The sequence below is a fragment of the Microcebus murinus genome, chromosome 8 (assembly GCF_040939455.1).
Source record: "Microcebus murinus isolate Inina chromosome 8, M.murinus_Inina_mat1.0, whole genome shotgun sequence".
Classification (NCBI taxonomy): Eukaryota; Metazoa; Chordata; class Mammalia; order Primates; family Cheirogaleidae; genus Microcebus; species Microcebus murinus.
In genome coordinates, this window is record NC_134111.1 from 11,121,779 (window position 1) to 11,192,584 (window position 70,806).

Here is a 70,806-nt window from a genome sequence, read left to right on the forward strand (position 1 = left end):
CCTAAACTCAGCTGGCCTGGGGTACTGCTTGCATGTCCCCACACCCCATCCTGCACCCTGTCACCAGGATCCCCCACTACCCTCCTGGCCTGCCACTGTAGGTCCGCACGTCTTCCCCTCCTCAGTGGCCAGCTCAGCACAGATCAGTCTGTGTCCACCGTGGCGGCCCCAACACCTTGCACGTCGCCTGAGCGAGCGCAGGCTCCCACCAGAAGGCTGTCAGTGAGCAGGTGGGCACGTGACCCGCATGGCAGAAATAAAAGCCTGAAATTCATGGCAGTTTAGGTGTTTATTTTTGTGAATTCTCAGACAAGGTTTATAGGTTAAAAAAAATACACAGATTCTTTCAATGGCATAGATTTTAGACATTAACCTCAGACCGTGGCATTTAGGATTTCTAGAGTATGGTAGTCGAGGCACTTTTGTGCCCAGAGGCACATAGAATTTACCAAGCCATAGGGACTGACGCGTCCTGGGGGGACGCTGCCGTCAGCCGCCTGGCGAGGGAGGGACAGGCAGCAGCAGACACAAAACCAGGGCTCAGCACACATCTCCCACACCCTCCGTCCATAGGTGGATGACAGGCCCTCGGTGGTGCCTGTCCCCTCTTGCCCCACCTTGGAATTGCTTCCCTCCGCATGGGCGCCTTCAGCAGGAGGCGGTTGGGGAAGGGGACAAAGTACACTGGCCCTGCTCCGGGCCAGCATCTTTGGTCTAAGCAACCACCTGCCCGGGGAGAGCCAGATAAGGAAGGCAGCCAGTACCCGCTGGGGTTGGGGACCACTGGGTCCCATCACCCATGTTCTCTCTGCTTCCCATGGGCAGGGAATGGATGGGCCCTCAAGTGCCATCAAATGCTGACATCTCTGCTTCATTGTCCGCTTCCCGGCGAGGCTGTCCGTGGGCCTCGGCTGACGCTCCGTCAGTGCTAGTTTATGAGACAAGCTTCTGCCGCTCGGCCTCGGAGCAGCAGATGGACAATAGTGGCAGGAAGCAGGAAGCTTCCCAGGCATGCCCTCCCTCCCTCCGTCTCAGGCCTCATGGGATGTCCTTGCACTGGGCTTTGCCCCATTTCCCTGAAGGGCCCTCATGTGCCCCACGGACATGAGCCCGTGATGCTCCCTGGGGAGGCAGGGGCACCCTGTGGTCAGCCTTTGCCAGCCCTGCTCTCTGGGTCCCTTTGGGTCCAGGGGTCCCATCGAGACCTCACCCCTTTGTGTTCAAAGAGGCCTCTTCGGTGGCAGATCTCCCTGGTTCCTCGGGGAGTTGGGGTCGAGGAGGGACAGCTGCTTCTCCACAGGGGAGGCCAACCAGTTTCAGCAGGCACCGGTGACGGATGGTGTGTGAGTGGACGACAAACGTCCTGTGGCCCTGGCGGTGGCCTGCCCTCGTGTGCAGCAGCATTTTAGGTTTGTAGCTTTGGCAGAAAAGACCCTCCCTGTTGTTTTGAAATGTCACACTCATCAGGAAGAACTTGGAGTCGGGCGGTTTTCTGGGTGCTTGGAAGGCAGGTTCTTTGCCCAGCAGCAGCGAGGACAGTGGGAGGGGTCCCCCGCGCTTTCCGCGGCACTGGCTGAACGAGCACCGTCCATCAGTCCCCGGGCAGGGTCCCCCGAAGGGCTCAGCTCCATCGCCTAGCGGGCTGCCTGCTTTTTCTCCCTCCCCTTGGACTGACTTCTACGGGTCTTCTCTGGGCCTTCCTGGGAGACGTTGGAACTAATGAAGGAAAAGGTGAGAAGGCACAGTGGCTGAAAGAACGGTCATTGCCAACTTAACACAGGGAAAGAAATTACACTTGTTCTCAAGACGGGGTTCATTAATGGCTCTGGCGAGGAGGTGACTTCACACTCTCACAGGAGGATCAATTTGCAGGCTCCATGGTGACTTCTGACTTTCAGAGAAAAAATCTCCCCAGCTCAGGGAGGATGATGTGGAGCAGCTTCAGCCCCGCCCCCACCCACCCACCGCTGCCTGGCGGAGACCCTCTATGGGCTCCCAGGGCCCAGACTCGGGGCTCCTGCCCCTCCCCGGCTTTGCTCCCTGTCACTGGCGTCTTCGGTCCCGTGTGTGCGCCCCGGTGGCTCCAGGCAGAGCTGTTGCCTTCCCTGCACCTTAGAGCCCCGGCTCTGCAAGAGCCTTAGAGAGGAAGCAAAAGGGGGATGGGAGGGGCAATGAATGGATCAAATTCACCAAGGGACAAGCCTCTTCTGTACAAAAAGTGTGTGTACATCCTTGCAAATGTCACCATAGCATGGTCTGCTCTTCTCCCAATATCTGGCGCTTGCTTTTAAATATTACACGTTGAAATCTCAGGGACCCAACGGTTTAGCTAAGTAAACATAATTGAAAATCCTGTTTTATATATATATATATGGACTATATGTACATACATATCACACGCGTGTGTCATTCTGAATATTACTGCATACATTTGCATCCCAGGAATCTGGACTTCAAACCACCCATTTGCACACAATCACACCGCTCTCCAGAAAAGAAAACCTAACGGGCTCAGGGCGCCATCCCGCCTGCGCCTGGTGTCTGGAGCCCGCAGCACCTCACACGTGGCTCGTCTTCTCTGCGAGGGCGGGGGCCGTGGGCAGCGTGAACTTGACGGCGCTGTCCCTCTCCCAGCCCCTCCGGATCTTGGCGAGTCTGCGGCTGAAGCAGGGCAGGAGGAACAGGCCTCTGGCCAGGATGACGACACAGGGCACCAGCAGAGTGAGCGTGAAGGTGGGCGGCAGGAAGAACTTGTAGTGTTTCTCCTCGAAGGCGCGGGTCCAGCCATAGATGAGCGTGTGCAGCGTGCTCAGCACCAGGGCCACGAAGCCCAGCGTGGACTGCAGAGGGAAAAGAGGCTGGAATGAGGGCCGGGTGACAACAGCAGTAGCAACTCTGCCCACGGCCCATCTGCTCCTGGCGGAGGGAGGCAGAGCGGCTCTGGCGCTCGCTCGTGGCCATGGTTCCAAACCCAGCCCTGTCACTCTCTACCTGCGCGGTCCCATAGCAACCGCCTCAACGCCAAGCCTGTTTCCCCAACAGGAAAGTGGAATGACGCTTCCCGGCTGGAGGTGTGTCAGGGCTGCCTCATCCGTGTGGACGCAATTAGATAACGATGCTTTGCCCCTAAACGTGTTATCTGTACCTCTCGTGGCTGCCAGATGATTTTTGATGGAATTAGATTCAAAGAAGTTTAAAAACACTTTACTAGAAATAAATTAATTAATTTAAAAAAAAACCCACTTTACTAGTTTTGTGTGTGATGTATATTAGAGTGGCAAGTGTCTGCTAGCATACCAAAATCATAATTTAATATTTGGCCAAACTTAAGTGAAAATTGATTTTAAGTTGGCATAGAGATAAACGTAAATAAATAATTTACAGGTGGCATGTGGATTTGGCACTAGCAGTGCAGGTAGCTCGCAGGGGCCTGTGGTCCAGGTGACCTGGCACTGCACAGAAAGGCCCAGAACACCGTGCAGATGCTCTCCATGCACGCGGTCCTCCCCCGCCCGCCCCACGCTGAGTTATGAGCACCCCAGCTGGAAACAGGCCAGGCCTCGTCCCCCGCCTGGGAGGAGATTAGTGACCATAGGGAGATGAGACCATCTCGACCCCAAATGGAAATGGTTGGGCCATTTTACGATAGAGCTTCCCACCCCTTGAGCCACATGTGGGCTCTTGTGGGTGGCTTCCAGCCAAGAGCAGCTTATCCGCCACCCAAACGTGACTTTGACAGGAGCTGCGTGCGATGTGAAAACGGCTGGGAGGTGCTGCTCCGTGACTGCAGCCTCTGGCACGTGAGGGTCCTCGTGGACTGCAAGAGAGGGGACCCAGGCTCCATGGCTGGTGCTGGTCCAGCTGACACTGGGCCTGGGCAGGCCACTCCATCAGCCTCAGCTGGAGGCGAGTGGTTCCAAAAGCTGAGGTCAGCGGGGGAAGCGTGGAGGCAGGCGGCGACACGGCAGAGGGCACTGTGGGTTAGGGCTTCATGGGGACGGGGAGGAGAGTCCTGGGTGCTTCTGACTGAATTCTGCAAGCACCAAGGAGCCAGGAGAGATTTGGGGGCAGGAGAGACCTGTTTGTGTTACATAAGGAATGAAAATAACAGTGACCCGCAAAGCAATGAACGCATATGCATTTTCTCAAGGACACACTGCACGGGTTTAACTTAAACACGGTGGCACGTGGATACCTCAGGGTGCTCTTCATAGACTGGGTTTGAGCTTTCCACGGAGAAGCTGCAATTGGGCCCCCATGTTTCCCTCTAGCCCAGCTTGTCGGGATCAACCCGGGGATCCCGGGGCTTAGCCGAGGGACGCCGTCTCGTTTGCCCCCCTGCTCCACCCGACAGGTTTCTCCGTGGGTCCACGGTGCCTGCTTTCTCGCTTCTCCCCGGTGGCGGGCAGCGCTTTGCTTGTACCCGCTCCAGGACAAACAGCAGGAAGGTGAACCCAGTGAGTGAAGGAACATGGTTTGCAAGAATTGCTTGTAATGCTTCTGCTAAATGTGGTATTAATAATAAACATTTCCAATGGCTGCACACTAATTTCACAGATAGGTTCCCATGTACATTTTTGGCCCCAAATAAAATAACCAAACAAAACATTCCATATCCCTCCTAGCCATCCCTGGTTCCTGGCTTTGTGTCCACTTCAAGGATCTTCTCGTCTCATCCTCAACAACGTCCCAGCTCACCGCCTCCAGTTGGGAAGCCATGGTTGGCTTTGTGCTATCACCCACGGTTAATTCATGTCATTTTTCATGTGGTTGGCTCCCCAAATGGAAGCCTCCTTGACTGTAACCAAATCCGTGTCACTTTCAGATGTGTCTACCAAGTATTCCAAATCCCCTGTAACTTGTGAGCAGCATCGACTTTTTCTAAGTTCTGATCTCTTGTTATGGAAGACTGGGGTTAAAGAGGTCCCCAGCACTGACCATTAGGAATAAGTTGTGAATAGCCTATGTTGGTCACCCTGGTGTTCGCCAACCAGGCGCCCAGGCCCAAACGGTGGGCCCTCCCACCTTTCCTTGCTGTGCGGTTACTGGGGTTCTGAGATGGCTGGAAGGTCCCTTTTATCCTAGAGGGTGTATCAGGCTACACATGGAAACCACCTGGGGAGATTGGGTAAACCATTAGTGCCCAAGTCTCGCCCCTAGAAGTTCAGATTAAATTGGCTTGGGCTGGCGCTCAGGCATCTGTTGTTTTTTAAAGTTCAGCAGATGATGGTGGTGTGCAGCCAGGACTAAACCGCTCATTTAGGAGACTCTTGTCATCATGCCCTTGGAGTTTCAGGCCGAGAAGTCCACACAGGTTGCTCTTCCCGGGTCATGTGACTGGGGAAGGCCTGTCTATCTGTTCCTTAGACACAGACCCACTGAGGGCTGTCAGTGTCTGCACTCTGCACTGTGGGGCCTTCCCGGATGGTGCAGCAAGGAGAACCCACTCGGGCCTAGGAAGCCGGCCCTAGTGGCCCCAGTGAGGCCTTGGCGTCCCCCTCGGGTGACATGTCCTGTAGCTCCCGTGTTTGGCCATGTGGGCTACTGTCTTCAGGATCCAAAGAGTTACGGGCAGTGCTGGGCATCCTGGAGACGCTGCTCCCGGGTCCACCAGCAGCAGTCAGCTCTGTTCATACATCCTCATCCCGCTGCCCTCCCAAATCCCATGTGCACATGGCAGGAAGCCCCAGCCTCGGGCTAATGGTTCCTGGCAGGGCTGACAGCCAAAGGCTAGCCAGTAACAAAGGGCCTTTGACTTCCTGATCCCAATGGGAAGCCTGGCTGATTCCAGCAAGTTTGTTTCCCTGAAACTCTTTCTCCTTGGGAACAATTCAAAAATCCCCAAACAGTCAAAGAAGGCCAAAAGAAGGAGAGGGATTGTCATGGGGCAATTAATAACCCCCTCAAGCTAGGGTCATTTTTATTATATGTAAGCTTGTTAGCAAAAAAGAAACAGCAGGTCGTCAGTATCGCCTGCTGGTACTCAATTACTACAGAGCGAAGGGGCTTTGGACAATCGCTCATGAAGCTGGGTCAGGCTGGTCTCTGTCATTATTTCAGGCAGGTGGCTGGAGTGGGCAAGGTCACAGGAAGTTCTAACTCTGGGACAGAGAACTTAGGTGCTAAGGGCTGAACCCTAATTTTTCTATGCAGGTGAGCTGCTCTGACCTGGCTCTTTTGCAATCTAACATCCAACAATGCTTAATTGGCTAAATCAGGAGTACTCAGCACAGCCAAATGAACCAAAACGATAACAAAAACACCCAAGAAACACAAACCAAAATATAAAACTTTGAAAATAGCCTTGGGAACAAAAGGATAAATGCAAACACAAGTCACTTCTTTGTGGAATCAACACATCGTTTTTAGTTAAACAGACCATTACGGACTCAGGGGTCATCCTAGACCCCGTGACCCCCAGCTGTCCCCACAACTGGTTTCTAAGCCCCAGTGGCTGCTGTGGTCATCTGTGGCAGGGGATGGAGATGGGGTTCTGGTAGCTCCTCACTGGCTGTGCTAATTTTATGGGAGAAGGCTGCAATTTACCTCTGAAATCAGCAAGCCACTACTGAGTGCACACATCTTGCATGTTATAGTGTCCAGCTCGAATACTCTGTGTGACCACACGAGGTAGACACAGGTACAGGTGAGCAAGCAGAAGCCCTGGGGCCCAGAAACTTGTCTTATGGCGCAGGGCTGGTAGGTGGGTGTCCTGGGACTGAACCCCATCTGCTGGCTTCCACTGCCTGTGTTCCCTCCACCGGAGGTTGCCGCACACTGCAGCATGTGCACCTATGAGTCACCCAGAGAGCTGCAAAAATAGACTCCCGGAGCCGTCCCTGAGCATCGGAGACCATAGGTGGGAGCAGGCCTGGGTATCTGTATTTCTCCAGAGTGTTCTGGATGGCAGTGTACAAGAAGCATTGTGTGTGACACTACTGCCCAATAGGCAACCAGGTATGCCACACATGTACACATACCCACCGAATCAATATAACTGAAAAGACATCTATCCTTATAGTATGCAAATCACTCCTATGCTTTCATTGCCACTCTGTTCCATTTCATATAAGAAATGCTGGTTGTGACCCACTGACTTGATTGCATGACCCACGAATCAGTGTCACCAGTCTGCAAACACAGACCCGGACCACTCTGATGCAGGGTTGGAGTTTCTTGGCCTCTGTCTCACTGCCTCCTACCAAACTCAGAAATGAGTGGTTGGTAATTTAATCAGGGATGATAGCAATGTGGCCAGATACCCTAGGAATAATAGCAAAATGCTTTTTATTTTTCTTTCACGCATAATCTCTCACTGTGGCTCACAAAGTCCCTGTAGGGCATAGACTCTGTCTTCCAGGCGTGTAACCTGAGGCTCAGGGCAGGGTGTGATCTGCCCACGGTCACGGAGCAGGGTAGTGGGGGGGAGAGCTGGCACCAGGGCGACAACAGTGCCTCCTCCGGATTGGCATCTGGGTTTTGTGGACAGAATGCCGGCAGCATTTGATTTCCACAAGTAAAATCCTGCCTTTCTACGCATCCAAGCCCCCGCTCTCTCGCAGTGGCAAAAGGACTGTCCTATTTGTGTTTTGACTCTTTAATATGTAAAGTAGAACGCAGCTTTTGGAGCCGCAGTCAGCTTTTGCTAACAAAATCAAATCCGCCGGCTTTCCCCGGCAGCCGGAGCCAGGGCATGTAATCTGCGGCGGCTGCTTACAGGGGCACTCTCTGCTGAGGGGAGCAGCCTGCGCTCTGCTTTAATTGCGGATAAACCATGCGCCCGGGAAACTCCAGGTGGGAACAGGAAAATCCTAGATTTGGGTGTGAGACACATGGGGATTAGTGGCAGATAAATAAAATTCCTCCCCTGCTCTTATGCTCGTATGTGTCAGCCCTGAGTGCTCCTCCAGGGACCTTCTGAGATGAGCAGAGCCAGGGAGATTCGGAAACAGACACACTTTAGAAAACACACATCCACAACTCTGCTTTGTTCTAAGGGACATAAAACATCCCCAATCAGGGACAATTCAACTGGATTATGTAAGAGCATTACACTGTCACTGTCCCTCAGTCCTGTACCGTGTCCTCGCTGCACAGAGAAGATACTTGACAGATTTTTGTTGCTAGTGGGGGTGGATACGCTCGCTGTTCTCTGCCCTGATGCAACACAATGGCAGGATCCAGCATTAGTCAGCTCCTACCCCGGGGAGGGGTGAGTTAATCCGCCAACACTGACCACGTATTCTGTGTGGAGAATAGTGGGAGATGCCAAAGAAATGTAAAGAATGTCTCCATCTCAGTTGTTGTTATCGTTGAAAGGTGGCTCTGCCTGTCTTGTTCCCTACTGCATCCCAGGCCTAGTGCACTGCCTGGCATGCAGTAAGTGCTCAAAAAACATTTGATGAATGAACACATGCATAAGAACCTTATGCCACTAGCAGCATTTGTGAGAGTGTCATGGAGTGTTGATAGCTGTTATTTTGGAAAAGAGGAGGGGAGGGTGCTAATGCTCAAATCAGTCTGGTTAACAAAGGATGGTTTGCTGTAGACATCACTAGACTCTGATGTGCTGAGAGGCATTGTGAATCTCTTAGGGGAATCAAATCTTTCTCAGATTCATTTGACTATAGATCTCCTTTTCTCCGGATTTTTCATAGGAACGGTGTCCTTTGGGAAAAGCTATGTCTCATCCCCTATAAACTGGTGACCCTAATGGTTACCTCCCATCAGCTCTGCAAGAATCACGGGGTGAAGAGGAACAATGGAGGTGGGTAGAGACAGGCGTGCAAGGTGGCGGCTAGGCCCACTCACCAGCTCACTGGCTCCTACCTAGACCAGTAAAATGTCCGGTGACTGCATGCCATGGAATTTTGTTTGGGAAGCTTAAGAATTGTAGAAGCTGAGACTGCTTGACCTAGGGTCCAGTGTTCTGGTTTCTAATTTTTTCACATGCCTGTATCTGGCTTCCCCAGATGTCTGGAGAATAAGCTTGTCCCAGGAAGCCCATTCTCAGGAGGCTTGGACGGGCCCTCCAGGTTAGGCAGGCCCCGAGTGTGGCAGAGTGGTCTTGCTGTACAGGTGATCGAAGCCGAGGCAGTTCTCGGAGGGGCAGGTGCTTGCTTGTGGGAGGTGGGCTTGGGCCAGGCTGAGGCTCGCTAGCCAGGGGAGGCCTACTTTACCTGAACGAAGCTGAACTCCCTCCAGTTGAGCGAGTTTGCGATGGATGGCAGCGAGGTCACAGCCAGCAGGGACAGCGTGCCGAGGGCCAGCACTCCCACGGAGAGGTATATCTCCATCCTCCAGACTTCCTCCTCCACCCAAAGGTGGCTCTTGTTGGCCAAGACCTGACGTGGATGGAAGGGAAACCGTGAGCACTGTGGCAAAGGCTGGTGCCCTGGCAGGGCAGGCGAGTGCTTAAGGGCACAAGAGAGACAGTGACAGCCCATGCTCACGCGCCTGGCTGCGATGAGTGCTTCTCAGCATTAACTCACTGATCCTCACAACCACCCCATGAGGTAGAAATCACTATTGTCCCATTTTATTTTTATTTTTATTTTTTTTTCAAACAGGGCAGACTGTCTCATATTGTCCCATTTTAGAGATGAGGAAAACGAGGCATAAAGACAAAGTCACCTTCTCAAGGTCACACAGATGCACAGCTGGGCTCAGGACCCATGCAGCCTGGCTCCAAAAACTTGGCTTCCTAGGGCTTTTACACACCTGCCCCAGGGGGCCAGCCCAGCAGAACAGTCACGTCAGTCAAGATTATGTAATGAAGTCCAGGAAGTCAACACGAAATGCAGATCCCCAGGTATGACAACATCCCAGTTTCCTGGCCCCTGAATCCCAGGACTGGAGAGAGGAGGTACCCTAGCTCTGGGGCCTGTTGGCCAGATGGGCTTGTGCCTCTGCTGACTGCTTCTCCTCCAGCCTGGACCCACCTTCCTGGTCTCCCAAGCTGTCCCCAGTCACTGGTTCACACTCAGGACACACAAAGACACACACGGATGCTGACCACCAACATTTCCTGACTCAAAGCCCCCACACTCCCCTCTTCCTACCCAGTTCTCCACCTCTGTCTGCAGCTTAAAGCTTTGGCTCAACTTTGCCAGGTAACAGAGACTGACCGCCATTCATCAAACAGTTCAGTGAGCACTTATGAAGCACCTACTGTGTGCTGGGTCCTGGGCTGCAGAGAATAAGGACACCTGCCCTCACAGAGCTCTGGGGTCCTCACCAAGCCCCGGGACGCATAAGTCAAGGAGCCCCTGTGAGTCCAGAGATTTCCATGCCCTCTCTCCCTACCGGGAGTGCCACTGTAGCCGAGGCCCTCCCAGCCCGGCGACACTCACTCACACAGCGCCTGCACGAGGAAGAACGTTTACCTGGGGCCTCCCATTATTGCTCAGCTAGACCAGGTAGCAGAGTTCCCCGAAGTCACGGTGTTCTCTGAGAAATACCACGAAATACTGGTACTTTAACTCTACCAGCAGAACATGGGACAGCATTTCCATTAGAAAATGTGACTATGCTTTAGTAGGCAGGTCTCCGCCTCTCAAAACAGTGAGTGACTCATACAGGTTTTTTGAGAAACTATTTCAGCAGGAAAACAAATAACATAAGCCTAGTAAGCACATAAAATATTAAAAATGAATCCAGTGGTCTGAGCAAAAATGGTTGAAAAGCTTACGAGAGAAAGCTGAAAGAAACTGAGAAAATACCACCCATTGGGTAATTTTCCTGCTGTTAAAAAAAAAAAAAATGTTTGTCTCTGTTCTATTTTAGGACAGGTGGGCTCAGTTTGGTGCCTTTAGCCACAAAAGGACGAGGAGTCTGGGGACTCCCCAGTTGTGTGTGACTCTGGGCAATTCTGTCTCTGGGCCTCAGTTTCTCTTCCCGAGAGCTGGATGAGGCCCTGTCTGGAGTTCTCCGGTTGTGCGTGGCGGGCTGGGCTGGGGTCAGTGTTAGCTAGGGAGGCGTGCAGGGACAGAGAGACCTCCTCCGTCACTCTGCCCGGAGAAGTCTTACTCACACCTCACAGTGTCAACAACTGCTGCTGAATAAGTCATCTCCTCTTTGCAAGTTGTTTGTTCTTCGACTATACTCCATTAGTCATTCCTCTCTGCGTTCTGGTAAGATCAGGCAGTTAATGTCACAAGTCAGAGCTGGATGATTACACACGTATACCACATTTGCTTGCGAAATGTCTTGTGTTTTTCCTCTAATATTTCCACTCTGCATGAGGCTGGGAAGGGAGGGATGAGGTAGGTGAGGGAGCAGTGGCTCGTGAGGACCTGCACGAGGACCCGGACCCCGGCCACCACAAACAGCCCGTGACAGTCTCCCCCAACCTGCCACAGCACTGCCCTCAGAACGCCCGCAGCCCCGTGCCGCACACAGCTCACGGAAGGGAGCCGTGACAGCTCTCCGTTCCCCTAGTGGTTCTCCCATGTCTAGAGCGAACCAAATCAGCCACCTGGAGAACGCCGAGGGAGTGGTCGCCAACAAGAGAAGGAAAGATGGCGTTCAGGTGCGGGATTTCCCTTTAGGGTTAGATGTTGGAGGACCAGTGAGGCTGCAGCGGCGGCCCTTCTCCCTGCCCCATGGCGGGCAGGGGGTGGGAAGAGAGTGCTGCCCACCCATTGCCTGCCAGACCCGGAGGAGGAGGCAGCAGCAGGGTGTGGAAGGGGCTGCCTGGGTGGGCGGTGGGGAGACCCCACTGGAGTCCCCCAGGTCTTGGATTCTAACGTTGACTCTGCCACTGGGGGGCAGTCCTGAGACCCTGGGCAGTCCCTTTCCCTGCCAATAGCGTCGCTGTCTCTCTCTTGCTGTGTTACTGCAGGACTAAAACGAAGATGTAGGTGAAGCGAGTAGCATGTGACTGGCACACAGTAGGTGCCTAATATAATAAACGACTGGTGCTGTTGTTCTTAGTGGCAACTGGGCAGTTAGATTAGTTCTTGCACAAGCTCTAAGTGTACTCTTCTTAAGAGATGCTTGGTATTGTGGCCAATTTAACAACCAGTCACTGAGTGAACGTGCAATCTGTGTTAGGAACCCTGGACCTGAGGGTATGGAAGACCCAGTTGTGGAACTTTGAGCTGGGTACGAAGTGGCATATAAGAAAAATAATAGGAGTGTGTACAAAATGGAACAGACGACAGAGGTGGGTATGAGTCAGTGGGCGGATAGGCTGGGGGAGCTTAACAGCGGTAGGCTTTTGAAGGAGGAAAAGGAGTGTGCCAGGCTGTCAAGATGTCCCAGGATGGGTATTCTGGGCCAAGGGGAATGAGCTCTGCCCATTTAGAGGACAATATGGGACCCAAGTGTGACATGTCCCAGGAGAAGTAGGGGAGAGGAGGCTGGAAAGGGAGTGTGGACACATCCTGAGGGGTCTGCCATTATCCCAAGGACAGTGGGGAGTCACCGAACACTTTTCAGCAGTGGCATGGCCTGGTGAGAGTTTTAGGCTGTTCTTTGACAGCCATGTGCCCATTTAGTCTGAGGTGAGGGAAACAGGAAAACAGTGTGCAGGTTAAACATCATCTTTGATCTTGATCTTTGATTTTGATCTTGAAATGCATCTCTGGGGAAACGCACAAGCAAGTCAGAAAGCGCTATGCAAATACCAGCTATCGTTGGTAATAATACTGTCAATAAACACCATCTCAACGGTTTTCTCTACAGCGGGGATCCAGCTTTGCTTCCAAATCTGTGGACTCGGGGGCTCTAGGGAGAGCTTGGAGAAGGCGTTCCCTGTGCCCAGGCCGGCACTCTCCCTTTGCCACAGGGCCCCACGGGCAGCTGGAGTGGGCAGTGGCCGTGTGGGAGCTGTGGCGAGGTGCCCGTGGGCAGGCAGGGCAAGTCACGCCGCAGGCAGGGGCGGCCCCGGGAGGCCCGGCCAGGAACTGAATGCAGAACAGCCTCCGTGCCAGGCTCGGGACCCGAGGGGATGGCTGCCCCACCTTCTCCAGGCTCGGGCAGCTCCCCACTCCGGGGCCACTCTGTGAAGCCCTGCCTCCCTCAGACCATCCCCAGGCCACCCACAGCAGCCCTGGCTCTGCCCTTGAGAACTCAGCGGGACAAGTTTAAGCCCCTTTGCCTGAGAGGCCTTGGGTGTCTCTGAGAGCAACCGGGTCCTGCGGGTGGAATGGTTGCCTGGCAACCGTGCCAAGGCCACAGCCCTGGGGGACTTTGGAATGTGGGGGAGAAGTTCCTCTCATGAGCCCCTCAGTGCCCTGGTATTTGCATCAAGGCAAGGCTGGGTTAACACAACATCAAGGAGAGCCTGGCAAGGCAGGGAATTTAGACAAAGGACCTGGGAGGGCCACGGCAGCGGAGGGAGGGAGCAGTGGTCATGCCTTGTGCTCCGGGGGCAGGGGCGTTACCTTCCTCTTCACCCCTGCCTGAAACACCTGCCAGCTCGAAGGACAGGGCTCCCATGCACCCAGATCTGCCACCGCCTGGGCAGCAAACGTTGTGCCAGTCCCCAAAGAGCCTCTCAGAGCCTCCTGCTGAGGGGGTTGACTCTTTTTAGAAGTGAGTAAGAAAATATCAAACAGCATTAAAAATATTAGCACTAGGCCCTTTTGTTATTGCAGGGGGGCCCGTCTGTCACCTGTGGTGAACATACCTTGCTCTCGCTCTGTAAATCTATCTTGGCCTTCCTCAATAAACTTCATTTCATGCTAAAATGTATTGGCACTAGGAGAGAACTTGATCTACACATCAGGGCCCTGAGGACAAAACAGGGGCTGCAACTTTCTCAAAGTCAAGGTCTTTGTCCTAAGCAGTGATGCTGGCGAACAGGAGTCCAGAGCTCTGGCCTTCAGGCCTCTGCTCCCCCCACACCAGCTGAGGCAAGGGACAAGGGTGGGCCCTGTGGCCCCAGGGCCTGGCACACTAAGTGCTAAGTGAATGAATGATCTGAGTTCTGAAATCATTGATTCAATGGTTAATTTGCATTTGTTTTCCCAGTAGAAAGTAGTGGAGGTATCAGCTGGATCTGAATCCCAGCTCTGCCACTTATTGGCTGTGTGATTTTGGTCAAATTACTTAACCTCTCTGTGCCTCAGTTTTCTCATCTGTAAAATGAGGGTAGACCAGCATTTGCCTTACAGGGATGAGACAGAGGTTACATGAATCCATAGTAGGTATAGGAAGCTCTTAGAATGGTAGCTGGTATACAGCAAGGCCTTTTTAAAGGTTCGTAACTATTATTTTTTCCCTTCCTCTCAATTCCATCAGGCATCTTGCTTCTCTGCCTGAAGTCTGGGATTCCTCCTTTCTCTTATGAGAGTCTGAGCCCACAGATACGATGATGCCAGGTGTCTGTGGGTGGGGAAGGACGAGGGCAGCTGGGAAGCTGCCAGCAGGGAAGGAGAAGCCCCGAGAGTGAGTGGGGGGGGGGCATCTGTTCCCAGGAGCCACCCAGCCTCACTCCCAGGCCTCCTGGTCCCCCATCCTCTGAGGCACAGAGGCCCTATGGTCGGTGTGCCCACCAAGGGGACCACCAGGCCCCAGCACCCTGAGCAGGAGCAAGAGCCACAGGGGCCATGTAGGCTGGAACAAGGGGTGGATGAGAAGTGTCTCACTGGCACCTGGGCCAAACCCCATGGGGTAACTAGTGTCCTGGAGTGGTCAGGCCTCATCCACGCACCAACCAGCCCAGGGGCTGGGCCTGGAGGTGGAGTAAGTTGGAGAAAAAAGAGAAAGGCAGTGTTGTTTGCAGACGTTGGCTTGGGACTAGCAGGTCTGCTCACCTGCAATCAAGCCAGGGGATTTTGTGGACCAGGATGGAGCATCGGGAGCCTGTTTCTATGGGTACAGGTGCCAGCTGATGCCACCCATGTCCCTATGTGGCCTGGCCTGAAGGCTCTCCAGTTTCCAGGAATCCTGCTGGCAAAGGAGCACCATTTGGGTTTTCTAGATGAATAATACCACACCCCCAAGTAAAAATTCCTAAACCCCAAAACCGTCATGCCTGCAGCCTTCCCTGTCTCAGCTGATGGCAGCTCTATGCTTCCAGATGCTCAGACCAAAACCCCAGAGTCGTCCTTGATCACCCCACACCCCAGGCCCACTACATCAGCACCACTGTGTCCTCCAGGGCCGCCCTGCCCCTCTGCTGTTCCAGCCCCCTCCCAGCCTCGCTGCCTGGCATCTGGCGTGCACGGCCTCCTCGGGCTCCCAGGAGCCCAGCTGCCTCTGGACCCGGTTGCCTATTCTCAGCCCAGCAGCCAGAGTGAGCCAGGTAAAATATCAGGTGGGTCGTCACTCCTCAACTCAAAACCATCACTCTTTGGCTCCTTATTTCATGCAGAGCCCCAGGTCAAAGCCCTTCCTCAGCCTTCAAGACCCTCTGGTCTGGCTGTGACCTTTCAGGCCTCTTCTGCCACCCCCTTGTGGGATCTAGCCTCGGGGGCCTCCTGGCTGCTCCTCCAACACGCAGGCATGCCCCCTCCCCAGGACTCAGCTCTCACTTCCCCCTGGGCCTGCAACACCCCCACTGGCTACCCGGCCCACTCTCCCCTTCTTCCCACCTCTGCTCACGTAGCGTCCACTCGGCGAGCCTCCCCTGATCGTCTCTAAAACTGCACCCCCACTGCCCTCCCCTGCTTTCCTTTGTGCCTTAGCACTCACGACTTCCTAACGGCCTGCTACGACTCACTGCTTATTTTAAGTCCGCCCCACCTGGGCCGTGCCCACGAGGGGAGGGATTTTCATCTGCTTTCTTCACTGATACCCAAACTCTTGGACAGCAGGATGTGGGTGCTGCCCGAAAGGAACAGAATCCGCAGTTGGCACCTGGTGCGGCCGTACCCGCGGGTTCCAGCCGCACCTGGCTCACTGGGGGCGCCCGCAGGGACATGCTGTGCGGGGCAGGGAGCGCCGGGGTGGGCACGGGGCGGTACCTGCTTGACGGCCAGGTTGACCAGGTCGTAGCGGTGGGAGCGGCGCAGCGGCAGGCAGAAGCTGTAGAGCGCGTGCAGGGCGGCGCAGAAGAAGCTGAGCAGCCCGATCTGCTTGCGGTGCTGCAGCCAGTGGTCCAGCCAGTCGGGGAAGCGGCGGTACTTGGTGCCCCGCCGCAGCTGCAGGGCGGCTGCCAGCACACCGGGCAAGTACACCAGCGACAGCAGCACGTAGGCCACGCACGGCAGCGTGGTGTTGACCACGGACACCGGCAGCTTGTAGAACTTGTTCTTCCTTTCCTGCACGTAGGGCTGCAGCACGTCCCGGATGAAGTTGTAGGCATAGAAGCAGACGAAGAGCCCCAGGGCCAGGAGGGTGGGCACCTTCCAGCCCGGGAGGAGGCGCAGGGGAATGGCCTCCACTTCCCGGGAGGAGGCCAGGGACCCCATGTCCACGGGCATGAAGCCCATGGCGTGCACCATCTCAGAGACAGCACGCTTGGCTTCTGGCTGGTCGCCACAGATGGGCACCTGTGGGCAGGAAGCGGGCAGTCAGACGGGGTCACAGGCCTCTGGAGTGGGCAGGGCCTCAGTGAGCATCTGGGCCAAACTCCTCACTGAGCAGCTAAGGAAACTGAGGCTCAGAGGGACAGGGACTTGTCGAAGTGAGCTTCCAGTTAATGGTGCAGTTGGGAGCAAAGGGGTCCTGCCTCCTGGGCCAGGGGTCTTCCCTCTGCCACCTGGGCCCCCAGCCTCTGGCCTGGCTAGGGCCACTACTCATGGAGAGAAACTGCTACTAGCAAGTGCCTTGCCCGGCTCACTGACATCAGCAGCCGCAGGCAAAATGCCCATCTAGGCAGCCCCCACCGGCACTTGGCGTAGGTGCTTTTGAAACCATAGCAGAAAGGACCTGGGTTTCAGATTCATATGAAGTGGGTTCATATCCCAGCTCACCAGCTGTAGGATTCTGAGTAAGTAAAATCATTCACATCCCTGAGCCTCAGTTTCCTGCTCTGCTAAATGAAATTTTGCAGTGATGTGACATTGGTGGCAATAATGTATGAAAAAAGACCTGGCATACTGAAAGCCCGCAAGAAAAATTAGCCATTTATATATATTGTTATGATGGATGTTATTCCGCCAGAACCTACCTGCCTGTTCCCATCCCTCGGGCCAGCCTGCAGGGTCCAGGCAGAGATGACATTGAAGGCCTTAACCACGGTGCAGGTGGGGAAGAGGGAGGCCAGGTACTCGGCGTTGGACTCGCGGTGCCGAAGGTGCTCTTGCTCCGTGGGGTTGCTCACGTCCACCAGGATCTTGCCGGCTAGCTGCTCGCTGAGACGGCACAGCGAAGAGTAGTGCTCCCGGAACACGGCTACGAAGATGACCTCTGGGGAGCTCACTGCATCCACCTGGAAAGTCACCTGGGCCGCCGAGGGGAACAGCCCAGCTGAGCGTTTGGGGTTGCGGCTCCCCACCACCACGTTGAAGCCAGAGCCCACCAGGCGTGTGGCCAGGGAGCGGGCAAAGTCCCCGCTCCCCAGGATGCCCACTTTGGGGGCCCCACTGGGGGCCTCGGCAAGGCTGCCATCGCTGTCCAGGTGACGGCCGATCAGCGGCTTGTCCATCTCTCCTGACATTTTGGTGGCTGCAAGAAGACAGGCACCTGGTCACTGGAGGGCTCCCTTCCTGCCACCTCCCTCCTCTCGTCCATCGTAACTGCACGGCAGTCAGGCATTCACCCAGCAGGTGTTCCCTGAGTGCTACCACGGGCCAGCACCGGGGGTAAGCTGAGCGAGCCCCAGCCCCTGCCCTGAGGAGGGCGCGGACTCAGGACGAGGAGAGAGAAGGACTTCTGCCCTCCACCCTTGGTCTTTCCTGCCGAATTATTTCTTCGGGACAAACTGGCAGCGTGGGCATGGGAAAGAAGGCTGTGGGATTTCCATGACCAAGGCTATACGGTGCCACATTGCTTTTCAGAAGGATTATGCGAAGGACGGTGTCACTAGCCAAGAGTGATCATTTGACCTCAGCATCACGGGAGGAGTGAGCGTGTTCCCGTGCTTGCTGCATTTTGCATTTTGGAACAGTTCTGCTCACACTCTCCCTGAAGGACGTGAGGAACAGCTGGAGGCAGGCACCTCACCTTACCTGACTTGGGACCTCATGTTTTGTCTTGGGGCCTGGCACAAAGGTGCTCAGTGCTCGCCGAATGAATGTATAATAGCAATGAACCCTGATGCCCTCTTCTCCAAGGCTAGGACTGGGAGACATGGCAGTAAATGGGGCCCTGGGGCAGGGAGGGTGCCCTGGCATCTCCTTTGCTGAGCCCGAGACATGAGTGGACATGGAGGAGACCCTAGACTTGGGCCAGGAGTCTACAGTAAACTTGGATGGGAAAAATTATATTTTGTCACCAACTTCTAAATGAAATTTACCATTTCCTTTAAATATGAAGGTAAGCAACAGAGTTTTTCATCAATACTGACCAACGTCACATCACAAATTTAATTGTAAACAAGTTCTCCTAGCACTATTTAAACTCATCACTAATTTGAAATTATGGTGGTATTAGACCTGCTAGTAGATCTTGTTATTTAAGGTACTGGTAAAGAAGCATACATGTTGCTACTGTACATCTTTTAACAAAATGTTTAACTGCTTCATCATGATATGTTTCCTTTCTAACCGTAGGTTATTTTATTTTATGTGCGTGAGAGCATTATTCTGGGCAGAAGCCCACAGACTTCACCAGCCTATGGGACCACAGGGGTTAAGAAGCCCTGCCTGGAACCGGGGGAGCAGCAGGGATGGCGAGAAACGCCCCACATGGGGGTCTGCCTCTTCCTGCTTTTCCACCGCACTCCCCTGACCCTCTTAGCGGCAGGTAAGGGGCGCATACAGGATCTAATGCCAGCATGGACAGGGGGGCAGGAGACTGTGGCCTGGCTCTGCCATGAACTAGCTGTGTGTCCTCAGACAAGCCCCTGTGCCTCTCTGGACCCCACCTCCCACCTTTGTCAATGGAGATCACATCCCTGCTCTCAGATGACACATAATGCAGCCCTAAATGGTTTTAGAAACTGTGGCATGGGCCTTTTACAAGGCAACAGAAGCTCCTATTTATGGGATGCCTGCCCTGCACTGGGCACTGTTTTCCGGCCTTTTCTGGAGCGATGGTCCCCTGGTCCTCACGAGGACCCCATGCATTAGACACTGTTATCACCCTCAATTTAAAGAGGAGGAAACCGAGGCTCCAAGAGGTTGAGGAGCTTGCTCCGGGTGGCGCAGATGGGTGAGGGAAGGAGGAGCTGGCAGTCGGTCTGTCTGCCTCTACAGTCTGACTTCACTCAGAGTCCCACTGCCCAGACCGAGGGCAGCAAGCCGTCTGGAGAGCGGGGGGCTGGGCCTGCACCAGCGGGGGCAGAGGTCGGCGTGGAAGGGGTGCACTGACTGCCGTCCCTCCTGAGAGTCGGGGACACACCTTCCTGTCCTGCCCCCCCCACCGTGCAGGAAACCCCTTCACCTCTCGAATACCTTTAAAGTGGCTCCGACACATTGCCGGGCGCTCCCCCGGCATCGCGGGGACAGGCCGCACTGAGCCACCGAGGGTCGTTTTTGCGGGGGCCGTGCTTCCTGCGTCCACAGACGGAGGCCACACCTGCACAGACACACGGGCGCCCGCCAGGACCCCGGCCCAGCTCATGCCAGACTCGACTTCTCCCCGGAATGTCTGGTTCCCTCACCTTCAAAACGAGGACACTGAGGACACCTCTCTAAGCGTTCGTTGCTGTGAGGGTGAAATGGGTTGGTGGGTTTGGAGCTCAGAGCCATCCTTGCTGAGGGGTGTGTGTGTGTGCGCGCGCGTGTGTGTGCGTGTGTGTGTGTGTGCGCGCGCGTGTGTGTGTGTGTGTGCGCGTGTGCGTGCATGTGTGTGTGCGTGTGTGTGTGTGTCTCCTCTAAGTTCTTCCCGGGCAGTGGCTGCATGAAACTCTCTGCCCTCCCGCTGCCTAGCGCAGGCTGCTGCTGGTCTAATGGCGGTGGGGCTGGGGCAAGACAGGTGGTACAAGTCATGGAAGTCCCAGAGGTGCCGCGGAAGCCCCTGTTGCCTGTCCACGTGGCGTGAAGGTGAGGGTGTCGCTAACCCTGTCTGGGCCCCGGCTCCCTGCGGGACCTATTAATAGACCCGATGAGGGAGCGGGAGGGGATCAGGTTGCAGTCTGTGGGCCGAGGTTGTCGTCGGCACACAGACCTGCCACCTCCCCTCCCAAGCTGTGCACAAAACACCACAGAGGCTCCCGTGTCTCTGTGGCCTCTGGGTCTCTGCCCAGGCTCACCTGTCCCCTCCCACTTCCCGGCAGGGCCACAGTGTGGGTTCTGTTTATGGCTGGGAGCCACGCCAGGCCCGCCGACCTGCCTGCCAGCTGCTGCCTGCTCTTGAGCAGGCTACCCGTGGTGGACAGTCATGACGGCCACAACCCCATGGGCTCTTCTCTGTGGGCAGCCGACCACCCTCCAGATACGAGGGGCCAGGGCAGGCCTTGGCCACGGGGGTCTCTGTGGGGTCAGGCGTGGGCAGGGGTGCCAGGGCAACCGACAGAGGCCAGCGTGGCACTCTGCAGCCAGCCATAATGAAAACACAGATTCTCCCGCAGAACTCTTTACGAAATGTAAAAAGTGTAGAGATGGGCCGGGCTAGTGGCCTATGCCTGCAATCCTAGCTCTTTGGGAGGCCAAGGCAGGAGGATGGCTTCAGTCCAGGAGTTTGAGAACAGCCTGAACAACATATCAAGACCCTGTCTCTACAAAAATAGAAATTAGCTGAGTGTGGTGGTGAGTTCTTGTAGTCCGAGCTACTAGGGAGGCTGAGGCAGGAGAGTTGCTTGAGCCCAGGAGTGTGAGGCTGCAGTGAGCTATTATCAAAACACTGCACTCCAGGTGAGAGAGACCCTGCCCTTAAAAAAGAATAAATAAAAACTCTTACAACTTAATATTTAAAAAGACAAATGAACTATATAAAAATGGGCAAAAGATTTGAATAGACATTTCTTCAAAGAGGATACACAAATGGCCACTAAGCACATGAAAAGATGTTCCACATCATTAGCCCCCAAGGAAATGCAAATTAAAGCCACAAGGAGATACCACTTTACACTTACTATGAGGCTATAATAATAATTTTTTTAAAAGACAGATAATAACAAGTGTTGGTGAGGATGTGGAGAATCGCTCACACTGCTGGTAGAATTGTAAAATGATGCAGCCAGTGTGGAAAAGAGCCTGGCAGTCCCTCCAAAGGTTAAACAGTTTCAGTATGACCCAGCAATCTCACTCCTAGGTATATAAGAAAAATGGAGGCCGGGCGCGGTGGCTCACGCCTGTAATCCTAGCTCTCTGGGAGGCCGAGGCGGGCGGATTGCTCGAGGTCAGGAGTTCGAAACCAGCCTGAGCAAGAGCGAGACCCCGTCTCTACTATAAATAGAAAGAAATTAATTGGCCAACTAATATATACAAAAAATTAGCCGGGCATGGTGGCACATGCCTGTAGTCCCAGCTACTTGGGAGGCTGAGGCAGGAGGATCCCTTGAGCCCAGTAGTTTGAGGTTGCTGTGAGCTAGGCTGACGCCACGGCACTCACTCTAGCCTGGGCAACAAAGCGAGACTCTGTCTCAAAAAAAAAAAAAAAAAAAAGAAAAATGGAAATATATAGCCACACAAAAACATTTACACCAATGTTCACAGTAGCATTATTTATAATACCCCCAAAGTAGACACAGCCCAAATATCTATCGACTGCCGAATGCTTAAACAAAACATGGCACATCCATGCAATGGGGTAAGATTCGGCCATGAAAAGAAACTACGTACTGCTACACGCTCCCACATGGATGAACCCTGAAAGTATTATGTTAAGTGAAAGAAGCCAGTTGCAAAAGGCCACATGTTATATAACCACATTTTAATGCAACAGTAGAATAAGCAAATCCAAGAGCCAGAAAGTAGATTAGTGGTTGCCAGGGAATGGGGGACAAAGGGGAGTGACTGCTCACTGGTACAGGGTTTCTTTTTGGGTTAAGGAAAATATTGTAAAATTGATTGTGGTGATGGCTGCACAATGCCGAATATACTAAGAGCCATTGAATTATATACTCGAAATGGCTGAATTGTATGGCATGTGAAGTATAGCTCCATAAAGTCGTTATAAAAAAAGAAAAGTTGCTATTAAAAAAGAAATTGAGAGACTGCAAACTGTTACTAGCACGTGTGAACTAAGAGTAAACACATTTGGGGTGAGAGCTTAAGCACGTGTCATGAGCTTAAGGCATGGATTTGGCGACGTGGATGTTGGTGGCTGCTATGGTTTGGATGTTCGTCACCTCTGAACCTCAAGTTGAAATTTGATTTGATCCCCAGTGAAGGAGGTGTTTGGGTTACAGGGCAGGTTCCTCAGGAATAGATGAATGCCTTCTTTCAGGGGTGAGTTCTCTCGCTCCACTAGTCCCCATGAGAGCCGGCTGCTTAAAAGAGCCTAGCGCCTCCCGCTCTCCCGTGCTTCCTCTCTTGCCGTGAGATCTTTGCCTTCCGCCATGCGTAGAAGCAGCCTGCAGGTCGGATGCCCAAATCTTGAACTTTTCAGCCATCAGAATTGTGAGCCAAATAAACCTTTTTCTTTATATATTACTCAGCAACACAAAACAAAGACAGTGGCTTCTATAACCTTCTAAAGTTATTTCCTAATTGTTTTCCACATCATTGAGGATTCTAAGCCCACGACCTCAGGGGAGACGGTACCGTGGGCTAAGCAGTCCTCTTGGCTTTTGCTCACACAGCTACTTCTCTGCACTCCAGCCATGCAAGCAGACAGCCGTTTCAGGGCCACGTGGGATGGCATGCATGTGCCAAGTGCTGAGGTCTGAGGCCCACCCCACCAGCTCCTGGGATGGGTCAGTGAACAGGGCAGATGTGCCGCAGTGGGAGGGGGACGGGAAGCATCACCTGCGATGCACCCACGTGGCCGAGGGTTTACATAAGGCTGTGCAGGGGAACTAGCACACAGCTGCACATCTGTCCCTGGGGCATTAGGGCCGATGACTTCCTTTCTTCCCCCCAAACTCATCCCTTCCCTGATTAGGCAGAGGACCAGATCAGGCCCTGGGACCCTCCAAATCACACACCTGAAGCCACAGCTGGTCACTGGGAGCCTGCCCAGCCAGGCCAGGCTGCTCTCCCAGGACGTGGGCAAGTCACTTTGCCTTTCTGGGGCCCGGTTTCCTCACCTGCGCGTGGGGTGATGCTACTCCCATTAATGAGCTGTAAGGATTACATGAGGTAAGTAAAGTGCCGTATTTTAGGCCTGTTAAATTCACTCATTTTTCATTTTATTCTTCTTTCTCTCTAGGATTTTTTGTAAACCTTTTTGTCTGTGTAAAGCAGAAATAGATGCATCTGAATCAATATACGGTGTTCTCTGCCAAATGGAAAAATTTACTTTAAAATGTTCTAAAAATGTGCTCTAAGATAATGGCCTGGAGGCACACGCCCATTTCTCCCCAAGACAATTGGAGGAAAAAACCTGCTGCTATCTGGGACTCAGGGAGGAGGGAGACGGGGTGGGGGAGCAGGGGAGCGGGGCACGGTGGGGAGAGGCTGGCTGTCAGGGGCAGGGCCCTGGTGGTTTGGGACTGGGGCACTGTGCTCCGAGCCCTCGAGCAGCTGATAGTCCTAATATCCCCTTCCCTGTCAGGGACAGTCCTCATGTCCTCGGGGTTGCCAGGACCCCAGCTCCCGGATTAAGCCCACACCAGCTGCCTTCACTCCTGCCCCACTAGATAATGTTTTTCCTTCCTGTTTGTCTCCTGCCTGGACTCCAGGCTTCTCAAGAGGGGGACTGTTTACTCAGTTCTACAGCTCACTTTTGTGACCTTGGCACTTAGGCCACACCAGGTCACCTGAGCTGTATTGGAATTACCTGGCGGCCTTGGGAAGCCACATGGCTGGCTCCATGCCTGGAGTGTCTGATGCTGCTGCAGGGACCACCCTTCATAAAGCCCTCCCCGCCCCCAGGAAGAGTGCCAGTGCTCTCTCCCTGCACTCCTCATCCCTGCGCACCCCTCGCCTCCCACAGCGGGGCGCTCTGGTGAGAAGGTGGTCAGCATCACCAGGGCACTGTTAGTGGAACCACTGAGGCACACTGCTCCCGGGGCCTCCTCCCCTGTCCATGTGGGTCACAGACCACTGCAGGGTGGAGGAGAAGAGAGGAGCAGTGCTGGGGGACCCAGGAGCCCCCTAACACCCTGAGTAGGAGGACGTTCCCAGAGTGGAGTTTCCTGCCCCCCAGCCAGGACTTCTCCACCAGGACTCGACAGTCCAGCCTTGAGAACAGTTGGAAGAGTCCATTACAGTCCGTTACTCCGCAGTGCCGGCATATGGCCAGGGTGGGGTCGGCACTGGTTGGGAAGGGGAAGAGGAAAGCCCAGTGGTCAGCACCAAAGCCAGGGGCTGGAAGCGGGGTGGAGGAGCAGGATGGTGGAATTGTGAGGATGCTCAAGCCCTAGAGACCCCATGGTGCACAACGCCAGGCGGTGCCGTTCACATTTTAATCCCTGGGGAGAGTGACTCCTGCAGTTGTGCAGTGCATAGCCTGTGCAATTTCGTGCAATGGTTGGTCTTGCCAAGTCTCCTCTGAGAAATTCCTTCATTTATCTCTCCTGTGTACCCACATGGAGAGAGGCATTAGGGCCATGTGGGTGGCCAAAGACAGCCTGTCCTCTTTGGGCTCTTAGGAGAAAAGCCAGGCTACCCAGTGCAGCAAGGAACAAAATGCGAGAATGAGGGCATGGCCAGGAGCTGTGGAGCCAGGGAGAGTGGCTTCACTCTGCCCACTCTGCATGGGGGGCAGCCAGCTCCCTATGGGCCGGTGAAGCCAGCCAGGCTGGAGGCCATCAGGCAGTGGCAGCTGAATCTGCAGCCTCAGCATCTGGAGCTGGGTGGTTTCTTGCTTTTCAGGGAAACCTGGAGCTGCAAACCCTGGGGCTGGTGGGTCTTGTGGGCTGTGGCTGCCCCCAACGCTCCCCTTGCAGCATATGCAGAATCAGGGCTGCGCCTTGGCCCTGTTCCTGGGCAGGGGGACCGTGGGGGCAGAAGCAGCTGAGATACACAGAGACAGCTCCAGGGTGTCTGCCAAGGAGCTCAGACACCTGATCAATCTCATATCACTTGATTCTTGGGCTTGGGGATGCACGCTTCCTCCTGGTTTGCCCAGTTGATGCACTGCCTTTTCCAGGAAGCCTCTGGGGGCCTCTCCCCTGACCCTTGGTGTCTTTGTACTCCTACAGACACTGGAAGTCGGCCCCATCTTCCATCTGCTCTAAGAGTGGGGAAAGTCATGCAGCCACTTCCCAACTACCTGCCATGTGCCAGCTCCAAATTTTGCAAGGGCTCTGACTTTTGCAAGAATCCCAAGGGCACAAAAGGCTGGTCCAGGCAGCCCTGGGAGCAGCTCCTGGCTTCAACCTGGACCTAGGACAGGGGAGACTTCATACTCTGGGACTCACTCCACTTTTGTCATATTACTATTGACTGCACACACTGCTTCACTTGTCTGTCACCCCACCAGATGGGAGCCACTTCTTTTTTTTTTTTTTTTTTTTTTTTTTTGAGACAGAATCTCACTCTGTTGCCTGGGCTAGAGTGCCATGGCATTAGCCTAGCTCACAGCAACCTCAAACTCCTGGGCTCAAGCGATCCTCCTGCCTCAGCCTCCCGAGTAGCTGGGACTACAGGCATGCATCACTATGCCTGGCTAATTTTTTTCTCTATATATTTTAGTTGGCCAATTAATTTCTTTCTATTTTTAGTAGAGATGGGGTCTTGCTCTTGCTCAGGCTGGTTTCGAACTCCTGACCTTGAGCGATCCGTCGCCTTGGCCTCCCAGAGTGCTAGGATTACAGGCATGAGCCACCGCACAGCCTTATTCATTTCTGCCTCTAGCACCTAGCCCAGGGCCTGGCATACAGTAGGTGCTCAATTAATATTTGGGGCTTGAATGATGTAATGGCCAGATTCTGAGCCTGAGGGTGGGGAGTGCTTGTGAGACGTAGCTGTTCTCCCCACGACCTAGCTGGGGCCCCCTGCACCCAGTGGCAATGAAATCACAATACCGTGAATTTCTAATACTGCTGCAGCCTGGGTACGGAGCTGGCATGCAATGGTGCACACTCTCCCTTCAAGGTCCAAAGGGGTGCATGGTGGTGGGGCCCTGCCCCTAATAATCTCCTTCACCCATCCCCACATACTAATGTTAATATTAAAACTAACATTCTTTGATGTGAATAATTTGCATTTCCTAGTCAGGTAAAGTGAATAACAGCTTCTGTAAAGTCTTCCCCATTTTATGGATATGAAATATACAATCTAAGTAAAAAGCAGGCACTTGCTATGCAAATAACGGCAGCTATCAGGGAAGTTCCCTTTCCTGCCCCATGACTGCCCCGTGTAGAAATCCCGGGCTTCCCCCAGGACGTGAGGTCCACCTTCCCCTACCGAGAGGAGCTGAGCAGGCACATCCCAGCACCCAGCCAGCGCCTGGCACGGGCACAGCTGTAATAACAAGGGTCAAATGCTGGAGAGCAGGCCCATGGGGATGTGCCTGCGGGGTTTGCCCTGTGGGAGGCTGTCATTACTTCCACTTTACAGGTGAGAAAACTGAGGCCCAGGCTTCCTCTGGGCCCCAGAGTTGGCTCCTGTCTGGCCTGGATCTACTGTGCCCTAATCCCACCCGGGGCCTGCATTCCAGCTGCCTCCAGGATGGCGAGGGCTGGAGGTACCTTGCCACAGACGTGAGTAACAGCTGGTCACCTGGTTGGCACCAGGCTCTGATGTCGTCTGCTTTCTTCCCCTTAGGTTTTCCTCCTCCTCCTCCCTGAGCTGCCCCAACTCACACTTTCCAGCGTCTCATTCTCAGGGTGTTTCTGCAGATGGGGGCTGCCCTGTATCCCAGACCCAAGCACAGCAGCACGGCGCCCGGGCTTTGCTCTCACTGGGCCCCTTCAGCCTTAGGGGCCAAAAGGCTCCACTGACCCCTGTCCCTCTCCGCATCCCACCCCTGGCCTCCCACAGCTGACCTGAGAGGAGAGACGACAGAAGACGCCAGTTTCAAATAAGGGTTTAAAAGCTCAGTTATAGCCACACACATCTTAATTGGTGCATTTCTATTTTCTCTGTGGGCATTTTTTCCTTTCTGACGGACTCTTACAAACATTTTACTGTTATATTTCTCGTAATACTGCCTGGAATCGTTATTTAGACATCATAAAAAAATCATTATATTTTTAAAAGGTAGGCTGAGAAGTTCCTACAAAGCTCAGGCACACACATAACCCAATCCACACACAAATACACATACGTGCAAGTTTCATCTGATGGAAAACAAGTTTATCACCACACCACTTTGCGAAATAAAAGTGAATGAATAATTTATAGAGCTTTTTTTTACCAACATCTAGATTTTCAAATCATTCTAGAAAAATCCAGTTCAATTACTTGCAGCAATAGTTCTGTGATAAACCAATGCAGAAAAGCTTACCAGTAAGTGAAATTTATAATCCCAATGGGCCTGCATTCCACAGAAATGCATCGTAAACGCTATCATCTTTTTAAAAACACACACTCACACACACCAGATCCCACGAAGCTGTTGCTGTCACTAAAGGAAGGCACCGTGTGTGATTAAATCCTTAAACCTGTTACTTTGCAAAAGCTCCTGATTTAATAGCCTGGACTCCCCTCCCTCAAAAGGGGGCCATGAAAAAGTGCAGAAGAGAACGTTTCCCATCTGATTTTGGCAAGAACCGAATTGTACTGCACTCTTTGCTGCCAGTTCCAAGGTGGCACAGAGCCCAGTAGGTGTTAAGTTCTTTGGACTCCCCGGAGATTCGAGGGGTGCACTAGGCCAGGGACTGGTGGGGCTGGTGGGAGGGACCCGCACACACCCCATGCCACCTTGGGTCTGCACCTTAAGCAGACTTACCAACAGCAGGCTGGTGCGACATCTGGCTGGCACAAGGGTCTGAAGCTTGAGTCCCTTGACAATCCCACTGTGGTCCGGGCCACCCCTTCTCGCTCCGTCTCCAGCCTGTGGACAGCCTGACTGTGGTTCTGACTGTTGGTTTCTCAGAAGGCGAAGGGCCTGCCAGGGGCTTGGACAGCAGGGCTGCCTCCCCCTCAGCCTGTGCGCCAGCTCCTGGCCACAGGGCCGGGCGGGAGTGGTGACTGATGCTTGGTTAGAGAGTGCGCTGGGAGACAGCAGTCAGGCCTGATACTTCCTGTTTGGGGAGGAAACCTCACTGGTGATAATTAGTGGCTCAGACTCAGGTCTCTCTGCTACAGGAACTGAGGCGGGACGACCAGTAGAACCCAGGATGCATAAAATGAATAAATGTCATCTGACACGCACACGCACATGAGAGAGAGAAAGAAAGGGGGGATGGGGCATTTACTCTTCAGGATACAAAGACAAACATAATGGCTGTAGAAAGTGGCAATTTATCAAATTCCGTGAGGGAAATTTATTGCAATCACCATGGCTGCCAGTGGCTTAGTGGTAATTCTCTCGGCACTTTGTACCGACAAAGGCTTCATTGTCATCTTTACTTGCTAGTCAGTGCCCACGGCGGGAAGACAGACAGACAGACAGACAGACAGAAAAATCCATAACAGAAGACAGCACGGACCCAAGGGCGAAGCGTGGACTAGGGACACGGGCACGTGTGGCTGTGGATGGCTTTTCCGTTGACCTGGAGGCCACACCAGCAGCCCACAGGAGGCCAGAAGTTTGGAGGCTTTTGTATCACTGAAGTAAACTGTGCTAAGTCCCTTCTTAGGGACAAGTACATTCAATTGTTTTCAGCTTGTCTGCAAACCAGCAATCTTGGCGTACATCAGCTCGAAGTATAACCCTGGGCATTTGATAACCAGAACACACACCGCCAGGCCCTGGGCAGGGTCACTCTGTTATTGTTAACACCAACGACCCGAATGGGCCCGCAGAGTGCTCTGACTTCTGTGGCCTCCTGCGTCTGTCTGTCTTACTCGAGTGGGAGCTCCCGTGGGCACCGTTAGATCCCTGAATCTCCCCGGAGCCCAGCACAGGCCCGTGCACAGACTGACCCCCCACTGCCCGCCTCCCAGTGCCTGCCCCTCCGCTCCGGCCAACACCACGACTTCCACCAAGCTCGACATCCTCCTGGCCCATCCGAATGCCCCTTCCTCGAAGGTCCCACCCAAGCACCTGCCGGCTCCCCGCAGCGCCCCCACCCAGCAATCTCGCCCCACTCTGAATTCAGAGGGGCGCTGTGTTAGCTGGTGGATGTGATTAGACAGACCGGGCTGTGAATTGAGGGTCAGCCACGTGCCAGCACGGTGACTGTGGGCAGGCTGCTTTCCCTCTCTGGTCTGACAATTATGCAAAACAGTGAATGTGGACCCCCCCACCCCCCGAAAACACCTCCCTTAGGTGGCTCCTGTGCACACTTTTCCTTGCTCTGCCGTGGGCCGATCACCACACACAGCCCCGACCTCCCTGCCTCTGGCGCCCTGCTGCTCTTTGGTCACTCAGCAGGGTCAGCTGAGGGCAGGGACCTGTGTGTCCCCCACTGCTGCACATCCACACGTGAGGCCGGTAGGTGCATGTAGGGCCCGTGGGGCTCACTGGTGGACACCAGAGTACCCAGGGAGCTTAGGCAGCAGGTTTCTGGGCAGCTACAGGCCCAGCGTCCCTGACAGAGGTGGGGGGCGGCGGGAGTGTTCAGGTCCCTGTGTTCTTACCCAAGCTGCTGGGTGGTCTCTGGGTCCCCTTGGAGAAGCCGTACGGTGAGGGAACCACATTTCCTTAGGAAAGCAAGCCTTCCAAGGCGTGGGCAGGCCAGGAGCTCACAGGCACCCCACTTCCAGGAGGGCCCCAGGTCAGCTGCGACACCTGCTCCCTGTGGTTCGCACTGAGCTCCCTCCATCTTAGCACGCCTCTCTCCTCGGCACTCCACTCACAGCCACACCAGACGTTCAGGAGAGTTCTAGCACGGGTCATGTGAGGACAAAAAGCGGCTATTCCAGAACTCCAGAGCTCACACCAGCGCGGTGTCGTGAGGTCTCCCGTTTGGGCTGTGGACCCAGGAATAGCCTCCTGAGCCTGGACCGCCAGGAGGGCAGAGCTTTCCCGACGGAACCCGCCCTCCCCATCATAGTCCTTGGCTGCTGGGCCCAGCGCCATTTTCCTCCCCCCTAGTTCCAGGAACCACCTTGTTTCTGGCAAGGCTGGAGCCATCTCCAAGGACCAGCCACAAAGCGCCTGGTCTCACTTCCCACAGCTGCTCTGGTCCCCCACCCAGGTGAGGGCTGATCCACTGGACAGCGGTGACTCCCACACCCTCCTGCACCCAGGGCGCAGGCCTGGCTAGTCATCCGGAAAGCCTCGGCACAGCCCCCCTCTGCCAGGAAGCCCGCGGCAGCAACGTGCAGGCCGGGCTCCCCTGCAGGGCCCAGCTCACAGCCACCCTGACCTCCAGCTGTGCACCCAGAGGGCGTCCCCTTCAGGGAGACCCTCACCCCAGCTGTGCTGGGTCTCAGCCCCAGGCATGCCTTCTCTCTCTCAAGCCCACCACAAATCACAAGCCGACGCTCCCCACATCTGGACAGTCACCTCACCAGCAGCAGGTACATATGGTAACGGGAAGGTCAGTCCATCATTGACCCTACCGCAGTGGCTTTGAGACGGCCCACTACTCCGAATAAAGTGTACGAGGCCCATCAGCCAATCCTCAAATCCCTTCCATTTCCCTGTGATTGGTTTTATAATCCTAGGTCTGTATTTTTTTAGAAACAATTTGATCTGACAGCTCAAGAAGGCTTCACAATGTCCTGTTTGCTTAGATCCCACCTGGCTCTCATTCAGCGGAAGTCGGAGACAGGAGTAAGCTACTGCCTGATTGCAGAACAATCAGTGCTCACCTGTGCCCGTTCTGCCAGGTGACTATGGGGACGTACAAGGACAGACTGATTGGGAAGAGTTGAGCACCAAGTAATTCCCCAGCGACAATGTTCTTATGATGCCAAAGTGGCCAGACGCCGGTCTATTCAGCCACACCTGAAGGGGAGGGGAACATTCTGCCCCTGGGCCGAGCTGGCGATAAGGAGTGTGTGACCCACTGGCAGTTGCCCATCGGCCCTGACAGCAGGCACAGCAGTGGGTACCTCCAGCTCGGGGCTGTGGGGATATCTCTAATTTGGCAGCCTGTCTTACATCAGCGGTGGGGCCTGGGCCTCACTGGCACTGCATCTCCTCACTTGTATTCAGAAATACAAGACGGGCATGGGTGTTTACAGGGTGGTGAGTGACAGCAACACTCCTTCTGCCAGAAGTGGGGCTCAGCCGGTCTTGCAGTTCCTGGCACAAAGTTAGTGCTCAATAAATGTTTGCTGAATGAATAAGTGATGAGGCAGAATTTGGACATGCAAGAGTCTCAGGTTTGGAATCAAAAGAAGAGGCTGGAGTCACATAAGTCCTTGGGAAAGTTACATGGCTGGGAGAATAACACCATCTACTTCCTAAGAGTCTTGAGTTACAAATGACATCAGGTATACAATGTGCTTGGCCCAGGGCCGGCCATGAAGGAGGCTGAATGCTCAGTGACTAGGACTGTCATTTTAGGGTGATGGTGGCGGTGTATGGCATGCCAAGGCTGTGAAGGCTGACAGGTTGGAGCATGCAGAGGTCTGAGATCTGTGGGAAGTCATGTTGGACAGGTAGGTGGGCCCAGTTGCAGGGGGCAGATGGGAGGATGAGACTTCTGCGGCCCAATTTTGAGTACCCCTAGAGTGTCCTGTCCCCACACCTTGCCTTCTCCTCTCCAAATCCTGTGACCTTCACAGCCTCTCAAATTGGGATGGGGCTGGCAGAGGTGGGGCAGGAGTGAAAAAAGAGGCACATGCCCCTCTAGACCCCAGAAGGAAAGAAAGGAGCCAACTTGGCTTTCAGTTTTCATAACTACTTAAACTGGTAGACTTCCTTGTTTTAAATCAAGAGGCCCATTGCCAGTCTAGATGCTAGGAAGCAGTTTCATGGAGAACTTAACTTACTCGGCTCAGGCCTGCCCAGCCCAGGAAGACCTGGCCACTATGAATGACAAGGAGGGCAGGAAGGAGTGAGTCCAGCCTCAGCTGGAAGGCAAGGGAGCCTGACTTCCCCCGAATGGCTAGCTTCCCTGCCCTGTCCCAAACTGCCTGAAAGTCACCCCAGCCTGCTGAGGGTTTCATTTGCAGCTGGACAGGGAGTGAAGCAGGCAGCACAGACTTCTTTTCCAAGCCCTGGGAGACATCTAGCCACGACCAGGACACTGAGCTGGGAACCCTAGGCTTTAGAGCCAACGCCAGCTTCAAGGGGACCTGGAAGCCACTCTCTGTGCCTCAGTTACCTTCTCTAAGAAACTGAGAGGTTGAGATGAGAAGTGACATGAGCCTGCAAGCTTCCCAGCTGGGTAACGCTCAAACCCCAGGGGAGGACAAGGGATCTGATATTTACTGCACTCCTAAAACTCAGCACTTTACACAATTAACCTTCCGGCCAGGCATTATTGTCCCCGTTTAATGAGGATATCCTGTTCTAAGCCTTTGGCAAGGTTTTACAGATAAAAGAGCAGGTTCAGAGAGCTGAGGGCCTCGTGTCATAGGGTGAAGAGCTGAGGTTCAAACTCAGCCCATCAGACTCCGAAGCCAGGCTCTTGCCCCAGTGCTCAGCCAGCTGCCCTTGCCCCACCCATCGCTCAGGTGTGGGGGTTTGGACTGCAGTCAAGAACTTTCACTTTTTAACTACCTGAAGCCCTGCCCAGCACCCTGGTCTCTGATAAGTCCAAGGAGGGAAGGGCCATGGGACAGAACAGGAAATATAAATGGGGGAGGAATCTACTTGTCTGTCTCTAGGCTGGAAAGGGCATGTATGTGGTCCCAGTTTAACCAGGCCAGGTCCTGGGGACCTCCGCAAGCTTGGGTAGGCTATTCAACTCTCACGTAAACAGGTGGCCTGGCCTGAGTTCCCTACCGTCTCTGAGGCCAGCTTCACCCCATGCCAATTCCATATCTTCCTCCCAGCTTGCTAGCAGAGGCCACCTGTCCACTACTCAAGGTCCCTTCAGGAAGCCTTCCCTCCCTCCACCTCTCCCCCAGTGACACCGTCCATGTACCCATTCATCCATTAGACATTGACTACGCACCAGCTCCCTGCCAGCCCCTCTGCAGGCCACTGGGGACAGAGATGAGTAAGACACAGTCTAGGTCCTCCAGGGCTCCTGGAGGACTTGGTCAGCTGCAGGTAGGACTTGGGCATCTATATTTTTCACAAACCTTGCTGGTGACTGAGGGGGCACACCCAAATGAGATCCTTTGGTTTGTGGACATTCTGGCCCCCAGCACTGCATTCTTTGGGCTGGCAGAATCCTCTGAGGACATGGCCTGTCTCTCTCCACTAGTAGGTTCCTCTGGGCTCCCAAGTCAGATAAACCTGGGTTCAAATCCTACTTCTGCAATTTGTTCCCTGTGCACCCTTGCAAAATACCCAGGCTTTCTGAGGCTCAGTTTCCCCATCTGTAACAAGAGGTAATAATGAGGCTTTCCTGTTGGCATATTGTGTGCAAAGCCCTTAGCAAGGTGCCTGGCACACATAAAGGTACAATAAATATTTGCTATTAATCACATTATGGCTGCACTCTGGTGGATAGAAATACCTCCCTGGGGTATTTCCAGAACCGGATTCTGGAGCCATCTCAGAGGTGGCCCTGGATACCTGGGAGGCCTCTCAGTGTCTTCTGCCAGGGCTCCAACAGACCTGCCTGCATTTTCCCTGCAGATCGGCCTCCTGGCCCCCCAACGACTTATTAGCGGGGTTCACCCTCCCTTCATTTACCCAGAGTGATCAAAGTTCCAACCACACTGCTCCGGGCAGCCTGCCCCTAAATTTCGGGAAGTGGGCAGGCGGGGGAACTTTGCACTGGGCGGTCCAGCCTCCTCTGGACCAAAGTCAGGCGCCTGGGTCTCTGCTTTGCCCTGAGGCTGCGTAAGGGTTGGGAGGCCGGGCAAAGAAAGAACCTGGAAAATCCCGCCCACGGCTGCCACTCCTCCCCTGGGACGGGCTGGCCAGAGCCGCGGGGCACATGGGACCTGTAGACTCGGCCAGGGAGGGGCGCCTACGTCTGCACCCCGGCTTGGGCCGCCTTGCCTGCGCCCGCCACTGCCGCCGCCTGCTCTGCCCACTAGCCCGGCGCGCGCGGCTTCGGTCCCAGGAAGGCAGGCTCACAGGGCGGGGGCCCAGGACCCAGTTTCTCTGCCGCCGGGCGCACGTGGCTCAGTCCCAGGGGACCGGGTCGCCTCCAGACCTGTGGAGGCGCCCGGGCTCCCCGCGGCGATGGCGCAGGGTGCTACTCGGAGGGCACCAGGCAAAGAGTCCCGGGACAGGGCGAAGCCCACAGCCGCACGGCGACCGGGGGAGGGGTCACTCACCTCCGTGGCCCCCTGCTCTGAGCAGCGCCGGCGGCTGAAGGTCCGCGGCGGAGGCGGTGGCTCGCCAGAGGCTCCTCCTCTCTCCGCGCCCCACCCGCCCGTGAGGGCCGGACCTGCAGGGGAGGTGGCTGCCCGCCAGCCTGCTGTTGCTATCTGGCTCGGCCACCTCTGCCAGGGCCACAATCGCGAGCCGCAGGGCCCTCGATCCTGCTCAGCCCTGCATCCCTGGCAGCTGCGGCGTCGTCAAACCACCGGCCGCCCTGGTGGGGGCCGGGGACGGGGGAGTTCAAAGCCAGCCCGCCACTTCCTGATCTGCAGTCCCCTGCACACCATTAAAGCAAGCAGAACTCCGGGACCGCCTCTTCCCCAGAACCAGGAGGTCGTGGGGGCCAGGGAAACCGCTAGGTCCCTTCTCCGTTACGCTGAGGGACACCTCAAATCCACATCCATTTTGTAAGCGAGGTTTAGTGGCAGGCCAAGGTTGCGCAGGTGGCAAGAGGCCACACGCTGGATTGGATGGGACCCCTTCCCTCTGCATGCAATGGAAGTGAGGGCAGGAGAGGCCCTTTCTCTTCCCTCTCAACGAAGTCACACCCAGGCCTTTGTGGTCTCAGCCACATCTGTGTCCCTTGCCCACCTTCCCAGTAGTCCTCAGGTTTCAATGCCTGGGAGCCCGTGGTGGCCTTTCTTCTAGAGCTGCTGGGACTCGGAAGAAGACAGCCTCCTGCCCTGGGGCACCACCTGCTGTCCTGCTGCCCTCCCCCACCCTCCAATGCCCTTGGCTTCACCGCGCCTCAGTGAGAGGTAAAGTGAGGATATCTTCTGCCTACCTTTCTAGAGGAAAAGTGTGGTGCATTGGGCTGGAAGCCATCTCTCGGTGAGCTCGCTTGCTGCCGGCAGCCATTCCCCTCCCTTGACAAGTGGGGAGAGAGGGGCTCTTATGGTTAAGTGGGGAACCAACTTCACTCAGCTTCTGGGAGGCTGGGGGAGGGCGTTCCTGACCCTTAGGACTCTTTCTAGAATATTCTGGGGGGGGGGGGAGGGTATTTCATTAGTCCCCAATGAGAAGTTCCAGGTTATTCTTAGGAAGTCTGAGAATCCTGTTTTCTAGGAAGCTAGCCTCTGTTGAAGAGATAAAGTCCTAGGGAGGCCAGAGGCAGGGGCTGGGCCTCAGGGGTGGCCCCACAACTGGACCCCAAAGGGCACAGTGGGGATGCAGAGGCAGAGCTCTGATCTCCCTGTGGAGGGAGTGGTGCTGTGAGGAGCCTCTCCTCCACCCTCCCACCCACCGAGACCCACCCGTGCGCACTTCTGCTTGCTCGATGCTGTAGGTTCCTCCTCTCTAAACATCCCCAGCTCCCCGCTCAGCCAGGCTCCAAGGCCCAGAGCCTCTCCTGCCTACTTCAAGGACCTTCCTGACCCACCCTGCCCCAGGGCAGTGCCCTCTGGAGCTCCTGTGGCAGTTCTCATAGGTCCTTTATCCATTGACATGCACAGTGCCCCACCGTTTCAGGTGGTGTTCCAGTGCTGGGGACACAGATGTCCCTACTCTTAGGATGCCAGGTCTAGCAAGTGGCCCCTGCACTGGGTTGTAAACTCTGAGAAGACAAGAACCGGTTCCTAGCCCCTTGGTGCCCTGGCGTGGAGCCAGGCACAGACAAGCTGCGGTTACTGGTGGAGATCTTGGAACATCCTTCCTTTAGTGCCAACCGGTGGCCTAAGGAGATCAGGCTTGGGAAACAGAAGTGCTGAGAAGTCTTCCAGCATCCTGGGAAGGATGTTTGGATCCTTCCAGCATCCAAGCAGGTCTCTTTGTGGGGTCCCCCCGGGAGCTGGAGAGAGAGAGAGCTGGGCTGGCAGGGCTTAGCAGAGGATTATCCCAAAGGAGCATAAGCTTCTGCAAGAGAGAACTGCGGGGCCTGACAGGCACGGGAGGGAGGGGAGTGACACCGCACCTTGGTGGACAGAGCACCTGACCACGCCTTTGGCCTTTGGCCTTGACCCGTCCACCGCTGCCTGGACTGGGGGAGCCTTGAGTGTGAGCCTGTCTCACCGGCATGGGCTCTGGTGTGGGTGAGAGCTCAGGGCATGTTTCCTGGAGTTTGGGGGCCAAATTCTCCAAGGCAGAGGAGCCCTGTCCTCTCCAGTAGGGAGGTGACGGGCTGAGGTTTGCTGAGCTCCTTCTCTGGGCCCGACTCTGGCGTCCTCTGCCAAGGGCAGCGCAGCCAGAGCCAGCCTTTCAAGCTGTTTGTCGGATCCTGTTACTCCTCTGCTCAAACGCTCCCCTGGCTCTCTCGTCTCTGTTCTCTCTGAGCAACAGTGAACCCCTTGCCGCGGCTGTGAGGCCCACGTGATCGGCCCTCTCTACACTCTGCCACCTCGCCCTCTGTCTCCCCGCTCTGCTCACGTGTCCTGCCAGGCTGGCCCTCTCCTTTCTCCTTCTCCCTTGTCCTCACAGAGATGCGTAGGATCCTGCCCCTGGCTGTTCCCTCCGCCTGGACCGGTGCGTCCCCATGGCTCCCCATTCCTCCTTTTAGTCTTTGCTCAAGTGTCATCATCTCCGGGCGCCCCCCACCCCACCCCCGCCATCTTCCCCAGCCCCCTTCCGTGTGCTTTCTCTATTTCTTTTGTTTTTTCATAGCCTTTATCACCTTTCAACACTATAAAGTAGACTTCATGTCTGTTGTTTAGTGACTGTCTTCTTCCACAGAAATGTGAACTTCTCCACGGCAGGGGTTTTTATCTGGTTATTCACTTCCGTATCCGTGGTGCCTAGGACAGTGCCGGGCACATAGTAGGTGCTTAGTAAATGTTTGCTGAATGGATGTACCCCTGACCTCACGGTTCCGTAGCAAGTCTGCAAAGCTCCCCCGTGACTCAGCCCACTCGCTCCTTGTACACCCCAGAGCTGGCCTGCTGCCGAGTCAGGCGTGCTCCACACGTGCATTTAGGGATGTCTGGACTGGATTCGCTGAGTATTCCATCTATAGAGCCACTGGGGTTGCCCTTTTCCTTGAAGACAAGGCTAGCTTTTTGGCCACGAAGACAAGAGTGTCCAGGAAGACAATGTAGAATCATTTCCTACTTGGACCAGAGAGGAGAGGGCTGTTTTTCAGTCTCAGCTTCTTGGGTTGATCCAGCATTTATGGGCTGGGACAGAGCACATCCATCCATATAGTAAACACCCTGACTATTAAAATGAGCTTGCTTCGGGAAGCCACGTGCCTGCTGCACTCTGACAGCCCTGGCTGGGAGCCGGGCCACCTGGGTCTTGTCCTGCCCAGGCCAGGGCAGGCTGTGGCCCCACACTTTCGTCCCACTAGACTGGGTGCCCTGCGACTCCTCTGGGGGCACAGGCGGCTGTCCCCCTGTGTGAGGGAGGTGGTCAGGCTGCATTCGTGGTGAAGGATCCGGGGGGTTCAGGCTAATGGGAGAATTGTCTTTGCCATCGTGATGACCCCGTGGGCACAGCCACGCCAGCAGCACTCAGACCTGAGGGAGCACCGGGCAAAGGGATGGTCGGTGACAGAGAGACGCCACTGAGCTGGGAGGCAAGCTGCCACTTTCCACAGCGCATTATCGTGAGCCAGTGTTGCACAGCATTATGAGGTGTGGCTTATGGGACATTAGGACAACCCCACACACCGGATCTCCCTGCACCCCAGAGTTCGGTATCCCACTGCGGCGTACGGCTGCCCTCCTTCCATCCTCTACCGCAGCGCCAGCTCCCCAGAGAGGACACGCTCTGAGCTCCATGTAATGAGATCTGTGTATCCGCAGGGGGATAGCTGTGGCCTTCAGGAGAGTGTGGAGAAGGTTCTAAAGGTAGGTGCTGCAAGGGGAGGGTGGATAAAGGACTGCGGATGGAGGGGGAATTTTTCTAAGGAGCTCCCCAGCACATAGTAGGTACTTAAACTTTTGTATAGGATCAACTGCCTTGGCATGTGACAAGGGGGTCCCAGCAGCACAGGGAGCAGCATAGGAGAGATGGCAGCTGTGGCCCCTGGTGACCAGGCCCCTGTCCCACCATCCCTGCCCCAGGCTGCGGAGAGTCGCCTGGCAGAGAGGACACTACCTCGAGGTCCAGACGTGGTGGAGTGGGCTCTGAGAGGCAGGGAGGACACAGTGTGAGCGTCCTGTGGTGATGGCCCCTCAAGGGCCCCCAGCTGGTTGGGTTTTCTTTTCTTATTAACTCCTGTCGGCAGGAGGCATCCTGCTCCCAACCCCTCTGTCCTCATCTCCAAAATCCAGCAGAGGATGTTCCACGACTGTGACAGGGCAGTGGCGGTCAAGGGGCAAGGGGGCTCTGCCGCTGGTGCACTGACCTTTCCTATTTGTTCAGTTTACACAGTCGGCGTTTTCCAAAGCAGCTTGGGACAGCTTACAAGGAAGCTTAATGATAAACCAGACGCAGAAAAATCATGGACTGGGGAAAAGACAGTGGAATTCAAATATATTTATTGAGGATAATACAGTCGGAACATGGGTCTGAGTGTCCCATTACCATGGTAAAGGGGAAGTATGAGCAGTTATTGGAAAGGAGCAAATCTACCAGTCATATTTTTCCCTTGGGGCTTTGTATAATAGGTACTGAGCGTTGCGAAGGCGAGAGTCATTCGCTCCACACTGATCGAAGCTCAGAAGCAGACGAAATCAGGCTGTTGGCTCACAGGACTTTAAGAAAGCGGAGTATGCTATTGCAGTGCACCCTGGAGGGCGAGTGAATACCCAGGCGTTCAGGGAGTTGTCAGTCCCTCAATTGTGCTGCAGACTGCGCTTCTCAAAGTTTACTGTGTTTACAATTTCCTAGGGGGTCTTGTTATAACGCCTTTTGAATTTGGCAGGTCTGGGTGGGCCTGGCACTCTGCGATCCTAAAACCCTCCCAGGCCATCATGGGCACTGCTTTTGCAGCAGCAAGGGGCTAAGCCCCAGGGTCCTCCCGTCGCCCAGGGGCAAGCGCCTTTCTCCTCGCTGGCTGAAGGGCAGTGCACTGTGATCACTCTGCAGTGCACTGTGATCACTCTGAAGTGCACTGTGATCATCGGCAGGTGAGCGGAATCCACTGCTGGGCCCAGTAAGTGCGGACTGTGCCTGGCCGATTTCCCTCTATTCTAGTTGGGCACCTTGGTCTACCAGGGGTGGGGACCTGCGGCCTTAAGGCCACACCTGGCCCTCCAGATCCCCAAGTGTGGCCCCTCAAGCAAATCCAAACATCACAGGACAAATCCCTTTATTAAAAGGATTTGGTCTGTAAAATTTGGATTCAGTCAAAAGGCTGCACTCAGGGATCCAGAGGGCCATGCGTGGCCTTGAGGCTGGACTCACTCAGCTCAGCATGGGCCGAGGAGGTGTCAGCAGAGGCTTAGGGGCAGGCAGGTCACAGCCCAGCCCAGCACAGGCAGTTGGGGTCACTGGCCGCAGGGTCTGCTGCAAACACACTGGGGTCAGAGGTGGCGATAAGCCCTGCCTCCGGGGCTGGCCATGGGCTTCAGCCTGCCCAGTGCTTGGTCTCCTTGATCTTGTCCCTCAAGGGGAGGCGAGGGGAGGGAAGCGACATGTGCTGGAGTCCCACCTGTGGCAAGCCCTGTGCTACACTGAGATCAGCCCCTGCAATCCCTACTGAGACCCTGCAAAATGAGTTGGATTGGCCCCATTTTTCAGATGAGGTTGCGACTTGCTCAGCATTACTCAGTGAGGACACCACAGATCCCAGAAGAGCCAAGTCCGACTGACTCCAGATCTGTTGCTACCTTGGCTTCCTAGGTGGAGGGTGCCTGTGGGCAGTGGCCTGCACACCTTTGGTGACCCTCTTAGTTCGAGGACTGGGGCCAGCTTGCTGTGGGTGCCCAGCAGGGGCCATGCATGCAGTCTGACTGCAGAGCCTTTCTCTCAAACACTCCTCCCAAGGTGCCACAGCCAGCCCAGGGGAGATCCAGCAGGCGCCCCGGCCCTTGGTGTGTCTACCTGTGCAGCAGGGAAGCAGGTCTGCGGGATGTCAGGTAAGTCATGGAGAGTGTGGTTCTACCTGGCATACTACCTAATTTCATGGACATGCACACAAGAGGGACATCATCACAGAGCCATCTTTATTCTTTTTTTTTTTTTTTTACCGAGATGGAGTCTCACTGTGTTGCCCAGGCTGGTCTTGACCTCCTGGCCTCAAGTGAGCACCTCACCTCAGCTTCCAAAAGTGCTGGCATTACAGGTGTGAGCCATCATGGCCAACTCAAAGCTGTCCTCGTGTTGCGGCAAGTGTACCACTAGTGTTACAGCTCCTGACCGGGGAAAGAACCGAGCGTCACACGAAGGGTTGGAGAACAGTCCTTATTCTTCCACAGCAGGCTCAACCCAGCAAGAGTTACAGCTCTATTCCCGTCTTCTCATCTTCTGATACCCCTTCCTTGTGCTCCTCTGCTTTTATACCCTTGGTAGGGCTCAAAAAGCGTCCAATCAACTATAAACTTTAACATCCAATCAACATCAAGCTTTAACATCCAATCAGCAACAAGCTTTAACATCCAATCAACAACAGTGGAATTCAAAAATTACCCAATCAGGATCACGCAAGCAGCGTGGCTGGAAACACACAGCAGCTCGCGGGGCCTTTGGCCCCGGCACCAAGCCCTCCAACCAGCCGCACAGTGCCGGCCCAGGGGGCTGCGGAGCCCTGGGAGGTGGCAAGCGGTCACGTCCGGGCACCTGGGGTTTTCCATGTCACTCAGACATTTGCAGTCAGACCCTCTGAGAGGAAAAGAAGGGATATTCAAAGACAGGAAGGCAGACTACTGAAAGCCGGTTCCAAGAGGAAATATGCCTCCAGGTGGGAAAAGGTCTTCCTTATCCTGTGTGATTATCTAAACCCACACCTCCTCTGAGAAGCCATCAGGAAATGGCTCTCCTCCTGCCGCCCCCTGCCCCACAGCAAGGAATCCAGGTGGGCAATGGATGCCAGCAGCCCCTGCCCCTTTCCTCCCTATCCCACATGAACCATGGGTACCCTGGGCACCCTGGTCTGGGAATCAGGAAACTTGACCATGCCCTGCCCCCTCGGCTGACTGACTCATAAAATCTCTCCTCGCTGGGCCTCCCACTCCTGCCAGCTTGAAGTGCCTGAGATCTTAGAACTTCCCGCCACTGCTTTGAGAGTTGCTGGGAACAGGTCCTGTGCACGGGCTGGGGGCCCCGAAAGGCGCTTCAGGAGATGGGGCTGGCGGGGAGCGGGCAGGCGATGAGACACCTGGTTTGTCTTTGGTGAGAGGAGAGGCTTTGTACTGGGAGCCCAGGGAGATTTTAAGAGGGATGCTGGTCTGTGTGATGATAATGCTAATATTTTTTGAGTGTTTGCTACATATGAGGAGCTGTTCGAAGCATTTTGACTATATTAACTCATTTAATCCTCACAGTACATTTTCCCCATTTTTGAATAGAGAAACTGAGGCAGGAGGCAGTTAAGTCATCTGCCTGCTGTTACGTAGCTCAGAAAGTTGCAGAGCCAGGATTCGAACCTGCAGGTCTGTTTTCGTGCTCACACTGCCATCTACATCCCTTTTGTCTGTTTGCCCTTATTCATTTCAGAAGAGCCTCGCTCTCCCGGGTTGCCATGCGGAGGCTAGATAAAAGGAGGAAGATGCCAGGCTGGGCTTAGTGGGCAACTGGCAGGTGGAATCTCTGGGCTGTGTTTCGAAGTCTACTTAGGGGACACAGTAAGTCTTGTGTGTTGGAAACCTGTTGCCCAGGCCCGGAGGCTGCACATTTAATCAAAGGGTACAAAACAAGTGCCCACAGCGGGTCTCCAGCTGGGGTTGGAAAGTCTGCAGACAGGCAATTTAGCCAAGGTCCTAGTCTTGCCCGCCAAGACCAGGAAGGAAAGTGACTGCAAGACCCGTGGCCCACCTACTGATTTTGCCACCTTGAGGCTTTTGAAATCACCAGTACCTAGGTTTAATTTTGAGCCTCAGTTTTCTTATCTGTAAAATGGGAGTGGTAACACCCAGCAGAGTAAACCAAGTGCAGATGGTACAATGCAGGCCTTGAACACACTGAGTTCCCCACCTCTCCTCACCTTGCCTCCTTGTCTTTCTCCACCACAATCAATTCTCTGGATGTCAGAAGCTGGGGATGATGGAAGGAGAATGCCAGAAAGCAGGGTGCACTCTGTCACTCAGCCTCAGCCCTGCTGGGGGGCCTGATTTGGGTGGTTGCAAGGCCCAGTCTTCCCTCAGCTCTCCGTCTGAGGAGTCTGAAGTCGTTCATATCTGGTGTAGAGGTGAGGTTAGAATGAAATATGGGAAAGACTTTTTAAAATTGATATAGCATAGTTGTATATATTTTGGGGGTACATGTGATATTTCGATATATGTATATACAGTACAATGGCCAAATCAGTGTTGGGATATCTGTCACTTCAAACATTGACCTTTTCTTTTTGTTAAGAACATCACAATTCTTCTCCTGTAGCTATTCTGAAATATACAACTTATTATTAAATGACTTATAACAATCAATAATCTTCCTACCATACTGTTAAATGGGAAAATATTCTAATCTGATTAAATTAGGGTCCACTGAGTGGGAGAGGTTAGGGGTGCCAGGCCTCACACCTTCCCCAATTAACAAGAACTTGTGATGGGAGCTACCAAAGGCAGCAGGCAGTGGCCTGGGCGTAGGTTCAGGGAAAGCATGGGGCAGCCCCAGGGGAGATATTTTCTGCTGGGGGTGAGGACGGGCTTTGGGTACCTTCTTGTCCTCAAGCCCAGGAGGCCGCATCTTTGCTGGTGCTTCCTTCCTGGAACACAGAGCTGCCCGAATGCAATAATTGAAGATAAGACACACTAGGACAACAACACTTATGCAGATTTATGCAAATAACATGTAAATGTAGCTGGCCTTAGGCTGGGTGCCCTGGGATGGCAGCTGGTTGGGGAGAGCTGCCCCCCTCTTTTTTGCTTCTGACTTTGCCTTAAGCCTCAGAGGGCTTCACAGGGAGAGGCCACCACCTTCCCTCCACACAGTCCCTTCTCAGCAGGCCTCAGCAGGAGACAGCAAGCAACTATGGTGTGCCTACCTGGGTAGGTCCCTCTGTGCAGGAAGTGGGGCCACCAGAGAGAAAGAGTCCAGGCACATGGGCACCAACAGACACTAGAGAGAAAGATTTCGGGCACAGGCATGGGCTTTGCGTAGACTATTTGACTGGGGACGATGTCCTCATTCCATAGAAAAGAACAGCTTAAGGTTGGGTACAGTGTCTCATACCTATAATCCTAGCACTCTGGGAGGCTGAGGTGGGATGATCACTTGAGGCCAGGAGTTCAAGATGAGCCTGGGCAATGTATTGAGACCCCAAGTGTCCAAAAAAATAAAAAATAAAAAAATTAGCTGGTGTGGTGATACACACCTATTGTCTCAGCTATGCAGGAGGCGGGAGGTGGGAAGATCGCTTGAGCCCAGGAGTTCAAGGTTACAATGAGCTATGATCGCCCCACTACACTCCAGCCTGGGCAACAGAGTGAGACCCTGTCTCAAACCCCATCCCCCCAAACACACACACACACACACACACACACATAGAAGAAAAGGACAGCTTGGAGAGATGCAGTGGATTTCCTCATCTCATAGCCAGTGGCAGGAGAACTGGAATCCCATCCAAGGCCATTCCACGCAGCCTTCACCATGCCACTGCCTGCGGTGCTGTGCCACCTGATCGATAAGCAGTGTGCCAAGTGTGTGTGTATACGTGTGGGCATGGGGTCACCTAGAGCTCCAGGCCCCTCCTATCCCCTCCACCCCCGCAGTGGGCCCAGGCCCCTAACATGGTGGCACTGGGGTGGCTCTCCATCCCCAGCCCTGGGGCCTGGCTCGTCTTTAACGAACTTAAAGTCTATTTCAGCTACGGGGGTCTTTGTTGCTCTTTTCTTAAGTCAGCCTTGTCCAGGCCTGTCTGTGGCTGGTTGGGAGTGGGGTTTTCTTGTTGTTCAGAATGAGTTCTCTTCGCTAGCCATCCAGGGAAGAAGTGAATCCTGGGCGGGAGATTAGGAGACTTAGACTTGGGAAGGGAGGTACCCTGTGACCCCAGAGGTGCCAAATGCTCAGGTATGGAGGGGGCAAGAATTCCAGCCGGCGGGGGCTGAGCTGCAAGCTTCCTCCTTCCCCCTCTGCTCCCCATGCCCCTCTTCAGTCCCAGGGAATCGAGTGGGCTCAGTCACGGATTGAGTGGAGCCTCAAGTCGGGCCGCGGTCCATGTGAACTGAGAGTGCCAGACTCGGGTTAACTCTGAGCTTTGAGGGTATTTTGCTCAAGGTCGTCGTGGGGCCCAGTTGTGCTGTGGACAATCAAAGATCCCGTTCCCTCTCCAGAGCAAGCTGGGGCATCAGTGGTTCCACTGGAGAGAGCTTATCTCATGTGGCTGTCAGAATCAATGTGACACCAACATCCCTTGGGAGCCCTTGGAGACAGTTTTCTGGCAAACAGTCCGGAATCACGGTGGTAGGGCTGGGGTGGGGTGGGCATGGTCACTTTGAGAGGGGCTGCATTTCTGGGTGGATGGAGGTAATGGCTCAGGTTATAATGATTTCACTCGAAAGAGCAAGAATGCTTTCTTCTTGGGGGTCACAGGCTGGGGGGCTCAGAGACCCACATCTTCTAGCCTGGCTCTGACTCAGGGGCCAGCCAGGCAGAGCATGGTGGAACAGTAGTGGTGGCAGAGGAATGGCTCGAGCTGGCCGGGGCTGGAGAATTTCTGTGGCAGGCAGGGTCTCAGGCCCACAGCCGGTTCCTCCTACTGCCACCCTCTGAGCACGAAGATGCCTCTCAGTAGCATGTGCTTGGGAACGCAACTGCATCCCAAGGGACAGGGACACAGCTCTTCACTGCCCCAGGCTGTCACACAGGGAGCACGTGCAATCAGGGGTAAAATGAGATGCCAAGTCCCACGTCCTTGGTAGAGGGCAAACAGAAGCCATGGCAATTTGGGGAGTTGGCGGTGGGCCACTGTGGGCCACGGGGCAGCACTGGGCTTCCTGCCCAGGCTGGGCAGGGGTGGGGCAGGCCAGCACTTAGGCAGGGTTGGAGCGGGCCATTTCCTGGGGCCATTAGCAAGCAAGTGGCTGCTGAAAAATTAACCAGAGGCCTGGCGTGACTTCTAGGGAGGAGCCCCCCTCAGGAGCCCCCGTGTATGGTGTCTTCCAAGTGTGGGGCATGGGGCTGCAGGGCCTGGTCTGTCTTTTGGAAAAGGGGAGCAAGGAGAAAAATCAGGACTCTGCCCCCCACAGACTTTCCCAGAGTGAGTTTGGGGCAAGCCTGAGGCCTGGGGCGCCTCTCCTGTGAACCCCACTTGAGCCTGCAGTCCAGGAAGCTGGCTCTGACCCTTAGGGCCTCCCACCTGGCACAGGCTCTGAAGAAGGCCCCACTGCCCCGCCGGGGCGCAGGGAACCATACCCAAAGTGTAGTGCCTGTGCATGGTGAGCACTCGGGATTAGAAGAAAATGGAAGGCCTGAGAAGCTGGCTCAGAACTGAGAATTTTCTAACCTTCTCTTATTTATGGCCCCCCAGCCCTCGAAATGCAGGAAGTGTTTCTGGAATGTCCTTATCTAAGGCAACTTTTTTGCAAAAGAAATGCAATTGTCTTAAGACTCCCTCCCTAGGAATCTTATCAAATAACCAAGAAATAACCAAGAAAGATTAACTACCTACCAGAGAAGAGAAAAAATTAAAACCCTTTACCACACACTCAGACAGACTTTTCATCTGTGCTTCTGAGGGTGGCTTTGGGCAATTACCTAGGAGACTTTATCCACACAATAAGACAACATTGTTGGGCATGGTGGCTCTTGCCTGTGTGAACTAAAATGCTCAACCCCTACCAGCTGACTGAATGGACCCCCTCATGGCTAAAGGAATATTCAGGGGCAAAGTTGCCTGCCAGGAGGAGGGAGGTCAGACAGGCCTTATCATGCCCCCCTCCCTTCTTGGAGACTTCCTTTGTTACCCATTAACAGGCCTAAGGGTATGCAAGACAAACCTGCAGGCCCTCAATTTGCAACAAATGGTGGCTTATCTCTGGTAAACAGTTTATGTTAAAACATTCCACCTCTTTAGACAAAGCCTCCTGTCTTTAGCCAATTACAATCTAAAGAATCTTTAAACCCACCTATAACCTGTAAGCCCCCCCCCCCTTTGAGATGGCCCTCCTTTTTGGGCCAAACCAATGTATGCCTCCCACACGTTGATTGATGGCTTTACCCATAACCCTTGTCTCTAAACTGTATAAAAACCAAACTGTAACCCAGCCACAGCGAGTCCACTTGCCCAAGGCCTCTTGGCAGTGGCTCCGGGTCATGGTCCTCAAATTTGGCTCAGAATAAATCTCTTTAAAATTATTTTGCAGACTTGGCTTTTTTCCGTTGACCCCTGTAATCCCAGATACTCAGGAGGCTGCGGTGGGAGGACTAGGGTGGTTCCACTGCACTCCAGCCTGAGTGACAGAGTGAGACCCCATCCCTAAAAAAATAAAATAAAAATACATTTTTAAAAAAAGGGTTTTTTCCTTTTGCAAGAGCTGTGAGATGTGAGAGCATGCCTCCCATCAAAGGAGGCCCCGAACCTTGCAGCTTTGCCCCTCACTTTGCCATAACCTGTGTGGAGGGCCATTTAGTTTCCTGAGAGAGTCGTTTACAAGGTGAGGTCTGCCTCCTGGGGCCATTCAATTCCCCTGAGAGTATTTACTATGCTCAGAATTACCTGCACCCCCTCCCCCAGCCTGTGAGAGGTACTATTTATGCTTCAGCCACCTGGCCCCTCTTTTGAGTCCCACAGTTTGTGTGGCTCCCATGCTTATGCACATTAGTAAATTTGCATGCCCTTTTCTCCCATTAATCTGTCTATTGTCTGTTCATTTTAAGTGAACCTTCAGGGGGCAGAGCAGAAGCATCCCCTCCACCCCTCCACCCCAGCCAGCCCCCAAAGGCTCTTTCTCAAGGCAGCAGCCTCGCCTTAAACACTGCGAGCAGAGGCAGGAGAGGGTGCTGGCACAGGGGTCCTGTGGTCTACCCGTCTGTGAGCTGACTGTCCCGCTGCCCACAGAGCAGTGCTCTGTGCGGGAGCTCACAGGCGTCATCCCTGACGTCTTCATTGTTCTTGTAGGAAGAGCCCACATGCCCTTCTCTCAGCTGAGGACACTGGTCCTCCAGCAGTGAGAATCTGAGGTTTCCTGGTGGATGGCGCTCTATGAATAGTCACGCGCCGGGCAGTATCGAGTCTGCATCCAGCCTCGACTCCTTTCTTGCTGCGGGAGAAAGTGGCACTTGACTTGAGGGGTTTGTTCCAGGCTCAAGATCTCTCCCTTCAGTTGGCAAATACGTTCGAAAGCCTTTGTTGGGTGGCTGGTTTGTCAAATGGGTATAAGGCAAAGGCATTCCAGCCTTTTCACATTAGCACACCTATCCCCGCACACACATAATCAAATCTAGGGTATACACTCATAATTGAAACAAAGTTGTTAGCAGACAAAACTTATCCTTATAATGTATAATAAGATCTAATTTTTAAAAATTTTATTCTATCCTACTTTATTCTTTTTCATTAAAGGAAAAGCTTGTTGACCCAACCCTCTAATAAAGCTGCAAATCAAAGTTTGCAAACACTGGATGGCAGCTGTGTGTCAGGATGTGGCATCACCGAGCACATTGTTGTCACTGTGGCGGTGGGTTGGCTGTAGCCTTTGGGCTCCACAAACAGGAGCCCGTGCAAGTGGGAGACATAGCTGGAGACTGTCTGGCCACACACCCTCTCTGAGCACATAACCTGAGGGTGTGGCTGGGGTCGAGGATGCCCTCTGCACCCTGCAGGGACCCAGGATCCCCTACGAGGCTGGAGTGCCTTTGAGTTGGTCATCCTCTCTGTTCCTACTTCCTCGTCTGAGCACTGAGAGGGTTATAGCCGATTCCAGCCTGGACATTCTGGCTTGCCCCATTTGCACTTGACTTCCTTCTCCCTTAACCTTCCTCACTTTTCTTCCTGGCCTATACAATCCTGCCCAGTTAGAGGCCAGAGCCGTGGGTGGATGAGCCACAAGAGGCTGAGGGGGTGGCAGTGCTGTGGGGAGCTGGCAAAGACCAGTGGGGGCGGGGAGGGTGGGAGGAGGTTGGGGGACAGACAGGCTTGCTCTTGCTGCTCCCTGCTGTCGAGGAGAGGCCTCCACGAGCCTGCTGTGCCCCTCCTTGCTGCGTCTTCTCCAACCCAGACACAGCACAATTTACACAACTGTCAGTGGCAGCCCAAGCTCTGATGCCAGCTACCCCGTGCTGCTCAGAGCCCTTGCCCGCTTAGCAGGCCAGCCCACCTCTTTCATGCTGGTGCAGGGAGATGCTTGTTTAATAAAGAGGAATATAATATTAATTTGAAAAGGCAGGCTGTAATTAATATAATATTAATTTGAAAAGGCAGGCTGCAAGTCGAGCCACTTGGGCTGGGAGGAAGACAGAATTCCTTTCAGAGAGGCAGAGATCTGCTCCTCTGGGATGACACTTTACAGGAGCCATGAAAGGCACACTCCCCTCTGACCCCTCACCCCACACCTGGGCAAGAGCGACCGGACACACGGGATTGTGAAATATCCTGGATTTTAAAATAACGGGGATTTTGTATTTCAGGCAACCTAGGAGAGAAGAGTGAGAAGCCAGAAGGTAGAAGGAAGGGTCTGGAGCGAGAGAGATCTATGAAACAGGGTGGGACCTAGGAGCTGCTTTCTAGAAAGCTGTTTCCAGCCACATGTGCCAATTATGCACCAACGTTCCCAGACCTCAGTGAGTTGCTGCCTTGAGCACCTGCTTTGTTGTTGGCAGGCTTTGGGGGCCAGGGAAGGGAGCAGGCTGTGTCCATGCCAGGGATAGGAACAGGGAGACTGAGGCCGTCTGAGAGAAATCCCCCCGCTTGGTTATTTCTGCCCTTGTGTTTTCTCCTCCTCATTCCCGGTTAGGAGCCCTCTCCCCTACGTGAGATCTCACCCAGCACCTTGACGCCCTATTCGGCTGGGGCCCACAGCTCTAGCCGTGCCCCCTCCTGCCTCCTCTGGCTCAGGCTCAAGTCCCCAGGGCTTGAGTCCCTGCCTAGAGTCCCACCAAGAGCAGAGCCACAGCCTGGGTGTGCACATGCTTTGGTTTACTTGGGAGGAGAGGTCAGGGAGCAGAGCGAGGGGCTGGGGCAGAGACATGGAGGAGGGGAGGTCAAGTCAGAGTGTGTTGCTGAGCTGACCTGCGTCCCATGGGAAGCTTCTGGGGAGTGTGTTGGTTCCTGCCTCTGCCCTGCACTCTGCACACCCACCCCCGTGACCAAGGGCTGCAGGAGTCCTTGCCTGGACTGGACACTGCACTCCTGAGCTGTGCATGTGGGACGGGCTGTCCAGGTGACCTGCGTCAGTGTGGGAGAAGCCCTGGGGCCACACAGGGACCACCCGCAGGGCGGAGGTCAGAGGGTAACTGACGGCTGGAGATGGGGCGCTGGAGATGGGGCGTCTGATACAGCAGATGCTGACGCAGGGGGGCCACATGGCCCAGACACTGACTCACATGCACCTGGGGGGTGTCAGCACAATCCCTGCCCTCAGGCACATCATTATCCAGCTGGGAAAGAAGACTGGACACTCCAAACGATCCATGAGGCCATGGGACCTTACACAATCAATCCAGTTTCACAACCACTTAGCGAGGCACGAGGATGTCAGCAGGAAAGAATGTCAAGGATACTCCTGTTAATTCCAGTCCAACCTTCTCACTTAGAGATGAGAAAATGGAGATCCATTTATTCTTTCAACAACCATGCCCATTTGATTACAGCGAACAGGGAGGGAGGTTAAGTGACTTCTGAAGGTGGCCTGTGTGTGGAGTGATTCCCCATTAGGTCCTGGAGGGGTCGGTGAATGGGGCTGGGCCGGCAGGGGCCGGGTGGGACTGTCCAACACCTCCCCCAAAGCATGGTACCACTTGGGGGGTGAGTGCCCATTACTCTAGACATATCTAGGAAGACCTGGGGACTGTTGCTAGAGTCTTCGCCCATCTCCTGCAATTATTGATGGGTATCGATCTGCAAATACATGCTTAAATGCAAAAGGCGAGGCCTCCCTCTAAAGAACAAGCATCAGTTCTTATAGAATTTGGAGTTCTGCAGTTATATGAACACTCCTTCCCTTACCACACTGCTGGTTTTATCTCTTTAACCTTGGGCTATTCACCTTTTTTCTCTCTGGGCCTCAGTTTCCCATAGTATGTAATCCTGCTAGAGTCTTGTCGGAAGGTGCGCTTGATGGCGGACGGATTGGCTGCTCGTAGGGCTGTCAGGGGAAGCAGCCTTAGGAATCTTATCCAATCTCCTCTATTAAAGGTGGAGAGACTGAGGCATACAGAGAGGAAATGTGGATTGCCCTCCAAACACCCACAAGCAAATGAAGGAGGCAGATGCTCGACTAACTGCAGGCGACAAGTGTCACAGAGGTGTGTCCCAGGGAACACAAGTGCTCATGGCAGAGGCATGGCGAAGTCTGTCCGTGCTGCTCCGGGTGATGGAAACTGGGCTAAAAGCAGCCTACAATTCCCTGGACGACACAGAGGTTCCGACAGCATCGTGTCCTCTCCCATCTCTCCCCCTCAGTGGTGATCAGATCTGTGCCCACGCGGACCTGGACTCTGCCTGCCTGGAGCAGGACACAGGCCCCTCGTGGAATCTGGAGGGGCCGAAGGGACACAGGTGGGAACCACAGGCAGCTGGAGAGACAGTTGAGGCCATGGGGCAGGTACTGCCTGGCCGGGACACCGTGGCCATCAGTGTGGACACCAGATGCCACCACTGGCCCTGCTGCCTCTGCTGCTAGGGGAAGGGATGCCACCTTGGCCAGCAGGCATTCTGACCCACCATGCTTCCTGATGGCACTCACTCTAGATCTGAATCCTTGGTGGAAACATCCGACTGTCTGAACTTGGGGCATCTGCCTGCTTCCCAGCTGCCCAGACCAAGTCAGGGCCTTTTAAGCTTTCCTGGAGGAGACAGGGCCTCCCCTCCCCGAGACTCAGCAGTGGCCCATTCCTGAAACATGAGGAGGTGGGCCAGACACTGGATCCATCCTACTGTGCTCACCCTGTGTAGGACGTGGTCCTGACCTCAGCAAGCTCACAGACACCAGTGGGCAGCTTGAGACTGAGGACCCAGGAGACCCCAGCTCAGTCCAGGCATCCTCTTTCATCCAGGAGTGCTGGCGAGGTGAGGGCAGCTTCTTCCTCCCTGCCTCCCCAGAGAGCCCCTTAGTGGACATTCTGGCCACTGTGCCCCAGCACATCCGAGAAGAGCTTCGTCAGGAGCGAACAATGACTCTGCAAAGTGGCTGGTGCTGACCCCACCCACAGACTGCTGTGAGCCACCAAGGACCCAGAGACCATGAGGGGACTGAATGGTAAGAGCAGTCCCCTCCCTCCCGTTTCCATAAGCTGCACTCCAGAAGCAACAGGACAAGGCAGAATGCCGCCACCGCTAAATGGAGCGCCATCAGGGCGGAAGTTTGGCGTAGACCACTGCTGCTCAAACTACTTAGTTTGCAGGACTCGCCTGGGGCTGTGGTTAGAATGCAAACCTGATTCGATAGCTCGGAGGTGGGCTCTGAGGGTCCGCATTTCCAAGTTCACAGTGCTGCTGGTCCTTGGATATTCCTGTGGGTAGCAAGGGTGTACCCGTGGAGAGCTAGGGGAGACCAGAGGGGCATGAGCAGGGAAGTTGGGCCCCTGTCCTCTCGTTCTTTCTCCCTTCGCCTTCTGCACCCAGTCTCTTGTCCAGTCACTCCTCTCCCCGGAATGGCCTTCCCAGCCTCTTGCTTCACTGACAGTGCTGGGAAGAGAATGGGAAGACACGGAGCCAGGCCAAGGCCAAGGCCAAGGCCAAGGCCTGGCTTTTTCACGCCGGCATGTTCCAATGAAAGCCAAGGAGTCAGAGAATTCTAAATCCTAACCTCACCTCCCACTTGCACCCTTGCCTCAGTCGCCTCAAATGTCAGGGTGGATTTGTCCCATCCTTGTGCAGGGCCATTACTCCATGTGCACAGCTGTCCACCTGGCTGGCTGGGAGGTCAGCCCTGCCTCTCCTGCCTCTTGGTGCCTGCACAAGTAGGTGGAACAGAGGTTGTTTTGTATGCCTGAATGAGGAAAGTCAGTCTGGTAGGATAGATTACACTTAAGTCACTTCTAGCGAGGTCTGCATTTTAAAGAGCTTCTAAGAGGAAATAATGTTCAATCCAAGATTTTAACCTTGTGATTCTACATAGGCAGAATGTCAGATACTATGGCACCTGGCTGGGTGATTGAGGATATTAATTTTTAAAATTAATAATATTAAAATTGATTATTTGATTAAGCATGCACATGATACCCCAAATTCAAAATGTACAACATGAGAAGAATTTCTCTACTCTCATCTCCCAGCCTCCGTGGTCCCTCCCTGCAAGCGAACCCTGGGACTCATTCTTACAGGTCCTTCCAGGGTTGGTCTATGGTATGTTAAGACCATTGCAAATGGTAGTAAATGGTTCACAATGATCTGCACCTTGTTCCCCCCCTTAAGCAATATATCCTGGGGAATGTTCCATGTCAGAACATGCAGACCTCTCATTCTTGCTGATGGTTGCACAAAATCAGAGAGACTGAGAGAGAGTTGGATGGTTTCCATGAGTTGCTTTTACAAACACTGTCTATGGTTTTTTAATACATAAGTGTGATTGTGTTTGCAGGATGAATTCCTAGGAGTAGAGTGCCTGTATCAAATGGTATGTGCATTAAAAAGGTTGATATTGTCAAATTCTCTTGAGTAGAGGTGGTATCAATGTTCACTCTCAACAGCAACATACGAGAATGAGAGTGTTCCATGCCGGAATTCTCATGTTGTACAGTTTGAATTTTGTGTATCATGTATTTGTAATGGGGGTTCAGGGTAGGAAAGGAACAAATAAGTTTTCCACCAGCATTGCCCAGTGCTTGGCTGGGGAGATATTTCATAGTTCTCTGACTGTGCGATAAATGTTAATCTTCTGAATGCAAAATGTTTTGCTGGGGCTTTTCCTTTCTGATGGCAGAATTGGTCTCAGGGCCTCTGTGAGCCCCTGGGGCCATGACGGTCAGGGTGAAGGAGAGATAGCAAGAAACTCCCTCTGGCCACATGCTCCCTGGCATTTAGAGCTGATTGGCCCCCTGGCATGCTCATTGCTCAGCCAACAGGAAATGGCCAAACAGATCCCTCTGAAAAAAGCATTGCTGCATTTGCTCACTAGCCTCATCTGTCAGTTCATCTGTCCATCCATCCATCCATCCATCCATCCATCCATCCATCCATCCTTCCATCCCTCCTTTCATGCAACATTTATGAGCTTCTGCTTGGAGAGCTTCGGGATGAGAGGAAGGGGGAGGAAATACAAAAATGCAAACAACGAATAATACTTTGATGTTTTATATGCTATTGTGCAGAAAGGTTGATTACAATAGATCCCATTTATTGCAGACCCACTGGGTGCTGGGCCCTCGATAGGCACCTGGGCTGCAGAAATGGTGAAGAAAGCACCAACTCCCCTCGAAGGAGACGAGGGTCTCCTGGAGAGTTGGAACAGTCACGCAAAGAGCGAATCAGGGAAATGTCCTCCATGCCGTGGGAGCACTGGAGAAAGGGATTAGTTCTTGCTGGGGGTGAAAGGCTGTCACATTATTTTATTTGCTTTAAATCAAATTAAATTGGCTGCAAGTCCCCATTTGTCAGGATAAATGAGAAATCTGTATCTGTCAGCGTTTGGACAGGCCTCACCCAGGGCGAGTGCTGAGGGACAGCCCTCCGGTCTTCTGCTGTCACCGGTTACTCTAAGTTCCTATCATAGCATGTGTCCCTCTGCTTCCAGGCCAGGCTGCAGCTAGGGGGTCTTCACTAAGGTTGGGAGCCTCATGATTTCATGTGAGCCCCCCAGGCGCCCTCCTATATGGGGTTCGCTATCTGTTTAGGGAGGGGCTTGGAGGAAGGGTTCCTGCCATCTTAGGAATTTCTAATTTTAGTTTTTAGGCCCTGGGGAAACTTCATATACTTCTTTCCTTGGATTTCAACCCTATCAAACATTAGTGTCTTTTCCTTCTGTGGAAGTCCAGCTCCATCAGCTTCATGAACCCAGACTTTTGCAAATAAGAGCCTTTGGTGGGTGCCTCGTCTCTGGAGGAGCTTTGGCAACTTCTGATTTTAGCTGGCTCAGCAACACGGAACAGGGAGCAACCCAGGGGACCAAATGCTTCATATTTTCTTGGTAACGGGGAGGCAAAAATACTTACGGTAGTGCAGGGGACACTGCACTGACCCTCATGTTATTGTGTCTGCGCCCATCCCTGGGCTAGGTGCTTCATGTCTAACGGTCTGCACCTGCCACTCCCTTCAGCTGACCACGGAGGGCAGCTGGTGCGGCCATGCATGCATGCATGCATGGCCAGAGTGTGGGCGGCCGGGGGGAGCTGGCGTTGTCCTGGGGCACCTCTGAGGCACTGCCTGGCTGGGGCTGGGGTATGAGAGCCGGGCTCCCCACCACCCAAGTCCTTAATCAGTCTTGCCAATGTTCATCTCAGGGTCTCCTTCTAGGGAACCTGCCCTGTGACATCCAGTGAGGATAAAACACAAATTATTGTTGACTTCTGATGCTCCCCCAGTGAATGCAGTGAATGTGTTGTTTCAAAACACAGTTTCCCAGCACAAGGGAGCCCCGATCCTTTCCAGTCTCCTTTGTCTCGATCCAGTTGACCAAATAACTGGTGCCCCAGCAGGGTGTGAGCAGAGACAGCCTCCCAGGGCACAGTGAGAAAGATGTAAAGGTGCCAGCCGACCACAAGCTCAGGGAGTCCCCAGTGCAGCTCAGCTGCCCTGGGTTAAGTACAGGCCCTCATGGGAGGAAGCTGTGCGTGCAAAGCCCAAGTCCAGGTCCAGAGTAGGGGCAGTAGAATCCCACTTAACCCAGCCAGGGACAAGGCCACATATCCCTGAAGTCATGGGTTCAGATGGGGGTGTGGTTAAAGAGGGACATTCACAATCTGGATCGAACCTCCAGGTGACCTTGTCCAGGGTGGCAAAGGAGCTAGATACCAAGGTGTGAGATCCGGGGAACTTGGTCTTCCTAAGCGAAGTGAGGAGGGCATTATAGGGCTGTGGGCGCCGAGCTGGGCTTCAAAGGGCAAAACGAGTTTACTAAGGACAGTGGGGAGAGGGAGCTTAGCCTTTCACTTGCTGTGTGAACTTGGATAAGTCATTTTACCTCTCCGGGCCTCACAGTATATTTATGTCAGGTGGGGACAATAATACTGCTGATTCATGGGATCCTTGTGCAGGGTAAATAAGCTATGCATGTGAAGAGCTTAGCAGAGGGCCTGGCATGTAGTAAGTGCAGAGAAAATATCAGCTATTACTGGTATATTTGTGTGCGGAGGAGCTGAAGGAACTAAAGACTGTCTACCTGACAAATGTGTAGTTCAAGGCCCAGGCTGGATGGGAAGGTCTGATGGCCCCTTACTTCTAGCCAGCCCCTCCTCTGGGTGCACCTGTGTGTGCCCTGCAGTGGATGCCTGGCATGCTGCCAAGACCCCCTTCTGGACAGATGCGCTCCTTTCTCCGGGTGCCTTGGGTGCTGGTGGAGCAGTGGCCGCAGCCCTCTCTGGAATCTCCTTCCGCCGAAGGCAGATGTCTTGCCCACATGCATGCCCTCTTTGGGAGCAGCCCAGATGTTGGTGGCTGTTGTGGGGGTAGAGGCCAGCCCTCTTGCCTCAATTTAGGGCGATTCTGAACAGGCCACCCAGCTTCAGAGCTCCTCCTAGGGTTAGCTGAGGTCTCTGTTGGGACTGCCTCTCAGTTTACCTTCTCCCTCTGCTCGGTCTTGCTCTTGTCATTCCCTTACAAGTGACAACTCCCTGCATGCACACCTGACCTGAGGCATCTTCTCCACGTCCGTCGATCGACTTGTTTACTTCTTCCAAGAAAACTGGGAACTTCTTGAGGACAGGGGCCATGTATTCTTTTCACCAGTGTTCCCAGCACCCAGCACAGAATGACACACCAGAGCAGTCCAGAGGAGAAAGTGCCTGCATGCGAGGGGTGCCTAGCAAAGCCCAGAGGGCTCGGCTTGGGTGAGGGGCTCCAGTATTGTTCCCTGGAAGAGGGCCAATGATGAGCTCCCAAAGCCTCCAAGGGCCAGCCCCCAAGCATCAGCAAGGACGAGACTACACGGAAGAGTGGGCAGCTGGCTCTAGCAGTGCGGGGGCCAGCAGAGCCGACTCTGGCGTCTCCAGCCTGAGCGGGCGAGCAAAGTGGGGCACAATGATCCAGGACATGGCTTCTGGAGGAGGGAGTGTAGGTGTGAAGCCTTTTCAGACACACATCTGGAGCCGAGAAGTTCCAGATGTGACAGAAACGGGGCAGAGATCAGAGTTGAAGCCACAGGAACCCAGCTGGAGGGTGCAGAGTGAGAGGAGAGGAAGGCTGAGGACCCAAGCCGCGAGCAGGGGAGAGGGGAGAGAGACAGAGGATGAGAGCTGAGGAGGCCCAGCAGTCGGGAGCACGAGAGACAGGGAGGGAAGGCTCACTGGGGTCAAATGCCACGTGGCGGTCAAAGAGGCCAGGGCCCAGAGGGACCCCTGGGCTTGGTTTGGGGATGCCCTTGGCGGCCTTTATGGGGTTACCTAGCACAGGGCAGAGGGCATGGGCTTCAGAATCTGAGCAGGGTTCAGGTTGTTGCTCTTTCCCTTGCTGCCTGTGTGGCCTTGGAGGAATCATCCAACCTCTCTGGCCTCTGTGGTTGTCCCAGGGACTAAAGGACACAATACTTGGAAAATCACTTGGCACAGCGCTTTTCACCTTCCATGGGGAGTGCCAGGGCCAGCAGCAGGTGTCACTGCAGCCCTGCGGAAGTGAGGGGGAGGGGCCAGAGTGAGAAGGGCTTTGTAAGGCCGGGGCCACCAGGGTCCTGAGCCACTAGGCCTTGGTTCCACTGCCGAGGGGAGGGCTCCAGGGGTGGGCAGAGCAGAAGACTCCAACTGGGAAGGGGGAAGCTGACCCCGGAGGCGGTGGCAGGTGCGCAGGTGCATAGAGGAGAGGGCCTGGAAGCTTACTTGGCTCCCTCCAGGCTCGGAGGAGGCAGGGCCCCTCCTCGGCAGTGGCGTGAACCATTTCCCCTCATCATGGGTCGGCTCATGGCTGCAAAATATGGAATGACACTAGATTTGGTCATTAAGTAAATGGGATAAAGAAATAATTGGAAAATGGATCCCTGCCCGGAAGGAGTGGAATTGTTCCCTGGGCTATTGGGTCGTATTCTGCTTTCTGTGTAATCCGCCAGGAGCCAGGCAAAGAGGGACTGCAAGCTTAGGGGCAATGAGAATCTTTGCCTCGAAAAAAGCCTGAAATTACCCATGACAATGGAAGAGTCTTTGTCTCCTGAACAGAAAAAGGAAAAAGACCCTGAGTGCTTCCTGGGGGTGGGAGGAGAGGGAAGGCGGGAGGACAGTCCTGGTCCTGGGTGAAAGCCCAAGCGCAGTGCCTTTCCTGCTCGGGTGCACCCAGGGGAACACTCAGCCGCTGCCAGGGCCCCGGGCTGCGGGAGACCGGAGGAGGGGCCGGTGTGAGGAGTGCGTGCTTTTGCCTGCAAGCCCAGCCATCGGCTCCTGGCCTTTGCACCTCGCGACCTCATGGTCAACTCTCAGCACACGCACCAAACCAGAGCTCCTCCTGGTGGGCAGAAAGTTGAGGTGGCGATTATCCAAGACAGCCCAGGGAGAAGGACTGGTGTCTGGCAGTGGGATGTGGGAGGATGGATGGGAATCTCCCTTCTCTGTCTCCCTGAATCCTTTCCACAGAACCCACAGTGCCGCATCAAAATGCCAGTCTAATAACAAGAATCTATCTAGAACTCAAAAGAATTAACAAGAAAAAATCAAACAACCCCATCAAGAAATGGGTAACGGAAATGAACAGAAAATTCTCCAAAGAAGACAGAATAAAGGCCTGCAAACATATAAAAAAATCCTCAACATCTCTAATCACTAGAGAAATGCAAATCAAAACCACAGTGAGATACCACCTAACCCCAGTGAGAATGGCCTGTATCAAGAAATCCCAAAACAACAAATGCTGGCGAGGATGCGGAGAGACAGGAACACTCTCACACTGCTGGTGGGACTGCAAATTAGTGCAACCTTTGTGGAAAATAATTTGGAGATACCTCAAACAGCTAGAAATAGAAATACCATTCGACACAGCAATAGCATTATTGGGCATCTACCCAAAAGAACATAAGTCACTCTATTATAAAGACATCTGCACCCGATTGTTTATGGCAGCACAATTCACTATTGCACGGTCATGGAAACTACCCAGGTGCCCATCAATTCATGAGTGGATTATTAAAATTTGGTATATGTTCACAATGGAATATTACTCAATTCTAAGAAACGACAGTGTGCTAGCACTGCTTATACTGTCCTGGAGTAAGCTTAAGACCATTATCCAAAATGAGGTGACAGAAGATCAGGAAAATGGGCTCCACATGTACCCGCCATCAAATTGGTACTGACTGATTAAAACTATGGTGCTCAAATGGTGGTAGTGCTCACTAGGGATTCGGCGGGGGTAGGGGGGAAGACTCACATCTGAGGGATGTAGTGAGCATTGTTGGGGGGAAGGGCATACCTCTAACCCTCCCTAGGGAGAGGCAAAGATATAAAATGTAACCAAGATGTCAAAAAAAAAATTTTATCAGGTGTCGGGCAGGTGGGAGGGGGGAGGGGATGGGTGTGTACTTGCATAATGAGTGTGATGCGCACCACCTGGGGGATGGACTCCCTAGACGCTCTGACTGGGGGAGGGGGAGGGGGCAGGGGAGGGGGGAGGGGTGGCAAGGGCAATATATGTAACCTTAACAATATTTGTACCCCCATAATATGATGAAATAAAAAAAAGGACTGGGGAAAGAAGCTCAGTACCTAATGTGTTCTGCTTATACTCCTGCCCTCAAAGACTAGGTTAATGAGAATTTGGAAGAGCATTAAGTCTTCAAAAATGATCCAGACAGATTTATTGTTGTGAGATTCTTGTCCCTAGAGTTTGGCCGAATATAAGCTTCTAGAATACATAGGTGCTTATAAAAATCAAAATCTCCATTAGAAAAAAAAAATGCCGATCTGATATGCCTCTGCCCCTTCAGGCCTGGCTGCACCCTCCCTGGCACTCGGGGCCTGTAGCCTAAACCTCCATCTGCATCTCCCTGCACTGGACTGTGAAATGCACCAAAGCAGAATCGGTGCCTTTGTCTTCTGTCTTTTGTGACTTCTGTCAGCAAGCACTGTGCGGGGCACCTGCTGGTGCTTAAACAGTTTTCTACTCCTTTGCAAAAACAAGTCAGGGGCAGCCAACATGGACCTGCCCAAGTTCAGTCAAACGTGGGGACTATATCTCAGTGTTTCCATTCCAGATTAGAATAGCATGTCCCAAAGGCTTGTGAACGTCTGTAGCATCAAACTCATGTCATTCACTTATTCAAAATACAGATTCCCGAATCTCCCTCCAGAGCCACAGAACCAAAATTTCCAGAATCAATAACTTTCTCTACATAGCTAGATGTTTGACTTGAAGGGAAAACTCTCTATTTAAAGTGCCATATCCCTCCCTAAAGACAGATTGCCCTACATGAAAGAGCTACATGCAAAGAAAATGTCCTTGGTTTTACAAAAAATGAAAACCATTGTAATTCTCCAAACAAGACATGCAAGGATTTTCTTTTTTTTTTCGTTTAGACACTGAGAGCAAAACAACTTGCTAGAAAATAGAGGTGCGAGTTGAATGAGCAAGTCGGTATTGGAGAAAGGGAGAATTTCTGCAAAATCCGTTTTTCCCTACCTCATCCCTGTTTGATATCCATCAAAACATACCATTGGGCACATAGCAGAAAAGGAAAAGCCAAGTGCTTGGGCACATACATTGGTGGCTTTATGTACAATTAATGAAATGAAAGGACAGAGAAAACTGTGCTGGAGTGATCAGGATGTTGCAGAGCCCTCTCGTGAGCTGCGGGAACATAGCAATTTTGTGTTCCTGCTCCACTGACGACCGGATAAGGTGTGTCTCTTCCGTGGGCAGGGCCCATCGAGTCAGAATCTGTCCCTCACAATAGGTGTCACCGAGTGCTGTTGCTTCTTAATTGAAAACATCACCATAGGACCATCCTGCCCTGCCTCTTTCGTGTTACTATGGAAGTTGTTCTCAGACCTGACCCTTTCCTCTGGTTTCTCACTGGGCCATGGCCAGGGCAGGAGTGCCCACTGCCACCCCCATCCCACAGCAGGGGAGCCTGTGAGCAGCCCCAGTAGGCATCTGTCCTTCTAACAGTTTCTACAAGTCATTCCGAGACTGGCCTCTCTCCCCATTCCTTGCCCACCTGCAGCCATCTCCCCAGGCTCCTGCTAAGGTTCACCTTGACCTCTGACCCTAAACCTGGATCTGCCACAGCCCTGGCCCGGCTCCTGCCCCTTTGCTCCCGGGCTCTCCATTCCTTTTATTCACTTTTTAAAACACCTATCTCCATACAGAAAAATTCACATTTTTTGCTTGTATGAGTTTTGACATACAGTCATGTAATCATGCTGCCATAGTTGAGATACGGAACAGTTGTAATTCCCCCACAAATTCCCTCTTGCTGTCCTGTTGTGGTCTATTGATTTGTTCTTATAATTTTCCCTCTTCCAGTGCGTCATAAAAATGAACCACACAGCGTGCAGCCCTCGAGTCTGGCTTCCCCGGTCCATACGGTGCATGTGGGACTCAGGTTGTTTCCTGTCGGTATTTCTTCTCTTGCTGACCGGCAGTTCATTGCGTGGGTGTATTAAGATCACGCCTTGCATATTCATTTACCAGGTGAAGGTCATGTTAAGTTGGTCCCAGTTTTTGGTGACTTGTGAATAAAGCCACTGTAAACATTTGCGTACAGGCCTTTGCGTGAAGGTGTTTTAATTCTCTTGGGTAAGTGCGCAGGAGTGCTGAGCGTCCCCACTCTTTCCCTGTTCTTGATTCCAGAGGGAAGTTCCATCTTTCACCACGAAACACGATGTTAGTTGTGTGTTTCTGTAGATGCCCTTGATCAGGTTAAGGACGGTCCTTTCCAATCCTAGTCTGCTAAGACATTTTATCTGTTTTTATCATGGATGGAGGTTGAAATTTTTTTGGTTTCTGTAGATAACATAATATATATAACTGTTTTAGTTTCCTGGGGCCACCGTCGCCAAGTACCGCGAACACTGTAGCTTAACAGAAATGAATCATCTCATGGTTCTGGGGCCTGGAAGTCTGAGATCCAGGCACTGGTAGGCCGAGCTCCCTCTGAAAGTGCAAGGGAGGGATGTGTTCTAGGCCGTTCTCCCAGCTGCTGGCTGTTCCTTGGCACGGGGCAGCATAACCCCAAACTTCACATGGCATTTTCCCTGGGTCTCTGTGTCCAAAGTTCTCCGCTTTTTGAGAACAAAGTCATATCGGGTTAGGTCCCACCCCAATGACCTCATTTTAACTTGATTACTACTATAAAGACCCTGTCTCCAAATAAAGTCACGCTCTGAAAACTTCAACATGAATTTTGAAGGGAAACGGCTCAACCCATAACAATAACTAACCGCATGCAGTCTATTTACAGTTGATATTTTACCACTTCACATAAAATGTAAGGGTGACCCTATGGGTCCCTGAACCCTCCCCACTGGCCTGTATGTTGTAGTCGTCATATGTATACATGCATTAAACAGAGCTGGGTCCTAGACACTTAGGGAATCAGACTTGGCCCCTGCCCTTAGGGAGTCCTCATCCTGGCTCACTTGGGTGTTGTCCCTCAGTGTTTCTGTCCTTCCAGCTAGCCACCTGGAACTGTGCTTCTCAAAGTGTGTTCCGTGGACCAGCAGCATCCTTGTCACTTGGGAACTTGTTAGAAATGCAAATTCTCAGGCCCTACCCTAGACCTACTAAATCAGAAACTCTTGACGGTGGGGCCCAGCAAGCTGTGTGCTAACAAGTCCTCCAGGTGGTCCAGACGTATTGCTTTAGCCTAGGAGATTTCATCATCAGGGCAAAGTTCCCCACCTGGAAGGCCTCTGTCTGGGCGCCATCCTGTGGTTTCAGTGCACGAACTACTCTCTAGTGAAGGTAAATTCACAAAGAGTGTCCTCTGGTGTCTTGTCTTCTTATCCCCCTGCTTATAGCCTGGATCCAGGGAAAAGTCAGGACTTCTCTGCTTTAGGGCAGGCATCCTCAAACTACAGCCCATGGACCAGATGTGGGTGTTTTTTGCCTGTTTGTTTTGTTACTTCAAAATAAAATATGTGCAATGTGCATAGGAATTTGTTCATAGTTTTTTTTTAAAACTATAGTCCGGCCCTCCAACAGTCTGAGGGACAGTGAACTGGCCCCATGTTTAAAAAGTTTGAGGACCCCTGCTCTAGGTACTACATTTCTCCTCTCTAGACTCTGGCTCTGTTTGCCATAGCCTATCAGGTAGGAGAGTCCTCTGGATCTCCTAGTCCAAATATCCAGAGAAGGAGAAAAACTTAGTCCAGGTTTCATAGGCTCATGGAGATTCTGGTCTTGACTCTTGCCTCAGACTCATTCCTGTAAGTGTGGACATCCTAGAGCCTCCAGATCAAGTCCTTCTGTATAATGTTGAAATTCTAGGCAAGGGGAGTAAATGGGGGATTGTAGGAAGGAAAACAGGGGTGGTAACATGTAATATCTCAAAATCACTTGGCTAGACCCACTGGGACCATTTCAGTCGATGTGGATAGCTTGGGCTCGAGGTTCAGAGAGGAGGTTAAAGTGAAATCAGATGGAACCGGGAGTCCCAGGCCTAGCAGGTAGTCTCAGCAGCATGGGCCATGCCTGGTGCCATCTTGAAGAAATGGGCAGATTGAAGGCAGCTTAAAAGGTGAGAACCCACCAAGGCTTAGAAGAATCATCAGATCTGTGCACAGTACAGGGAGTTGAAGGGCAGGAATGTGGTTGGTGGGGTAGGAGGAGCTCCTGGGTCCTAAATCCCAGAGCTCACCTGCTAGAAGCCGAGCAGCTTGCTGGGGGCAGTGAGCTTGATGCTGGCCTTCCTGTCTTATCCCCTGTCCCATGGCACCCTCTGTGTCCCCCAGGAACATGGTCACTTGCACAGCTATGCTTGGACTCTGATTCTAACACAGCCAGTCAGGGCTTCTGGTCATGGTTACATAGCTGGTGTTACCTCCCAGATAACAACAGAGATCTTTGGTTAACTCTGACACCTTACCGTAGGTGTAATGAGGAAACCGTAGGTGTGGTTTTCATTTAGCTTCCTGAAGTGTTGAAAATAACTGCGGCCCTCCTTCACTGTTGTCTTGGAGCTATAAGTTTTGGCAACTATTACAATAAAAGATGAGTCAAGGATGACTCCAAGATTTCTAGCCTGGCTTCCTCCTGTGTTTGCTGCTTCCTTCCTCTTCAGCTCCAGCAGCCTGACATTGCTAATGCTCCTAGTGGATCTCTGCTACTCGGCCCACTGAACCACCCCTTGATGAAGGAGCATTCTTGGCAGTAGTGGCTCTGATGGCCCAGCTGGAGGTACTCAATTCTCCACTGTCTGGACCACCAGCATGGCCAGCACAGCCAAAGCCTTGCACCTTTGTGGCCTTTGATGATATGGAGAGATCACCCATCTAGTATCTACGTGTTGTTTCTTTGCTTTCCATTTATTGTACCTTCTAGCACCAGGCCCTGTGTTATGCATCAGAGAATACAGAGGTGCCTAGATGGGGAAAGAAGTTCTAGATTTTTCAAGTTGTGTTCTGAACAATTAACATGTAGACTCGAAGGCCTCATTACAAACTGTGAGATGGGGTGTTAATGTCCCCATTTTCCAAATAGTTGAGGTCCAGAGGGTGGGTGGCTTGCCCATAGTCACTGGCTGGTGAGCAGCAGAGAAGGTGTATACGGCCCCAGGGTGTGCAGCCCCCCTGCTGTGGCAGGTAGGTACTCAGAGCTGGTGTCATTACACTCTGACAGGATTTAGCAAGTGGGTTGTGCCCTTGCTTTTTTTTTTTTCTTAAAAAGTGTATATTTTGTTGAATAATTAATAAATCATTTTCAATGGTGGCAGAGGTAGCTCCATTGATTTCTATTTTTCCATGAACCACCTCCCATTGTCACCGTAAAAGCAGCAGCTTCGCCATCCTTTGTGCCCTCCTGGGCTATCCCCACCCTTTTGTCCTACCCCATCCCTACCCCTCCCGCCATGCCAAGTGTGCCCTGGGGAGCCACAGCCCAGGCAGCCAGCTGCTGCCCACTTCTGCCCCGAATCCTCTGCCTGAGTACGTACGTACGTACGTGCGTGCGTGCGTGCGTGCGTGCGTGAGTGCGTGCTTGCATGTGTGCCTGCAGGACCTGCCACTCCCCCGGGGCTCATTTACGCAGAGGGGTGGGACTGCGCAGGCACAAGCTCCTCTGTGGCTACTTGAGGTGTCAGAAGAGCTTTGTCCTTGAGGTAGAGAGTCTGAAAATCAAGAGTTTCAAGACAGTAGAATGAGCATGGCAGAAATCTTCCCTTTTGGGGCCATAATCAGGAAAAAGATAGAAAAAAATGTAAAAAATAATAAATACATACTTAGACTTCAAGGAGCCTCTTTGGTCCCAAGTGCGTCCAGTATCTCCATGAAAAACAGCAGATGAGAGGCCTCAGGGCAAGCTGGAGAGTATTTGTGTTTTTTCTGCTTTCGGGACGTGTGTGTGACAAGAATACACATTCTCTTCAAATACCTACGGACCATGTATGAGCACTGACTGCACACTAGGCTCCAAATGTCCAGTTACCCCAAAACATGCAAACACACCTTCACATCAATAACATGCAAACCATGTTTCCTCACCACAGGAAAGCTGGAAACTAGAAATCAGTAACAAAAATTTCACTACCCTTATACATGCACACGTGATAACCCATTTCTAATCTTAACTGGAAAAATATATAATTTTAGAGCTAGAGAGGAAACATACAATTTAGAATTGAAGAGAAATAAAAATACTACATTGCAAAACCTATGGGTTATACTCAAAAGAATATTTGTAGACTGGAACTCATTTATTAGAAAATAAGAAAAATTGGGCCAGGTGTGGTGGCTCACGCCTGTAATCCTAGCACTCTGGGAGGCCGAAGTGGGCGGATCATTTGAGCTCAGGAGTTCGAGGCCAGCCTGAGCAAGAGTGAGACCCTGTCTCTACTAAAAATAGAAAGAAATTAATTGGCCAACTAAAAATATATAGAAATAATTAGCTGGGTGTGGTGACCCATGCCTGTAGTCCCAGCTACTCAGGAGGCTGAGGCAGAAGGATCGCTTGAGCTCAGGAGTTTGAGGTTGCTGTGAGCTAGGCTGATGCCACGGCACTCTAGCCTGGGCAGAGTGAGATTCTGTCTCAAAAAAAAAAAAAAAAAAAAAAAAAATAAGAAGAGGAAAATAAGAAAAATTGAGAATTGACCTAATTTTCAAATAAAGACTCTAGAATTGCACTGTCCAATACAGTTGGCCATTAGCCACATGTGGCTATTTAAATTAAATTTAGTTTAAATGGAACAAAATTAAAAATTAAATTTCTTAGACCATTAACCACACTTCAAGGGCTCCACAGTCACGTGTGGCTAGTGGTAGACACAGAACATTTCCACTATGCTGAAAATTCTATTGCAATTTCTTCTGGTCTAGAAAAAAAGATAAAGAAAGGAGAAGAAAGTAACAGAGATAAAAGTAGAATTTAGCATTAAAAATACACTTGATTAATAAACTCCAAACCTGGATCCTTAGAAGACCCCCAAATAAAAAAACCTGCAGCAAATATTATCTATAAAAAAAGAAAAAAGGCACGACAAACCAAAGGAAGGGAAGGGAAATACAATTACAAACACAGAAGAGATTTAAAATCTAGAATATTATTAGAAACTTTATGCCAATAGAGTTGAGAACCTAGATAAAAAGTTTTTTGACAAGAATAAAAATTAACAGTACTGTCCCCTCCTTCCAAGGAAGCTATAAATATGCTATACTAATAACAATGAACGGAATTGAGATTAGAGTTAGACCTGCCCTGCAAAGACACTTGGTTGATATCGTTTATGGGTAAATTTTATCCAATAAACCAGGAATGGATAATGCTCATCTTATGCAAACAGTTCCCTAGAGTATATAGAATGTATGGGAAAATATTTAATTAATTTATCCTATTAGTATGTGTAACTTGATTAGGATAGTACAGAAAAAGATAATTATGGATAAGTTATGACTTTTGATTCTAAACAAAATTCTAAACAAAAATATTTTCACATTTACATAAGCAGTTTGAGCCAGGCATGGTGGCTCGTACCTATAATCCCAGGTACTCAGGAGGCTGAGGTGGGAGTATCATTTGAGAGTTCAAAGCCAACCTGAGTGAGCCCTCCTCTCTCTCTCTTAAAAAAAAAAAGAAAGAAAGAAAAAAGGAATAATCGACGTCTATTAAAATACATCACAATCACAAATAGTTAATATTAGAATATCTGTCAGAGAAATTCATTACATTAATAGATTCAAAGTCAGGATAGTGAATATTATGCTAAATAGTACAATAAGACAAGAAAAAAATGCAGGAATAAAGAAATGGAAAGAAAAATACAAAGTATCATAATTAATGGGTAATGTGATTGTCTACATAGAATCAAAACAAATGAACTGAAAAATTATTAGAACATAGAGCTTAAAAATAGAGCTTTAAAGAAGACCAGATATAAAAACCAACATATAAAAACCAATAGCATTTCTACATACCAGCAATAATCAATTAGTAATATAATAGGAAAAAAGATAACCAAAACTATAATGTGTTTTGCAATATACTTTGCCAAAAATGTATAATAACTCTTTGGGGAAATTGCAAGCTTCTATGGAAGAAATTGAAAGAAGACTCAAATAAATAAATTAGAAACTCAACATTGTATAAAAAACCCACTTTTTTTCAAATTAATCTATAAATTTAATGAAACTCAAATGAAATTGGCAGCAAATTTTTTAATGGAACTTGGCAAATTGACTTTAAAATTATAATAAGCTGAAAGGCTAAATATGCAAGAACTATTAATATAATTCTGAAAAAGAATAATGAGGAAAACTATATCAGATATGAACACCTTATAAAGCTATAATAATTCAAATAGTGTAGTATTGAACAGGTTTGGGCAGATAGATAAGTGGAACAGAATAAAGAGCCTATTTATATATGGGAAGTTGTTTTATATTAGAGCTTGACATCATAAATCAATGGGATAAAGATAGACTATTTAACAAATGGTGTTGGGATTATTGGTTAGTAATAGGGACAAAGTCAAATTAGGTCTTTACTTCATACTGTAAACAAAAATAAATTCCACATGGATAAAAGATCTAATTATAAAATAATAACATTATAAAACATTAGAAGATAATATCAGAAAATATTTTTATGATCTGGGGGTAGGAAAGACTTAAATAAGACCCAAAAAAATACAGGAAAATGATAAATTTGCTATCAAATAAACAATTTTGACATGACAAAAGAAACATAAAGGTCAAAAACACATGATGGGATGGAAGAGCACACTGGCAACAGATCTAACGAAGGTTTATCTATTTATTAATTTTCTTACTTTAATGGTGACAAAAATGTGAATGAAGCAGCTTTTTTCTAAACAAAGGTTGAATATACAGAATATAGGAAGGACTCCCACAAATTTAGAAGAAAAAGTCACAACCCAATAGCAAAACGGGCACAGGTGTGAACAAGTAATTCCTAAGAAAAAGTCCAAATGGCCAGTAATCATACAAAAAAGTAACCAAACTCATGAGCTATCAAGGAAATCCAAAGGAAAATAGTGGCGAGAGAGATTCTATTTTCAACCATCAGATTAGTTAAAACCAAAGTTGGACAATGTAAAGCGTTGATGAGAGAGGGTGTGAAGAAATGTGTACTTTGTATACTGATACAAGGAACATAAATTGTACAGGCAAATACAGAGGACAATTTGCAGCACTTTTATAACTACAGATGCTTATGCTTCCTGACCTAGCATTCTGTTTCTAGGAATCCGTCGTAGAGAAACCTTGGCATGCCCACACAAGGAACAGCAGCAGGAATGTTTACTGCAGCATCCTTTGTGACAGAAGAACACTGAAGTAGCCTAAAGGCTCATCAGGAAAAGAATGAATAAAATCAACAGGGTACACCTGCGGATAGAATGTATGTGCTGGGCGCAGGAGTTAAAGACAATGAACTCAATCAGCAGCTCTCAAACTTTTTGGTCTTGGCACCCTTTTGATCTCTTAAAAATTATTAAGGACCTTAAAAAGCTTTTGATTATGTGGGTTATAGCTACTTATATTTACAGTATTAGAAATTAAAACTGAGAAATTTTAAAAATATTTATTTGTTAATTCATTAAATAATAGTAATCAATCTATTACCAGTCAACATATTTATATTCATATCAAAATTTTTATGAAAAATAACTATATTTTCCAAAACACAAAAATTTAGTGAGAAGAATGGTATTGTTTTACATTTTTTTTTGCAAATCTCTTTAACTTCTGGCATCCTAGGAAACAGCTGGTTTCTCATATCTGCTTCTGCATTCAGCCTATTGCACTTTCACATGTAATGTAATCTCTTGAAAATGCCAGTGTAGAATTGTGAGAGAATAAAAGCGAAAAGGGCAGATAAATTCTTGGTGTGACTGTGGAATTAGTTTTGAGCTTGAGGACTCCCAGAAACGGCCTCAGGGACCGAGTCTCCAGACCATACTTTGAGGACCACTCAGGAAGGTCCATATTGACCAACATAAAGTTATTTTTAATAGTATTTTTTGTTTGGTGTTTTAGCTTGGATTCCACCAGAAACCTGAGATAAGGGATTGCATTTGGGTAATTTATTTTGGAATGTGATCCGAGGGATGGAGAGGGGGAGAATGAGGCAGACTGAAGTCGGGAGGCAGAGAAAGTTAATTTTGCTGGTGTGATTGAGCCACTGTTGCTGTGGGCAATCAGGACTCAGTTTAACTGGGGACTCCCAGAGAAACCGTATAGAATATGCCTGAGATTGCAGGCCTGAAACCTGGAAGTGTGGAATATTTATTCATTGGCTCCCATCTCCTATTGGGCAAGGATTGCTCCACGGGGCGTTAGTTCCCCGGCACTTCCAGTTTTGCCAGAGCCCCACGATGCCTGGGGCGGAAAAGGAGACATACCTGTGCAGCTGGGGTGAAGCTGTCAGGCTATACCTGGTAGCAGCTGTTGCCACAGCAACCGTTGTGCAAAAGGTGGGCCACGAGAGTGTGAAATGGGGCCTAAAAGATGTCCAAAATATTATGTGGGAAAACCAAGTTACAGAATAATATGTATAGCAAGACATCATCTATGCAAATAACAAAACCACCAAAATAATAGTAAATGTTTTCTGAGGATATACACACACACATTTATATTTACATTTATATACACATATGATTTTTACATATGTATATATGTAAATTGTTTTATATATGTGTATGTAAATACATCAACATTAGGTTTTTACACACCAAATTTTAAGGGAAGAGGTCTAGATTGGGATTGTGGGTCATTTAAGAGAATATTAGCTTTTTCTGTAATTTCCTAGTCTTTCTTTCTCCTCTACAATGTAAAAATAAAAGATTAGAAACTAAGAGATTCACTGAAGTTAATTCATAGAGTTTTTCTGTTTACCCTCTTTATTCATGGGGGACAAGACAGAACCTCATGCTCAGGCCAAGCAAAGGGGCTCCAGGAGAATGGCTCATGGAATTTGGGGTGCTTACACGTCTTAGTACATTCGTGTTGCTATAACAAAATACCTGAGACTGGGTGCTCTTTAAATAGTAGAAATTATTTATTACAGTTCTGGAGGCTGAGAAGTCCAAGATGAGGGCACCGGCAGTTTCAGTGTCTGCTGAGGTCTGCTCTCTGCTTCCAAGGTGACACCATGTTGCTGCATCCTCACATAGAGGAAGGGACCGAAGTGGGGACACACACCCTCAGTCCCTTTCTAAGGCACTAATCCATTCTTGAGCGGGGAGCCCTCAAGGCCTAATCACCTCCTAAGGGCCCCACACCTGTTGCGTAAGATATGTGTAGATATTAGTCTATTTTAGCATTTACTACCACAAAATATACACAAATTCATTATAAAAAGTTAATATTTATCAAAACTTACATACACACAGACCATCTATGGCACCATTCATAGTTGAGAGAAATGTAAAC

At 52.0% G+C, this 70,806-nt stretch overlaps 1 protein-coding gene across 2 annotated transcripts; it reads right to left on the reverse strand.

Annotated features, from left to right (window-relative positions):
- Positions 1–270: 270 nt before the first annotated feature.
- STEAP3 (STEAP3 metalloreductase) lies at positions 271–34,526 on the reverse strand. Of its 2 annotated transcripts, none has more exons than XM_012775771.3 (5): positions 34,455–34,526; positions 17,063–17,559; positions 15,915–16,442; positions 9,180–9,344; positions 271–2,840 (listed from the first exon to the last, which is right to left on the reverse strand). In XM_012775771.3, exons 2-5 carry the CDS (start codon positions 17,549–17,551, stop codon positions 2,559–2,561), a joined length of 1,464 nt encoding a protein of 487 aa, XP_012631225.2. In that variant the 5' UTR covers positions 17,552–17,559; positions 34,455–34,526; the 3' UTR covers positions 271–2,558. The 2 variants fall into 2 exon arrangements, with proteins under 2 accessions (XP_012631225.2, XP_012631224.2); XM_012775770.3 differs by lacking the exon at positions 34,455–34,526 and adding an exon at positions 27,940–28,355.
- Between the last annotated feature and the right edge of the window lie 36,280 nt (positions 34,527–70,806).

Excerpts from the sequence above, each read along its gene's own strand:
- STEAP3 (XM_012775770.3), bottom strand. The coding sequence starts at position 27,961 with ATGTCGCACCAGCCTGCTGTTG. Across the intron at positions 17,560-27,939 it reads GTCGCACCAGCCTGCTGTTG|CCACCAAAATGTCAGGAGAG; the intron begins GTAAGTCTGCTT and ends GTCTTCTTGCAG. Across the intron at positions 16,443-17,062 it reads CGAGGGATGGGAACAGGCAG|GTGCCCATCTGTGGCGACCA; the intron begins GTAGGTTCTGGC and ends TCCTGCCCACAG.